At 40.2% G+C, this 72,089-nt stretch overlaps 2 protein-coding genes and 1 long non-coding RNA gene across 13 annotated transcripts in view; all 3 read left to right on the top strand.

Moving 5' to 3' along the window:
• Nucleotides 1-37,681, top strand: part of magi3b (membrane associated guanylate kinase, WW and PDZ domain containing 3b) — a 143,607-nt gene extending 105,926 nt beyond the window's left edge. The window contains exons 4-21 of the mRNA XM_028576167.1: nt 1,973-2,179; nt 6,025-6,193; nt 8,707-8,786; nt 9,629-9,686; nt 11,418-11,524; nt 16,193-16,384; nt 17,236-17,883; nt 19,706-19,737; nt 20,406-20,571; nt 20,680-20,774; nt 21,365-21,572; nt 22,674-22,856; nt 23,890-24,075; nt 24,543-24,639; nt 26,173-26,278; nt 28,058-28,195; nt 29,994-30,132; nt 34,468-37,681. Coding sequence (XP_028431968.1) covers nt 1,973-2,179; nt 6,025-6,193; nt 8,707-8,786; nt 9,629-9,686; nt 11,418-11,524; nt 16,193-16,384; nt 17,236-17,883; nt 19,706-19,737; nt 20,406-20,571; nt 20,680-20,774; nt 21,365-21,572; nt 22,674-22,856; nt 23,890-24,075; nt 24,543-24,639; nt 26,173-26,278; nt 28,058-28,195; nt 29,994-30,132; nt 34,468-35,570 — 3,914 coding nt within the window. The 3' untranslated portion in view covers nt 35,571-37,681. The remainder of the gene's footprint in view (nt 1-1,972; nt 2,180-6,024; nt 6,194-8,706; nt 8,787-9,628; nt 9,687-11,417; nt 11,525-16,192; nt 16,385-17,235; nt 17,884-19,705; nt 19,738-20,405; nt 20,572-20,679; nt 20,775-21,364; nt 21,573-22,673; nt 22,857-23,889; nt 24,076-24,542; nt 24,640-26,172; nt 26,279-28,057; nt 28,196-29,993; nt 30,133-34,467) is intronic.
• A 4,617-nt stretch (nt 37,682-42,298) lies between these two features.
• im:7151449 (complement decay-accelerating factor) lies at nt 42,299-53,042 on the top strand. 11 transcript variants are annotated; one of them, XM_028576844.1, is made up of 14 exons: nt 42,299-42,540; nt 44,035-44,220; nt 44,364-44,463; nt 44,971-45,041; nt 45,375-45,557; nt 47,293-47,376; nt 47,497-47,526; nt 49,032-49,130; nt 49,317-49,385; nt 51,269-51,307; nt 51,400-51,441; nt 51,536-51,587; nt 52,459-52,534; nt 52,781-52,868. In XM_028576844.1, the coding sequence occupies exons 1-13, from the start codon at nt 42,459-42,461 to the stop codon at nt 52,514-52,516; spliced, it is 1,095 nt and encodes a 364-aa protein (XP_028432645.1). In that variant the 5' UTR covers nt 42,299-42,458; the 3' UTR covers nt 52,517-52,534; nt 52,781-52,868. The 11 variants fall into 11 exon arrangements, 9 of the variants coding, with proteins under 9 accessions (XP_028432645.1, XP_028432647.1, XP_028432646.1 ...); XR_003692469.1 differs by having other exon boundaries at nt 51,400-51,587; nt 52,781-52,791; XM_028576846.1 differs by lacking the exon at nt 52,459-52,534 and having other exon boundaries at nt 52,781-52,892.
• A 13,769-nt stretch (nt 53,043-66,811) lies between these two features.
• On the top strand, nt 66,812-71,534 carry LOC114554820 (uncharacterized). The gene is made up of 3 exons (XR_003692473.1): nt 66,812-66,920; nt 68,049-68,123; nt 70,294-71,534. It is a non-coding gene; the product is annotated as an uncharacterized LOC114554820 (long non-coding RNA).
• The last annotated feature ends 555 nt before the right edge of the window (nt 71,535-72,089 follow it).

Genomic DNA, 72,089 nt, shown 5'->3' with positions numbered 1-72,089 from the left:
GTCTGGCTGATGAATGCAAGCGCACGTCAGGAGACAGGCGGGGATTAGCCAGCAGACCCAATCTCTCCTTGCTATCGTTGTGCCACCCCTGTTAATGAAGCCATCTTTGACAAATGCGGATGAGTGTCGCTTAGTAAACACAAGAGAGTCGAGGCTTTCATCCAGCCTCCTTCTCCTCCTCAACCTTTCCACTGCTTTGAGGAAGGCGAGCATAGCTGCATTAACCCAGTTTGCCATGTATTGTAGTTGGCTCGCCTGAGGAGATGAGGCCACACTCGAGATGGGCTCACTTATCAAAAAAGCTGTTGTGTTACTGTGCCGTGCTGTAACGCTGCCGGAATGGCTGTCATGTGTTCCTCAGAACCCTCTGTTCTTCCTGCCATTAACCACGTTGACAGCTTCCTGTCTTTGTACCGAGCTATAAAAAGATCTGGAGTTGATAAATGTTGCTCTTACACTACAGCACTTGTGATGTCTGCATGCTTACGCTTAAGTACATCAAAGCTCCATAATACCATGGTCCAACTGAAAGTAAGATCGAGTTTATAGAGGCTAATTAAATTTCTGAAAATCCTTATTTCCCAGTGGTATCTCTCCCTATTCTTTAATTAATCTAATTAGAATTTGTGATTTAGCTGAGTAGGCTCAATCTGATGATCGCTTATTGTAAGAACAGAGTAAATATTTCACTTAACAAATGGATTGCCGAAAGATTCATTTCATATTTTTGCACACATACATCTGACAGAAGAGCATTTAGCAAACAAATAACGGTTAGGATATAAATTAGTATGCACATTATTTATAATCCTAATGGAGGTTGAATAACCACTTATTCTCTGCCTAAATTAAGTTCTACATTCTGTACTGCTCACCAGCTATACATTGATGGATTGCCCCATGAGCTAAACAAGCAAATAATTTAACAAAGTTTTGCACTCTATCCCCTCTCTTTACGGAGCGCTGTTATCACACTGAATATTTATAAACCGTAACACAAGCTTTTTCTTCATTAGGAAAAAAAAGCAAGCTGAGACATAGATAATTGCTGTATTCAATGATCAGTGTAATTAGTTGCTAGCAAATTCCAAGTGAAGTGATTTTAATGTAACATGAGTCATGACAGCCCTGCAGTGCAGTTATCCAGGGAAAACAAAGCAGGGGGTTAAGAGACGTGAAAACCATGCAGAGGAAGCAGACCTCTGACACGTGTAAATATTGAACCGTGAGTGCTGGTGTGTGACATTTAGAGGATTAATTTCCAAACCTGATTTAAATCAGAAGAATTAGTGGATGATTTCTCTGACTGTGTCTCCCTTCCTCACATAACATCCATTGAAACTACTGCCCAGATGTTTTAGGACAAAAGCCGTAACTGCACTTAACACTGCTTGAGTATTAAGGATCGATCGTGCAGTGAATGTCTTGTATGTGTGGTATGTCTGTGTATTTTTTTTTCTTTACTTTAAAAAACTTTAAAAAAAACTTCTGTCTCTTTTAATATATTTTAATAGTGACTTTTAGCATCTCTTTTATATTTATTTATTTATTCACCTATTTTGCACATTTGCCGATGTTCTGACATAATAGTGTATAGTAGACTGCATCCTATTTTGTTGTCCATGTGCAATGACAATAAAGACTATTCTATTTTATATTGTACAGTTAATGGCACATCCTTCACTAATCCATACAGCCTTTTTTTCTTTCTTAATGTTAAACAGTTATATTTGTTTCTGTATTTGTTTGTTTATTTCATATTAATGTGTAATATGTTTATGAATGCACCAACAACCAAGGCAAATTCCTTGTAAGGGTTACTTACTTGGCAATAAATCCCTTTCTGATTCTGTACATTTTTATTTCATGTTGGTCCGCTCTCCAACTGCCTTTTCTGTTGCTCCTTAACTGTTTGGAGTTGCATTATTTTATGATTAAGTCTTCTGTTCCTCTCTCTGCTTCACTTTGTAAGGTAACTACTATGGGACCCCAAAGCCTCCAGCGGAGCCCAACCTGGTGCAGCCTGACCTGGTGGATCAGGTGCTGTTTGATGAAGACTACGGTGGCGAGGTCCCCAGGAAACGAACCACCTCAGTCAGTAAGATGGACAGGAAGGACAGCGCAGTCCCCGAGGAGGAAGATGATGATGAGAGGCCACCACTGGTCAATGGATTGCCTGGTCAGTAAATGTCAAACCACAGAATGTCACGTTAAATAACGGACATTCTGCAAACTCTGTTTGTCCTTTGGTTTTGGACTTGCCACATGAGGTCATTGTCACTGTCTCTTGAAAGACATATAGACTTTGGCTCGCTGCAGATTGTGTACAGTTTGATGGACCCAATGGGTGTGTGAGGACACTACAGTACTGTGCACTTTTCAATCCATCACTTAAAACGGCATGAAAAGATTGTCTGACTACACCTTCCTGAGCAGATTGATCATCCACTTGTCATTCATTTGTCACTCAAGGTTGTAGTTTTTTTGCACACCCAGTTCAGATTGTACTTGCAATTTTATTTCCTCATTTCCAGGGGAAGGAGATTTGTTACACAGGTATATATAACTGCTGGTGCAGTTAAGTAGGTAGTGCTTTTTTTAATGTTTAAGAACTAACATGAGACTTAAATTATTTGACCTGCAAGAACTGTTCAACCAAATTACAAAACCTACCACTAAAACCTTTTAGTTTTGTTTGTATAGATTTTTAAATATCTTTCTCTGTCCCTGACATTTCTGCAGCCCCTACCACAATACAACCAGAGGTGTGTAGAATTTTCTTTGTTGTGCCATCAGTAGAGAGGATCGAAAATTTTGGACGTGATCTGATACAAAACCATAGAAAACCTAACTGAAGCGGAAGTGCTGGAATGACTTTCCAAACAAAGAAAGGGAAGCGAGAACAAGACCAAATCCCAAGAAGGCTATAATTAGATCCAATCCAAATGCAGTTGACCTCAAGATACCCAAATAGATGTAGCCATTGGATATATATCTACTCATATTTTAGACATATTAGCACACAGACCTGCAGCAACAGAACCGGGCCCTCTTTGACCCAAGTGGATTGAATATAATTAGGCCCTGGGCCAATATGTGTCCCCAGGTCAGCTCTCGGTTACTAGGAAGCAAGCAGTTCTATAAACCACTCTAGGTCACAGCTTCGAAAAATTCAAGAGAAACAGAAACAGTGCACCACTTATTCTGAATTAGCGTTAAAACAATTCCATTTGTGATCAACAGAAAATTAACAATTTTGATGATCAGTTACCCGCTTTTTATTTTTCAAGCAAAACACCATTTGATCATCATTTGATGGTTTCAGCTTCTTATATCTGAAGACTTGTTGCTTTTTCTTGTCTTACATTATGGTAAACTCTAGCCTACTTATCTCTTTGGTGTTTGGACTGTTCAGATAAAATAAGACATTTATAGAATGCATGTTGGACTCTGGGAACTTGTTTTGTGATGTTTTATAGACTAAGTGGTTAATGGATTAATCACAAAAATAGTCAGAAGATTAGACAGTAAATTACAGCTCTTCCGTGGATAATCCGCAGACTTAACTGTCAACAGTTAATCTCAAAACCCGAGCAAATAAAACCAAAAAATATCTGCATACCTTTATACCACAAAAGCTAAGTGAGAAAATGTGTTGTAATTTGGATGAACAAATCATTCAATACTAATCTGCGATTAAGTCACATTTAGTGACTAAACATGGCTGACATGCTGTCTCTAAAGTGACAGTATTCACACACACCACATTCAAATGTGCTGGCCACACTGTTGATAAAACTTCCGCTGACAATGCTGTTACTGTTACCTTCTAATACCTCATACCACAGGTCACCTTGAGAACGTGTCATCCAGAGAGCAGGACAGTGTGTATGTGATCAATCAGGACAACTCCTCAGCTCTCTAAGGAACAAATATGCCCTTAATGCTCACAGAAATGGGTTACATACCGTGCACCATACCTGGGTTTTCATAGTGAGAGAATTGGGTTTAATACTGAGGCAAGTTGAAACTCAAAAAAAAAAAAAAAAAAAAAAAAGGTATTTTTCTTTTCCAAATGAAACATTGTTTTGACAGTCACGGCTCAAACACTGCTTGCTCAGCTGTACAAAGGATTCACAGGAATCCAAAGTCTGTTTACCCAACCCGCTCTGTCATATTGAAATCAAACACAAAACAATGCCCAGACATTTAGGAGTTCTTTTTATGGAAAGAAACCAGTCACAAATGACTGCTCTGCTACAGCCCACAGCTGATACAGAGAAGTCTCAGACCAGCCATAGATGGGCAGAGTTATGGTCGAATGAAAAAAGAGGTTAATGGAAAATGTGAGCTCTAAGTCTCTAAACTCTTGACTGCAGATTTCCACATCTTTGCACAAGACTGTCCTTATTACCCCCTCCCCTGCAATCCCTCTTCAACCCATCTTGTATTGTGGAGTGAGCCCTCACCCTGCTGTGAACCCTAAACACCTCAGCTCTCCTTCAGGCTCTGCCCTCAGGCTGCTTCTCCAAGTGTTTGCATGTCTCTTCAACACACGTGCATTCACTCTGTGTGTTTGTGCCTTTAAATATGAAGCACAAGTGTGTGTTTTTGATCAGAGAGGCAAATGAAGAAAGTGTTTTAGATGCTGCAACTAACTTGGATGTTGATGCTGCAGAGCGGCTCTGCGTTTAGATTTTAAGAAAATATGTATTCAATCTAAAATTCAGGTGGAATGACCTTTTCGGATATATTTTATGTTGATCTTATGTTGATTTTATGTTGATCGGTGTTCCTCGGTTACATGTTTGTGTTGTGAAGCAACAGATTGTAGCACAATGCTTAAAGTGCTCATATTATGTTTTTTAGCTTTTTCCCTTTCCTTTATTGTGTTATATATCTTTTTTTGCGCATGTAATAGGTTTACAAAGTGAAAAAGGCCAAAGTCCACCCCAAAGGGACTTACCATCTCCAACAGAAAACACTGTTCACAAACTGCTCCTAACAGCTCTATTGTAGTCCAGCCTTTACTTCAGAGACAAACGTGCGTCACTTTGTAACACACGTTATAATGCTAGCCTAGCTGCTAGCATGGCACGCCCTCATACTCTGCAACTGACAAGCTAGCAGTACTTACTGCACACGTGTGACTCCTAACAAAGATGGAACAGAAGTGAGATGCCTCACTCTGCAGCTAAAACAGAGAGCTCAACACACAGAGTGAAAAGAGGAGCTGCAGCAATGTGTAGTACAACAAAAATATGGTGTTTTCTGAAAATTAAACCATGTAAACCTATTCTGATATAACCTCTAAATACAATTATGAACATGAAAATGAGCACAACATGAGCACTTTAAGACAAATTTGTACTCAGGGACAATAAAGTCTATTCTATTCTAAATACATCCCCCAGAAACGTGGTGTGCGTAACATCTTTAGGCATCATCCGCTGTTGTAAGGAGGTTAGCTCCAAATAAAAAGAAAGGGATAAAAAGCACTCGTGTTTCATCCCTTTGTAACCATCTTCTGAGGGAAGGTATGAAATGCTAAGTGAATTAGGAGGGCCTTTGTTGTATGTTTCATGTTCATTGTAGAGCAGTTTCTCATGAATAGTTGTCTACAAATGCAATTGTATATAGGTGAAGAGCACCAGTAAAGTATTAGCATACAGAAACCGCCTTGAGCTTAAATGGACCTTTCTAATGTGAATCCTTGCCTCTATCATTGCAACACACAGGGAATGTACATATACACATATGCATACACATTCACACTGTGTGCACATGCAAATGCAAAACAGCCCTTTGGGAACACACACACGAACACCATCGCCCACATGCAAATCCTATGTGTGACATCAGCTCTTCATCCACTCCCTTGCACTACACAGGAAAACAGGAGGGCAAAGGTGTTCCTGCAGGCTAACCATCCGCTGTGTTTTCTCCCTGTTATTCCTTCTCTCTCTCTCTCTCTCTCTCTCTCTCTCTCTCTCTCTCTCTCTCTCTCTCTCTCTCTCTCTACAGAGCACAAAGAGGGGGCAGACTGGAGGAAAGCGGTGCCCAGCTACACCCAGTCCAGCAGCACCATGGACTTCCGCACATGGAGCTCTCTTCCCCGCGATGATAGCCTGGAGCCCCTGCCCCTTAACTGGGAGATGGCTTACACTGAGACTGGCATGGTCTACTTTATAGAGTAAGTGAAAGACACAACCCACACGGGCCATGAGACCATTTAGTGTTGAAGTACATACGTCAGCTGACTAATTAATGAGCATCAATTGTGATGAACCACTATTTTTAATGAGCAATTAGTTAATTTTATGAGATTTATTAAATAAAAATGCCAGATGCTTGTATGTTCCATCCTCTTCCAATATGAGGATTCACAGCGTGTTTTTCTTATATTATTACAAACTAACACAACATTCCAAAATCATCCTAAGGTTGAATCGTCACCTGACTGTTGTATTAGACTTCATAAGATTTTGCTCTAGTACTTAGGTGTACCTAATAAACTGGCAACTGAGTGAAAAGTGTTTGTCCAGCAATATTATTCTGTATTTTTTTTTTATTTCAAACAAATCAGAATCAGAAAAGGATGTATTTCCAAGGCAAGGTAAGTAACACTTACAAAGAACTTGCCTTGGTGGTTGGTGCATACATAGTCTCGCATTGCCAGACCTTCCTCCACGGCACAGCACAGGAGGGTCTGGCTAGTCCACACAGCATTCCGGGATAGGAGAAAAAGGTGCTCTGCTTTTTTGGCATTTCTTTAAACCAATCACAATCGTCATGGGCTAAGCGCTGCACAGCGCCCCGGTGCGGCTGCAAAATAGCCACGGGAAGGAACTTGTTTCGGTGGAACATGTGTACGTTCAAAAGTTGTTTTAGTCGTTTAACAGAAAACTCAGATTGGACAGATAGTGTAGCTAGCTGTATGGATTTACCCTGCAGAGATCTGAGGAGCAGTTAACCATAATGCTCATAAATCCACCGGAGTTTAAAATTACAACACAAAGGAAGCATTAGGTAACGGAAATCCAGCCGAAAATAAGGACATACGTACGGTGGATTTTCCGGCGCTAACGGGGCAATCCCAGAAGTGGAAGGTCAAGGATATAGACAAGTGCATACATAAACCAACATATTAAACATTAATATGTAATAAACAAGACATACAGAAACAGATGTAGGCTATACAAAATAGATGTTTTACGTAAAAAAAAAAAAAGAGGCTGACTGGTTTAATGCCATTAAAAGAGCTCAACAATGAATTGAAGTAACAAGAATTGCCTGTTTGGCCAAAGCCTGTTAGCTTGATGTCAAGAACTGTTAAAAAGTTCCTTAACTACCATGAACATGTCAATGCTAAATACACTGGCCTGCTGCCATAAAAACATGTTAGCGCAACAAATGTCTATTAATCTGTAGCTGAAAATAGTCCTCAAGAAATGCTAATTATTTCTGTTTGAGTAAAGCTATTATAGGACAGTTTGCCTTTTCTTGTATGTATACCAGTGTATATATTTGTGCACTGTTTAAGTTGCATTGTCAGTAGGAACATCTTTGGGGTCTTTTCATAATTAAAAAAATATATAATAATAGAAGCTGTAACAGTAAGATGAGGCTGCAGTAGATATGTTTTTTTTTATTGTTTTTTTTTATTAGCTTGATCAGGTGTAGTAGCGCCTGTATGCTGGATGATGAGGGAAGAAATATAGGGCAACTGACGATTTGAGTGTTGTTACTTGTGTAAATCATGTCATCTTACAACTGCAGCGGGGTATGTTGCAAGATGCGATGTTAAAAATGAAAGTGTTTGTATATCTGATGTCATACACCATTTCATTTACTGATATCTTCTTTATGCACAATGAAACACAGATGAATGTTTCTGTTAGTATCAAACCAGGATCTAATTAGCCCAACACCCGGGTTAGGTTTGATCCTGCGTGTGATGTTAATGAACGATGGGTTTGTGATCTGCTTAAGACATCATTTGTCATCACTGAGTAATAAGAAAAAAGGAAGAAAAACAGAACATAGCAGCTCAACCTCACCCTGACACGTTCAAATACAAGGGAAAGAAAGAGTCAATTGTGTAAAATATACACATACTAATCCATTTCAGGCCCCTCACTTATTGTGTATGCTATGGGCTTCAGTGTAAATACTCAGATGTATTCCCATTGACTGCCACAGTTGTTTCAAGTGTCTTCTATACCTAACATTAAGACATGTAAAGCTCTGCGCTCTTTCAGAGCTATATTTGTGTGTGGGTGTACTTTACATACATGCAAACATGTGTGTTTTATTCATATTTGGCTCTAAGCCACTTGTGTCTAAAGATATTAGAAGACCATTGTGATTTTCCCCCTGATTACACACCCCAGTTGTTGAACACATTTGAGGATAAACGAATTTGTCGGGTTTCACGTTCAGAGTTTTTTTTTTCTTCTCCCCTCTGAAAAGGGCACCTAACCATAAACACTGTAATATGACAGCTGGACGTAAACCAATGGATCAAATGTTTGTTGATGAATCCAGTGACTCTTATCAAAGCATATTACACTGGAGAATATGGTTGTTGTTGTTTTTAATACTGGCACCATTCTTTTATTGGCTGCTTGTGCCTCAGCAGCGGTTTCTCAGCTGGCACAGGTCTTTTATAGTTGATATTTACTGGCTGCTTTTTGTGCTCCATAGTCATAACACCAAGACGACTACGTGGTTGGACCCCCGCTTGGCGAAGAAGGCAAAGCCCCCTGAGAAGTGTGAGGATGGAGGTATGTGGGCTGCACTACTCATCTGGTGAACTCAAGCGTACAGTCATTCCATTAACTACTGCACATGTTTTTACACATGGCCGTAACTCTATTGTATATGCCCCACATTACGTAATCCATCACACGTTTTTACACATTTAATCAAATAACCAACCAGGGTGAAATATAACTAGTCTTTGAATTGACACGTCACCTAAGTGTAACCCTCAGCTTCACAATCACGTGGCCTAATTTACCTCGAGCTGGGGTCTACTTTAAGGAATTCCAGACGTGCATTTGTATCCCCAGGATGCTAATGTGGGCTTAAGTGCAGGCAGAGACAGAGAGTGGCCGCGGCTGAAGGAGTGGGACCTTTCCAGCTCGGTTTTAATGGATTTTTACTGCCGGACAGAAAGCTAGTTGGTGTGTGGCTTCTGAAAAGCTACTCCAAAGCCCTCTCTTGCGTGAAGAGCTCTTTTCTCTCTCTCTCTCTCTCTCTCTCTCTCTCTCTCTCTCTCTCTCTCTCTCTCTCTCTCTCTCTCTCCCCCTCCCTCTCCCTCCGTCTGCCTGATACTGTATGTTCATCAGGGCATGACATACATCAGCCATTTCAGCCAGCTCACTAAATCATTGTATGCTACTTTCATGGCTACTTTCTTATGCTAAACGTCCCAGTCAGGGGGAAAATAAATACACTGGTAACTACTGTTGTACTTTACCACAATGTTTAAAGGGTTACAACTCCCAGATGATCGTCTACTGAAGATTCTGCCTGCTCTTCCTCTTCTTTCTTCCATTCTGTTATGTGTGCTCCCTATTTGCATCTTTGCATAACACAACGGCGCACTGTTTTCTGTCTGCAGAGCTACCTTACGGCTGGGAGGAAATTGACGATCCACAGTACGGCACATATTATGTTGAGTAAGTTTTATTGGTTTATTAAAATATGTAATTTTCCAAGCACTCCAGCTGCCATTATCACAAACAGTGCAAAATGTTTAATCAAACTCGCAGATGCACATGACACACCGACGCAGTTCACCAGAACGGTCAGAGCACAAATGCATATTACACATCTTAGTGTACATTAGCAGTAGACCAGCATTCAGTATGTTCCAAAAATAAACAAATGGGCAGCGGTGGAAAGAGTACTAGAATATTGTATTCAAGTGAAAGGACTGTTAATTTAAATACATTTTACAAATAGTCAACAAATTTACAAATTTACTTACATAAAAAGTAAAAAGTAGGTCAGTTGAAGTTACTCTGAGTAAACATTACTGCGTTACATTTTTAAAAGTTGAGGGGGGTCAATATCAATCCGCAACATGACCCCTGATGCGGCGGTACAATATTGCTAACCATAACCCATAAGGATGTGATCCCTAATTTGATTGCATTGTTGTGCATTTGTACTGTTCACTAAATACTAGGCCCAGCCTGGGTGCGACCATCATTGCTCACCCTTCCCACCCGCCGACAGCTGACCGTCTGCCGGTTTTCACTCTGTAACAGATGCAACTTTAAATTTAGTGAACTACGATATGACTACTTAAGTAAGAGTAAAATTAACTATTTTTAAAAATACTCAACAAAGTACAAGTACAAGTACACAACAAAACGACTTTGTTACAGTAACAGGAGTAATTGTAATTCATTACTGCAAATGGATTTAGCACACGGCTCGTTTCGTTCATCTTGGGTGAGGAGAACAGTTGAAGATTGTGATCAGTTGGTTTATTAGTGGGTGGCAAAATGAAACTCTGGGTAACATTGCAGTGACCTGCATGTGAACACAACTCTGATTGTGCTCTGGTTGTGTTCTGCCAGAGTTTGTGTGTGTTTGCAGAATGTGAGGCTGTGTACACATCTCTGCCTATTGTTTGTATATTTGTCTGTGTGCAAAATGTGTTTTTGTGCTTGTCACCCCGGCAGGAAATCAGCGAAACACAGCCATTGTAACAGCAGTAGAGAGAAGTGGGGAGACATTCAACTAGAATGCATGAAGGGAGGAGAGAGGGGGCTGGAAGGAAAGCAATCTGTTGTGATAAAAAAGAAAATGGGAACACTTGCGTTGTTTTATTGCTCAGACTGCAGAAGCATCCCTCGTAGGTGGAAGTGACACGAGAGAGAAGCTCTCACTGTTTGGACTAGGAGAGTCAGTGGCATATAGATGGAGCTTATAGCTGCCAGTGTTCGAGCTTGAAATGAGCTAACTATGATACAATGGCTGTGGTTTGTATGCCAGAGGGACAACATGCTGTTTACCTTGTTGTAGAGGAACAGGATGTTGTTGGCAGTCGGGGGGGTTCATTTCCTACAATATTAAATTGCTAAAAGCCATAGTAGTTTCCCCACATAAAGAGGAGGCAAGCCAGCCTTTACTGTATGTGTGCTGTGTTTAGGAATGTATTTATAATGGCGCCACTATAGCATACCTCTAATAGAAAATCATGGTTCCTTTTGTAGGGAAGTTGCATACATAATTAATTTCAAAAGTGGCACAGCAAGCTCAAAAAGTCAGAGGTATGTGTGTATATATCGTGTGTGTGTGTGTGTGTGTGTGTGTGTGTGTGTGTGTGTGTGTGTGTGTGTGTGTGTGTATGTGTTTGCAGTTCCCTTCTCTTAAATCTGAGCCTGTTAATGTTGCAGCCACATCAACCAGAAAACCCAGTTTGAGAACCCGGTCCTGGAGGCAAAGAAGAAGCTGAGCCAGGAGACGGCTGCGATACAACAAGCCGCAGCAGCACCTTCCCAAGGTAAAAAGAGCACTACACAGCCCCCCCTATTTTCTCTCCATTTTGATTGTTAGTAGGGAAAAAAAACTTCCATCATTCCATAACTGCAGAGTTAAATAAAGGACACAGAGCATTAGATTTTTCACACACGAAAACTTGCCTCAACACATGGGACAGTGACCTTTAGAAAACATCATGAGGCATTGCACCCTGCCTCGTGGGTTTTGACATCTGCCTCAAGTACATGTCTAACTCCAGTTACTTCCACCAGCTTTCTCACTTTCACACTCACAATTCACTTGTTGGTCTGGGTGAAAACAACACCACAAGAAATTCCAGTAAAACTGAAGTGATAAGGTACAGTGGAAATCTTTGTTGCTGCTGTTTTTACGAACATTCTTCCCGTACTGCGTCAATATTTTTTGACCTAGTGTTTACTTCACTGTTATGTATGATGTTCAAGGACTCCAGGAGTAGTTTTGGCTTTATTGGAGCTGTGAAACATTTTCACTGAGCTTATTCTATTTCTGTACTCACTTTAAATCACTCTGGACACGAGCATTAGCTAATTGTTTAAAATATAATTGTAGTTTAATTACTTTTGGCTTGTGCTCTGTACTAAGGGCCAACCCTTTCACCTTAGTCAGTGTGCTGTGATAAATATGTTTTCTGGGAATAGAAAGCAGTAAGGAATGCTATCGTTTCATGCAAGGTCAGCTGAACATGTCAACCTTCTTGTAGCCTCCAACAATAATAGATTGTCAAAATGAACCTGTTCTTTTCTCTACTTTGCTCATATAACACACATTTGTGTCAGTACTGCAGTAATGGTCTGTTCTTTAGGTTGACAAGCCATTTTCCCCCTGCAATAAACAATATGAATTAACTACGTTTTCATTACAATGGATGTATAATAGATTACAGTGTTGCAGTAGTGGAGATAGACAGGCTTTTTCGGGTTTCAGGGCGTGCAAGAGGGAATGCAGGGGAGGAGGCCGGCTTTTAGTGGTGCATGTGGCAACAGCTGGTAGAACAGCACGTCAGAGAGGCCAAGCATAAACATATCTCTGCTCAGGTGTGTGGGGACTGAGGAAACCGCCATCTCGCCCCTGATTACCGATTACACAACCTAGTGAGCTGTCAGGTGGTTGCTATGATGAAGTCAAAGCATCAGTCGACGGTTACACCTCAGGCTAGAATTCAGATTTTTACTGTTTTCAAAGATGGATTCCCAGAGAGTTTTATATGCTAGCAATTACTGCTATTAAAGCATAATTAAGTCACATGAATACATACAGATATACATGTTGTAAATAGTTCAATACATTCTTAAAACTTATCTTACATTTTTATTATTATTCCAAAATGCCCTTTTTCAACACTTTTTTAGTTTCATGTGAGTATTATTTATCTATTGAATATTGGCAATGTTGAGGCCCATATTATCTGCAGTGTTGCTGCAGCTAAACCTGCAAAGGAGACTATACTGTGGTGTTTGTCAGCTAGCCAACATACCAGGCTTTGTGCCTATGTGTTGCTTTGTTCTGGTTGATCTATATTGTATGCATGGTACTTTGCCCGTTAGTCAAATCTTGGCCTTGCAACGATTTTAAATTGTGATGTTGAAGGTACATTGTTGGAAACAGCAACCGCCGTTGCTCCATCGATGTACTAAGAAAGATGTCTTCCCAATTATGCCGAATAACATCGCTGGAGATTTACAACGCAATTGAGTCACAAACGAACCATCAAACACCATGGCTGTTTGTTGTGGTGGATCTGATGGTTTTGTCTGCCTCTGGCTTTCAAAGGCTGCCCACAAACATTGGCACAGAGACCTTCCTTGGACTCTCCCACACAAGTACAGGCTCGCACACACCACACTCACTTCCTCCCTCCGTTTCATTCTCCCTCCATTACCCCTGTCTGTTTCATCAAACACAAACCTGCAGTCAAATGTTTTATTTCAGCACTAACTGGCAGGAGGAAGAAAAAAACAACATGTTGAGTTTAGCAAGCAATTTGAGTGATTATGTAAATGAGCTTTGCTTGATCCATGCGACAGTTTGTGGACATCTGGAGTCCACACTGACTATGATAAGTTACAGTCACTCACAGCCGTTCATGTCTGCGCTGGATGTTTATGACTGCTGAACCATTTGATGGTTTGAGAGAGTCTGCATTAAAATTCCTCTCACAAGCCTCAGAAAGTTATAGAGTGTTTTAAAAATTGAAAAGAAATGAGAGGGGAAATGTGCAGTTGTTACTTCCCAGCCAAACTAGAAAACTGCTGTTGTGATCTTGACAATTAGATATGAAAATCACCATGTGCAACAGAGGGAGATAAAGAGGTAGAATTGGAAGAAGATATGCAGCTTTAGATTAACATACACAGAGCAGTTATTTTCAGGTTAGGCATACATTTGCATTGATGCAGTCTTTTCAAATCCAGTTTTAGCCTCAAATCTTAAAAGTCACATAAAAGTGGCAAGTGTAAATTTAGCCAAAGGGCCCTTTTCAGGCACGATTCATAACGCTTAAACCACTAGTAGTGATACATATTATTCTCTTATTGTCAACAAATGTAATTAAAAGACCATCAACAACAATGAATAAATCCTACTAACAAGCATTGTCTGTGTAGCCCATTGTAACATTGTTACACTGTGTGACATTTACCTTCATTACCATGAACACAGACTAGGCCTGCACAATTCGGGGAAAAATATGAATCACAATTTTTTAGCTTAGAATTGATATCACGATTCTCTGCCATGATTGTTTTTCTCACAAAATGTAATGTTTATTGCACACATGAACCATGACAAAACAAAACAAATTGGTAGTACCAAACATAGATTTTTTTTTGGCACCTAAAGCACATTGCGCATCACCACAAGCCTGTAAACATAGAGGCTTCAGTGAATAAAGAAAATAAAGTACATACTGGCCATTTAAGTACAGTAGGCTACCAAAAATAGTGACATATATACCACATTGAACTAAATATGGCCCTGATACAGGCTCTATCTGAACTCCTTGAACATGTCTTTTTATATAATCAAAACATGTTAATGTCAATGACAAATGCTTTCAATAAATTAATTGAAGGAGAAAAAAAAATTTTAATAAAAAAATGTAAGTCATTTAAAATTTAAATCACGAACAGGGGTGAATCGAGATCACGATTTTATAACTATTTATCGTGCAGGCCTAACCTTTTTTATTATTAAATTAATAATTGTCATTTAAAGGTTCATTTGGTTATTTTCATAAAAATACGTTTTTGTCATATTTGCTGAAATATATGGCTTTGGACCAATCATTTTCAACATGGTGGCCAGGTCACAAACCTTCTCGTTTTGAAGCTAAACAGTACACCAAAATATGTTTCTGAAAATATTTGAGACGAGAAATAGGCAATGCCGTCTCAGAATCTTGATTCATATTTAATCAGCGGTGCCTAGTTTGACTGTTTGACCGCAGTTAACGAGCAGTCATGGACACTGTGTTAGAGTCTCCTCGGCTCTGATTGGTTGTTTTTCTTCTGGCGCGGTGGAATCTTACAAATGCCATTAGGAGCACTACAGGGAGGCAGAGGAATGTGATCTTTTTCACAGATTATCTGTCTCATGTGCTACGGTCAGGATATAGTGACAATTTCAACAAATATGACAAAAGGTTATTTTTTATAAAAGTTACCAACTGCAGCTTTAATGTTTCTTTATTTCTTTAAACACAGTGAACATTCTTGGGCATTTTATAATTAAATACATTTATTGTTATTGTTGACACGCATATGATAAGTAATATTTAGTGGAAAACAATAATAATAATCAATTGTATGTATGGAGTATGAAGCAAGTTGTTTTGCTGCAGTTCTTTGAACTTTATAAAGAAACTTGTAGCTTCTTTATTAAAATGATTGACCGTTTCTAAAAGTATAATGATATTCCAGAGACAGACAGCCACATCACATTCTCTCAATATACAGCACAGTTGCTGGGATGTGCATCATTTATCACCGGCTGCCTTCACTTTTAGTGTTTTTGAGTCAAAGCTATAATGCAGTCCAGGCCAGAGACCATCAGGCAGCAAGGGAAAAATGGTGTGTCCATGATCTAAAGTGCTGATACCACAGATAGAGAAGCTGCTGCTCAGTTTAATTCAGTGTGACCCTGACAGTCGGTTATCTAGTGTATAGCGTATGCCACAGCCAAGCTGCTGGTCCATATTGATGTTGCCACTGACCTTAAGTTGTTCCTTGCTCAAGTTATAAAATGTCAGTGAAAGACACCTCGTCACAAAGTCCTCTTTTTTTTCTCTCTGCAGGGTTGCACAAAAAGGTCTCGGTCTCGTTTCATGAGTTTATCTAGTTAAGGCATGTACATCATGCCTGTTAATTAAAAATGACAAATTACTATGTTGATCCTCAGCACATAATGCGTGTCATCGACGTTCAATGCAGACATGGATGGGTTTTGCTGTCTTTCGAGAGGGTTATGAATTTATTAATCTGTGTTGCTGTGTTTGATGTCGAGCTCTGTTTAGAGATACAGTGTCACTTGTGTTTGATAAAGCTTGTCATTCACTCAGGCTCTCTCTCTATTAGTACACCTCCCCCCCACGTGCTCTTTACACACAAAACCATTTTACACACATATGCTTACACGTGCACTTTGTTTGCAGGTAAGGGAGGTATGTTTGGCTTCACTTCAGACCCCAGTGAACTAAATGGTGAGATGTACCACACAGCACTGAAAAAGAGCTCCCAGGGATTTGGATTCACCATCATCGGAGGTGACCGCACAGATGAGTTTCTGCAAGTGAAGAACGTGCTCAGCGACGGCCCTGCTGCCCACGACAACAAGATGGCATCTGGTGAGCAAAACATTTGCAGATGCACACACACATACAACATAACACAAAGGCCATTCCTGTTCTAATAAACACTTAATTTAGCTGGCTGAAAGATCTATGAGTTCATAGCTTTCTGCGATATTACAGAAATATATATTTTGCAGCCAACTGTGCTACCACGATACACCTGAAGGTATTCATTTCACCTCTGTAGTGTTCACTTAACCTCACACTGTCCCATGAGTTCAACAAGGCAATAACAACAGCTCCGGCTCTGTCAAGGGTACAGTTTTTTAGCAGACAGTCTGATTAGGGTGGGTGTGAAGCCATGTAACGTCTTTGTTGTTTAGTTTCTGATCCTCCCATTGCCTTGCGGCAGCCTGCATAAACCAACAGCTGTGTGTGTGTGTGTGTGTGTGTGTGTGTGTGTGTGTGTGTGTGTGTGTGTGTGTGTGTGTGTGTGTGTGTGTGTGTGTGTGTGTGTGTGTGTGTGTGTGTGTGTGTGTGTGTGTGTGTGTGTGTGTGTGTGTGAGAGTTTGTGTGTTGGAAATCTACACCCGTCTCCCCTCCGTGTAGTTGTGGCAGAAAGTGCTGTTCATGTCTGTTAAACGATGAAGGGTATAAAGGCGGGACAGGAATAAAGTAGGAATGAATGGTAGACTGAACATAAAAGGAACGGGAAGAGTTACAGGGAGCTGCCAAAATAAAAATATGAGAGAGCAGTGAAGAGGAAAGGGACATTTTAGAAGAAAGATCCATCTGACAAAGGAAAGATGAAGTGCTTTCCAAAGAAATGGAGAAGTGATGTCTAGATTAAATACCAGAAGAAAAACTCCCCGCGTCACTTTCTTTCTTTCCTCCCTCTGTTTTAGGTGATGTGATTGTTGAGATTAACGGGATGTCTGTGTTGGGGAAAACCCATCCAGAGGTGGTGCAGATGTTCCAATCCATTCCCATCAACCAGTATGTGGACATGGTTCTTTGCCGTGGCTACCCGCTTCCTCCAGATGTGGATCTAGACAGCGACGACCCTCTTCCACCTCCTCCTCCCCCACCGGCCACCCAGCCCCAGCAAGCCCTGCATGGTGGAGAGGTGGTGACAGCCGTGCCCCTCATCAATGGACAGCCGCTGCTGGTGAAAGGTGACGTCCTCCACGGCTCCTCTCAGGAGCTCCACTATGTCACTAAGGATGCCAGCGGCCGGCCCGTTGTGGCGGCCTTGCCCAATGGGAGGCAGGGGGAGCGTGGAGAGGCGCCAACAGGGATGCTGCAGCCGGAGCTTGTAAGCGTGCCGTTGGTCAAGGGGCCTGGAGGATTCGGATTTGCCATTGCTGACTGCCCGCTGGGCCAGAAGGTGAAGATGATCCTGGATGCCCAGTGGTGCCGTGGCCTGCAGAAAGGAGATGTCATTAAGGATATCAACAGGCAAAATGTCCAAACACTGAGCCACGCCCAAGTGGTGGACATTCTCAAAGACTTACCAGTGGGCAGCGAGGTTAACGTGCTAGTGCTGCGAGGAGGTGAGAGACTGAAAGAATAATACATTTTTGTAATTGTTTGTCTGTCGATGTATCTATCTATTTATGGTAGACCGAATGGCTGTATATCCGAGTTGTTGTTGTTTCTCTCTCTGCCTGTATCTTAGTCTTCCTCCTGGCATTTCCTTCATTCTCATGCTTTAATGCCCTCTCGTGTGTGTGACGTAATTTGCTTTTGCTGTCAATACAACTTCAACAGTGCCCAGGGCAGGTGAGGTCAGCGTGCTGATGCTGACAGGAGGTGAGGTGGTGTTGTGGCTGGTTGGGCATTGCCTGACCACACACTGTTGTTCTGTAGAACCCTTGGTGATGCCACTGTGTCTGTGGTCTGTTTAAGATCACCACAATAGAGACTGTTGCCATTTTTTTTTTAGCTTTCAAAGATCCACCTGCACCTCCGAAGCTGTTCCATACAATGACCCGACTCTATCCGACTGAGCTCCATTTCTTGCCATTGCATGCAGCTTCTTTGTATTTACAAACTGTACAGCTCAAGCATTTCTCGAACATTCCTCTTGTGTATCTTCACTCAACCCAGCTCTGTGTATGCATAACTGCCATTGAGGCGTAATGCAGTCTGTTACAAGTCTGAGAGCGAGAATTACATAAGTGTGGGGCTGTGCTTGATTCCAAAAGAGAAAGGGAGGAGAGTAGGCACCCTTCAAATGTCTCCTACATCATCTTCAGCCGCCCCAGGGATTCACTGCGTAAGTCGATGAACCTCGGATTGGCTTTGAACATCAGTGGAGCGTAGGGGTCTTCTGCTTGCCTCTATATCCGTAGCCCCTTAAAGAGCCATGGCTAAATGTCTATAGAGGGAAGCTCCTCAGGGGCCTCCTCCCCTTAGCCGCACCCTAACCGTTTTCTCTCCTCTCCCAAACAGCCACAGCACTCACCCTCACTGCTGTGCCACCATCACTATGTCCTATACTATGTCCTATACTACACTGCATGAGCCCACAGTCAAAACATAGCTGGGCACAGCCTCACCCAGTCTGCCCAATAGAAGAGCTAATGCCAGCTTTAACCCTCATTAGACAATGGCCTTTGGTTTGGAAGAGGATCCCTGTGAGTGGGCATCACTGAACAGAAGAAGAGCAGAGCTTAGAGAAAGGATGGAAGAAAAAGAGTGGTGTGAGTGGGTGTGTTTCAGGTGTGTGCATATCGCACAGATCTTTTTATATGCCTTTGATGACTCTGATGTTGGATTGGGAATTTCGCAGTGAAGCGGAAAAATGCCGCTGCGTCTCCCCTTTAGATCAGGCTCCATTAACCCCTCATCAAGCAAAGTGTTGGTCCGGCCCCACAGGGCTGTAGGCTCCAGAGCACTGTTTGTTAATCCAGTTAATGCAGGCTGTTGATGGCAGGGAGGGAAGGGGGCTGTAAGAGATGATCTGTAGGGAACAATCTGAGCGCTTGAGATGGAACGTGTGGGTGTACTGTACAGCGAAAAAAAGAGAGAGGAAACAGAATTATCGGTCATTGAATTATATGCATGAATCTCTAATGCTCTCACCCGCATCCTTAGCCCAGCAGTGGGCTTCCACTATGTAGTCAGCACTCCAGCACATGTACCTCCTTTATATTCCCTATGTATCTTTAATCGCACATGGATGCATATTCCCTAATGGAGCACCTCTTGAATTTAGAGCAGCTCACTGGTTTATTTTTATGCTCACTGCTGCTGTTTCTCAGTCAGAGAGGCAGTGCCATCTGGTGGATGGTGGTTGAGTGATTGTTGTTGTGCCAAATCAAATCTGCATCTTTTACCATATTCCTGTTGTCTATCTATGTCTCTCCATAGGTCAAACATCACCTGTGAAGAGTCTAAAGCCTGTGAGTAAAAAACATACCTTTTCCCTTTTCCTCTGTATTGTTTACCCTTGGGGCCTTATCCCTCAATTTAATTTCAAAGTGTTTTGTCCTTCAGTTTAACCAGTAAGCCTCTGTAGCATTGAATTAAATGATAGCAATACATTTGAATATTGATTATGTTTCTGGGTGCCTCCTTTTGTTTGCTCTTAATTACTTCCTTTCAGTATTCATATTCTTACGGCTATTGTCAGGGGATTGCAATGGTAATGAAGCATGGATGAGCCTCTTAAGATGTGGTGGTATTATTAATGCAACAGTTTTAGATAAAGAAGTTGCCCTTTCTGGCTGAATAGGCCTGTCACAGCCACGGGGAAATCTTTAGTTTCTCCCGTGTGGATTTTAAATTACATTAAAATCTCATTCCTTAGCCTTAACAATTGAAGGAATGTAAAGTGGCACAGTCTATGCTTAAATAAAAACAAAAACCCCAGTGAAATGACCTTTATTGCTTTTGATAATCTATCACCATCAGATGCTCAGCCACTTGTCTTGGGTAATGAGCTGTAGAGACAATACAATGTGTGATGTCCTTAGGTGAAAAGCAAAGGATGTGTGATCTAATGAATATCTAAAATGAATATGTTCTAAAAAAAATACGTGGTGTTGATGGTACATGTATTTCTCTTCAGAGACAGGAAATGACAGGCAGTACAGAGACTTTGGACGGTATCGTAGACTCAGCCCCCCAGGCCCTGCCTTACCACTCCAACACAAGCACCCTGCGCTCTGCCGACTCCCCCAAACAAGATGCCAAAGAGATGTACCTAAAGTCCAAAGCCCTGCTGGAGAGCAGACGTAAGTGAAGACCAACACTCCATCAGTTGTTCACAGAAGTTGTTTTTCAACCTTAATGGCAGTTCAACTTCAAAGTGTGATCCCTCACTCAGTATTACTCATTCACAGAGCCTCATACCAAAGACATAGATGTTTTTCTAAAGAGAGACATTGAAACAGGCTTTGGCTTCCGTGTTCTGGGAGGAGAAGGTCCACAACAGCCAGTAAGTATATATATATATATATATAACTCTATTATAGAAAGATTATACTATAAAGAAAGCTTTTTTTCTTATAAAGCAGGTTGAAGCGCTATATAAATACTGTAAAGTATCAAAACGCTCAATCGGGAGAAATGCACACAGCCTGTATTCAGAAATTGTGCATTTAAACGAGCCGTCAGGACTTCCGTACGGTTGTGATGTCACAGCTATACAATATATAGGTAGAAAGTGCTGCCACAGTGGTGTTACAGTCATTACCTGGCTGCAATGACAGTGCAGAGACACCCAGAGTGCAGATGGGTAAGACCCAAAAACGCTGACCAATCAGAGCAGACTAGGCTTCGTCTTAAAGAGACAGGCGCTAAAATGAGGCATTTCAGACAGAGGATGAATACATGTACTGTATATTTAGACAGACGGTATGAGAAAAGTAATGTGTTTTTCCAACGTTAAATCATGTAAACATGTTCTACAGGAAACTCAAAATACAAGTATGAAAATGAAAATGGGCATAATATGGGACCTTTAATAACCATTAAATGATCTATTTTCTCAAAGGCCAGTTCTCCATTATACTAACCCTCTATCAGAATGTTTTCCCCCAGGTGTACATTGGGGCCATTGTACCCAACGGAGCTGCAGAGAAGGATGGTCGTCTGAGAGCGGGAGATGAGCTCATTGGAATCGATGGTGTGATGGTTAAAGGTCGTTCGCACAAACAGGTGCTGGATCTAATGACCAACGCTGCCCGTAATGGTCAAGTTATGTTGACTATACGCAGGAAGGTTATCTACAGAGGTAAGTAACAAGCAGAACAACATCTGACCCAATTTAAATGATTTGTATTAAGTAATAATCTCACACTTTCATATTAATAAATGGAAACTGTGTTTTGATGTGTTTTTATTAAATAAAATAAACATTGATCCATCCTACAGTGTGTTAAGATCATGAAAACTTTCTTGCGCTAAACGCCCTAGGGGCCCTACATTGCACCCGGCGCAGCACAGCACGCGCACACTATGCTTGTTACACACAGGGAAGTGCAGCAGCACATAAACATGCAAAAGATTACAAATAAAAATATTACGGTGCAAATCCGCCATCATAATAGCAATGCACCAAGGTACAAACGCACCTGGCTTTTAAAGGGAATGGGAGATGACACTCTGATTGGTTTATTGCATGTTACACCCAAAACACACCTATGAATTAATGACAACACTAAGTACAACCCTTTTGAACCATGCGCCCGGCACAGGGACCCTTTTTTCCGCCGTCAAACTATCAAAAGTGGATTTGGACACGCCTTAAACGCACCTGCGCCATGCGCTTCACGCTGTGCGCTTAGATCATTAAAATAAGGCCCAATGTCTCATTGGGCTTTTCTGAGAAAAATCCTCTGGCACGCAAGAATTCATGCATTCTATATTTTAACCGAAACAATAGCTGGTTGATGGTTAAAAAATAGATGATGAACACAGTAGTTAGTTTGAGCAGGCAACCGGTATATCTGAACAAAGAAAAAAGGCACAATTCACAAAAACTCAGTGGAAAATCTAGACAAACTGTTTGAGCACTGGGTATGCTGTTTGTTTTTATCACAAGTTATTACAGCCTGAGCTTGGGATTCAGGAACTAGAGGCCTTGCACAGAATGTTTAAGTAGTTATTTCTCTACCAACATAGTCACCGGTAGCCATTGGCAATCACACAACATTCACAGCTTTGTTTATAATAGACTTAAAAGACAACACTTTTATTTGCATATTTCTTGTACATGGCCACATAAATAAACTCCAGACCATTCTGTAATAACCCTCGGGGATGCACACACCCACGCAGACAAATACAAACAGAGCTGCACCAAACACAAATACATTAGATCCTTTTATTTCAGATGCGACAGAGGAAGAGGCTCAGGAAATGGCTCCAGTGCTGGTGAACGGTTCTCCCAAGCTACCTCGCCTACCAATGCCCAGCGCTCTGGACCACGAGTCTTTTGACATCACACTCCACCGCAAAGACTCTGAGGGCTTTGGCTTTGTCATCCTCACCTCAAAGAGTAAACCGCCGCATGGAGGTGAAAGTCTAGTCTCTCCTGCATTAACATTTTAAGATTTTCCTCATCTATGTTTTAAGCTTAGCACAGTATATTTCTACATGGAAAAACAATTCCATCTAGAAATATAACATTTTTTAAATGTTTTTGGTCCTTCTGACAAGTGATACAAGTGCAAAATGGATGAGTAACTTAATTTAGATAAAATCATTAAGAAACTGCAGCAGTGTAGACACATCAAAGACGATAGGAGAACGATTCAATGATCACTGTTTTTCAGGTTTCATGGCAAGCTATGATGTATTAAAGTTTTTTAGCAGGTGGCTATAAACTACATTACATAATATTACATTTAGCTGACGCTTTTATCCAACGCGACTTCCAGTAGGTGCTTTCAACCATGAAGGTACTTATTTATTTTTATACAATAAACATTTGGCCCTATAAAATAAAAGTATTGGCTTCAAAGTGAACATGTACAACATGTAAGTGCAGTTTGTTTTGTTTTTGTAACCATCATCTTCTTAGCCAAGGTGCAGTTGGAAGAGATGTGTTTTTAGCCTGCGGCAGAAGATGTGTAGACTTTCAGCTGTCCTGATGTCAACGGGGAGCTCGTTCCACCATGTAGGAGCCAGGATAGCAAGCAGTGGGGATTTCACTGAGTGATTAGGTGTCTCGATTGTGAGGGAGCAGCAAGTAGATCAGCCGATGCAGAGCGGAGTTTACAAGCTGGGGTGTAGGCTTAAACTAAAGAGTCATATGTGGATTTGAACAGCCATCACTGAAGAAGGAGACTCACCGGGGCTTCTGTTAGCTGCTGTGTATTTAATAGTAAACCCAATTTAAAGACAAATAGAAGAAACAGTGATGTGTTTCTCTGATGATACATTCTCTAAGTCTTTGCATAAAGAAATCAAGACATTAAACAGAGCAGTTTTGCTTTGACTACGAAGTCAACCATTATGTTGGCTTTCTAGATATATTTCAAGGTTTTCACCATGGCCAATCTATCTGGGTCGTGATGTCTCTTTTCTTTTCATATCTGCCATTTCAGTTATTCCACACAAAATTGGCCGAATCATTGAAGGCAGTCCCACCGACCGCTGCGGCCTGCTGCACGTCGGAGATCGTATCTCAGCGGTCAACGGGCGCTCTATCATTGAGCTCTCTCACAATGACATTGTTCAGCTTATCAAGGAAGCCGGCAATGTTGTCACCCTCACTGTGGTTCCTGAGGATGGTGAGTATTAATCTCTGTGCTCGCATATGCGCATACTATAGTGGTATGCTGTCGTGATCAATTCTGTTTAATTCTTTATTTTCTGCATGGGGAAATTAGTTATGCTGCCAGGTAATCAAAGCAATCAACCATGCACATAATAAGAAGATGTGCATATTTTAGCATCAGTATCAAGAATTTTGTAAATTGAGGTATTCCAAATCTGAAAAAGGAGCCCCCTGTTTCTTTGAAAGGATCAAATGAAGGAAAATAAAACGCATGAAATTGTTATGTCACTATAATGCCAGTGCATTAAGTAGGATATCTAAGCCTATAATAATGCGTATACTTTTACAGGCTACATTTTCATCAGGTTGTTAAAGAGGTTTAAACGATGAACATTTTTAGCCTAAAATGAAAATGTTGTAGAAGGATTATATATATTGGCATTTTTTGAACTAATCTCTGTGATGTGAAACATATGTTAGAATACAAGGGCCCTCCATCTGGAGCCAGTTCAGCTAAACAGAGTCCAGCTCTCCAGCACAGAGCCATGGGGCAAAGGTCAGCACTACAGGATGAACGGTAAGAATCTACTCTCGCTCCAAAGGAAATCAAAAAACTAAGCTTTCAGTCATCGGAGGAAAAGGGCCTTTGAAACTGTGCAAACATATTAGAATAGAAATAGAAAGCCTTTATTGTCATTGCATAGGAATACAACGAAATTAGTTGTGACACTCAGGTGATGCAGTCCAACATTAAAAACATAAAAACACAAAACAGTGGGATACAAATGCAATAAATAGATAAATATAAATGTATTTCAAGTGAAGTAAGTGCTTAGTGGATTGCAGGATGGCAGCAATTACTTGATTTTTTGCTGTGGGAATAAAAACCTGTCTCTGAGTCTGGTCGTCATGTTCATACCAGTAGGTTTGAACTCTTACTATACTCTGACTACACTACACACAAACTACCTACCGTACCTGGTGCATCACTGGTCCACGGTCAGTACCAACAAGTCCTCCAAACTATACGGCGATATAGGTCGATTATTCCTACCCACTAATATGACCCACAGTAGCGTTTCATAAATTAGCACCCCTAGAGGTGGCAGGAAGTATGACCCTGATAGCAGTTTCCGTCCTCATATCTCAAACCTACTTGGTTATGTTTTGGCACCAAAACCAATAAGTTAAGTTTAGAAAAAGATTTTGGTGTGGGTTCAAATCCAACATAACTTCCCATCCGGCTTCAAACACTGCATGAACCCTGGTCTCCTGGGTGAAAAAGTCCTGTGTTTGTTTAACCTATCCACCACCCCGAGCTGCCTCCTTGAATTTCTTCTACCTCGTCACCTTACTTTCTGCTTTGCTCCCATCATAATTACTATGGCCACTAAAGGGTGCCGGCAATATAAACATAAATATGAGTTGTAATTGCTGCTTGAACAAAGGAGTTATGTGGGTTTGAAGTCAGTTTTTGAATTCCCACCATTTGTACCATAAAAGAACAAAATATGCCCAAATTGCCATTTTATTTTAACATTCATATTAGGCAATATTGAGAAAATGATTGTGATGCTTTGTAGATATTTTTTCTCTCCAAACTGGTATGGCCAACTCCTCCTTCACTGTTGGTGCTCAGACTCACTGCACCCACCCCCAACTTTTGGCCTGAGGAGGATGCAACCGGAACCTCCATTAAAATAGAACCCTAATCACTTTGTGGTTATGGTCATATTAATAGAATGCTATTGGTACTTGCCCTTACAAATTATTATGAAACCACAAACAATCCTCTGTAATTAGACTCACAGAAAATAAAGTGTGTGCATGTGGAAGATGAAGGGAATACAACTAAAAAAGATTTCTCTCAACAAAGATGATGGTATAAATAAACGTGTGTAAGATAATAAGGTGTGTAGTATAGAACATATACAGTACAATACAGCGTACAAATAAAAACAATATGCAAATATGAAAAAAAGCAGCCCTCTCCTATTTCATATCCAACATTAAATTAGATTTTATGTTTTGGATAATGGCTTTTATGTGTTTGTGGCTTGCAGCATGCTGTTTACAGCCTGTGTTTACATTTGTTGTTTGTTTGTTTTAGTTATAACCTGGACCTGGAGGAGAAAAGGGAGGGAGTCAACTGGTCCGACCACAAAACTCTTCCACTTAGTGAGCAGGGAACGCTGTGTGTGACAGGACCCAACCAGGTAAGATTCATCCTCAAATCTATTCCTTTCACCATACAGTATGTTGCCTTGGCAACTATTCGTAGGTTAAAGCTGCCAAAGGCATACATAATAGGCATTAAAACTTTCATCTTTATGACCGTATAAAACAAATACTACAGTTTGTTTGCTTACAATACAGCATACTGTTCCCATCACATAAATGTCTTGGCTCTTACCTTGAGTTCATGCATACTGCGTTCATTGGGTGTGAATGATGACAGCTCGTGTTCTTTTAAATCTTTATTATTATTCCGTCATTCAGCTCCTTCCACATTTTTTAACGTAGAAACCTTTTTTTTAATCTTTTTTTTTATTTTTTATTAGTGCAATAACATTACAAAAAAAACACAATTGGTGCAATACAGCATTAGAAGATGATGTATTGGACGGTTATAAAACATACAGGTAAGGCCATCCCCAGACCCATCGGAGGGGATCAGTCCACTGGTCAACATGACATACAGGATCGCCCTCAGTCCTGTAAAATCTTCTTAAAAATTGTCTTAAACTCACTTCTCTCATTCCCACAATTTTCACTCTTCACACGTTCATATAATGTAGCTATGGAAGCAAACGGACTTACACATTTGGCAGTGTGAGCCTGAAAGTGACAGTGCCCAGGAGCTGCCGCATTGACTCTCGTGATATTGTGATAACTGAGACCAGACATATCTCAAGTAATCTTGCGTTGCCAGACTTTCCTCCACAGTGCTGAAGAGGAGTGTCTGGCTAGTCCACACAGCATTCTGGGATGGGCAAAAAATGTGCTCTGGTTTATTGGCATTTCTTTAAACCAGTCACAATCACCTTGGGCGGCGCTAAGCACCGGACGGAGCCACGGTGCCTCTGCAAAATGACCTCGGGAAGGAACTTGTTTTGGTGGAACGTGTCTACGTTCAAAGGTTGTTTTAGTCGTGTGACAGAAAACTCAGATTGGACAGATAGTCTAGCTAGCTGTCTGGATTTACCCTGCAGAGATCTGAGGAGCAGTTAACCATAGTCCTCATAAATCCACTGGAGTTTAAAATTCCAACACAAAGAAAGGGGAAGGTAACGGACTCATATAACGGATATCTTAAGCAAGCTTCTCCCATTCTCACATGTTTAACACCACAAATTCTGATCTGGTCTTTTCTCCCTCATGATAATAATACTTGCTCATAATTGGACTCAAGGTTTTAGAGTGAGAAGCCGAGGTTTAAGAGGTGCGCCTCAGTTTTACTGAATGAACTTTAATGAACTGTCTGACCCAGGAGTGAGACAGCAGTTACCATCACCATGGCAACCTGTGATTGCAGCTGGACACACAGCTGATTGAGATGAGCTAATCAGTGCAGTTTGACACGCACACACACACACACAAACACACAGCCTTGTAATACCCTGAAGGAATAACTCATGATAAAGCATGTAAACATGTCAGTCTGTTGGGATCTAATCAGTGTTGACATGTCTTCCGAAATTGCCTTACTTGTTATAGTTTCAAATAATGTTACTTTCCGATCATTACGAGCAAAGAAGGAAGCCTTTTAGAGAAGAGCGAGGATCAAACAAGAAGAGTGTTCAATGACATCTTCAGCTGAAGGAAAGCTGCACCTTGAACAACAATGTTTTATCTCAGGAATTATGGATAAGCCCTGCATGCATATTTGTTTTTATGTGTATGTTTTGTGCACCTGTGCGTGAAACTTGCCGATTGACTTTGTGTGTCTGTATGTGAGTGTATTAATGACTGAGTGTTATCTTCATGCTGTGTAGGGTTGTCTGACAGTGGAGTTAGAGAGGGGTCCCAGGGGCTTTGGCTTTAGCCTGCGAGGGGGAACAGAGTACAACATGGGCCTATACATCCTGAGACTGGCTGAGGATGGACCTGCTCAGCTGGACGGAAGGATCCATGTGAGTGCTTCTTTTATTAAAAAAAAAAAAAAAGGTTGTCATTACTGCTGGAACGAATTGGGGGGAGGATTGAAGTTACTCTGAGGGACTTAAAAGTGTGGTTGTTGATGTTGAAGTGTTTAGATTTTTTTTATATGGAGATATATATATATATATATATATATATATATATATATATATATATATATATATATAATTTTTTTTTTTTCAATAAACCCCATGACTTGTGGAAAGTTTGAGTTGCCCCTGTGGCCAGATCCTACTGACTCATAATGTCTAAAGGACTCCTAGTGGCACAATATTCAGTGTTGGATGGAGAGAACAACATATTGCTAATTACGCTATTTTTAGCATCTTAACAGTGGTGGGGCTAAACGTTTGGGTGGTGCTACAAGAAAGGTCATGGGGTTAATAATATCTAACGTCATTATCCCCAAGTGTTAATGAATGTGCTTAGAGCATTTCGTTGAAATTAGCATATCGGGTTATAAGATATCTTGTGTGCACAGTTGAGCTAGAGGAAAGCACATGGGATTTCTACAAATGAACATTGAAAGGTCAGGGGTTCACCAGAATCATTTAAGATTCATTCTCTCTGGACAATGACTATCCGCACGAAATGTCATGGGCATTTATCCAATAATGTGAGATGTCTCACTCTGGACAAGTTTTGGCAGACAGACCAAATGGCCGACAGATAGACGTGGTTGTCCTCGGGCCTTCAGCTAACAAGAGGTAAAAAAAAAATTGATTAAATAAAAGTCATTCCATTCCTGGGAAGCTCATTTGGTTACACTCAATACTGTTAGATAGATAGATGTTAGATAGTGCTATTATATAGAGTATTACATTGCTGAAATTTTGCACATTTACTAGTTCATTAAGGAGAGAGGTAAATCAGAAAAAATAGCATTTCTGTTGCTGTGTGCTCAATGCACCAGAGATTAAACTAATGAATTGTGTTTCAACAACTGCCAGTTACAGTGTTGAGGGTATAATGCTGTAGATGCGTTCAGCTTTAATGTGTTTGCTGTTTTTGCTATCATTTAGCATATCAACCTCTCAACACAGCAAATAAAGAGAGTTGGGAGATGGTCTTTAAGTATCTGTTTTTTGATTTGATTGTGTTCTTGTTTTTTTTATTTCTAGACTTTTATCATATTCCTACTTCTTACCATCATTAAGTGTCTATCTATCCACCTGTCCATCTATGTCAGCAAGCATCCATCCTTCTTTAGTGCACCTAAGGGTGACACTGACCATTTCCAGGAAGGTCAGAGTGTCTTCCTGTAACTGACCCTGTACTTTTTCTGTCTATGGAAGAGGTTTGAATTAGAATTTGCCCATGGGGATGAAATTATCACACTATTGTTATTATTAGGATGAGAGGGGAGATGGTGCAGTGAGGGAACAGAATAGAAGCTTCTGGCTGGGAATCAATCCTAGGCTTGCCAGACTGTGATCTCTGGGCATAACTTTGCCTATCCAAGGGTGGAGAGAAATGTCAACACTGATTAGATCCCAACAGACTGACATGTTTACATGCTTTATCATGAGTTATTCCTTCAGTGTGTGTGGTGTGTGTGTGTGTGTGTGTGTGTGTGTGTGTGTGTGTGTGTGTGTGTGTGTGTGAAAGTGTGTGTGTGTGTGTGAAAGTGTGTGTGAAAGTGTGTGTGTGTGTGTGTGTGTGTGTGTGTGAAAGTGTGTGTGAAAGTGTGAATACATGCACAGTGAAAAATGCTAAGCTTTGATCAGCCCTGTTTCTGTTTGATAATTGGATTTTCTATATTACTGACAGGTTGGAGATGAGATAGTGGAGATTAACGGGGAGCCGGCACGCGGCATTTCCCATACACGAGCTATTGAAGTGATCCAGGCTGGAGGAAGCAAAGTGGTCCTGCTGCTGAGACCTGGGGCGGGCCTGGCTCAAGATGGCAGTAAGTACTGTACACACACAATTTATTCAATTATATGTTATATTGTAATTACATGTTTTGAAATAACACAGTACAGAGACCAATTCAAGTTTTCCTCTAAGCGTTTAGTTTACCAATTAATACGGACCACCTTTGTGCCTAGAAAGTTATTGCTTTTTTTAACTATATTGGTACAATGTGAAGGATAATAGAGTAGGAAACATTAGTACTTGTTGATTAGTTGACAACAAATATATGAATGGCATATAATTTCTTTCCTCCAAGAAGTATTTTCAATGTTTTCAATATAAACTCCTTAAAGGAATAGCTTGGGAAATACATGTATTCACTTTTTGCAGCGAGTTAGACAAGAAGATTGATATCACTCTGTTTATATGAAACCACAGCCAGCAGCCTATTAGCTTCGCTTAGCATAAAGACTGAAAGCAGTAGGAAACCAGCTAGCCTGGCTCTGTCCAAATGGAAAACCTAGAGCTTCAAAGATTATTCGATTAGTTGTCAACTATTAAATTAATCGGCAACTATTTTGATAATCGATTATTTGGTTTGAGTCACTTTTTATGAAAAAAGTAAAAATTGTCTGATTCCAGCTTTTTAAATGGGAATATTTCTTAGTTTCTTCACTCCTCTATGGCAGTAAACTGAATATCTTTGAGTTGTAGACTAAACAAAACATTTTGGGCTTTGGGAAACACTGAAAGACGTCTTTCACAACTAATCAATGATTCAAGAAAATAATCAACAGATTAATCGACAATGAAAATAATCATTAGTTGCAGCCCTAGTAAAAACAACATGTTGCAGTTTCACAGCCAGGGGTTATGTGCCTATACAAATTTGAGACAGTGAGACTTCCTTCTGGTTGGCACCTTACGGTGACAATACTCCAAGAAGTCACTGCACCCTGCCAAGAAAAACTTTTTTTTTCTTTTCGTTTTTTTGTTACGAATTAAACAAGATACATGTTATTTTCGAGCTTTTATAGGTGGTGTATTTTGTTTTCTCTTGGACAGAGCCGGGGTAGCTGTTTCCTGTCCTAATGCTAAGCTAAGCTAACAATCGCCTGGCTGTAGCTTTATAATTAGAGCAGAGATATGAGAGTGGTATAAAACTTCTTCTATTTTGCAAAATGTCACACTATTCGTATAAATTCTACAGCATATCTTTCACAATCAAGTTTTAACAATGGCATGTTAGATTAATGTTTTCAATAGAACTTAAAGGGGTGATAGAATGATTATATAGGGTATTTCACACTGTTCCTTAAAGGTGCAATATGTAATATTGTGTGTAATACTGGCAGCTAGCGGTTAAAATACTTACTGCACTACCAATTCAAAATACTGGAGAGTTGTTTCCCCCGCCCCCTCCTGCCCAGACTCGAAGTTCACGGGGGTTGCCAGGCTGAGACCGCAGCATCTACAACAATGTTGCTAGACGCTTTTCTCACATAGCCAGACATTACTCCACAGCACAGCGGAGTAGCTAACGGTAGATGCTAGTCTCACATAGCCAGACATTACTCCACAGCACAGCGGAGTAGCTAACGGTAGATGCTAGTCTCACATAGCCAGACATTACTCCACAGCACAGCGGAGTAGCTAACGGTAGATGCTGGCTATATTGACGGTCAAAAGCCCGTGCTCACGCGGAGCTCTGTAACCAACTGACAGACACACTTTTTCGCTTAAAATTACAGTATGAACCGCTAAAAATACAACAACCTCACTGTCCTCTCCACACGCCAGTCAGGCACACTTCCTCGGCTTAGAATTACAATACGAAACGCTAAAAATACCACTACCTTGCCGACGGAACACACTTCATTGGCTTAGAATTATGGCAACAACCGCTAAACACACTGCAAACTCACAGTCCTCTCTTTCCAATTTAGAGCCCCCCTCTCGTGGCTTAAAATAACTCACCGTTGTCGGCTCCAGCCGCTGAAGAGGCGACGCTGTAAACAGCCGTGGGCTGCTTGCCTGGTCCTCCCGGTAACGTTAACAGTTAGCAGGGTTAGCATGGCAGCGTTAGCCAAGACCAGTCGGGATCACTTTACTGACTATGTCTCAACTGTTTTTGCGAGTAACCAACTCGGGTACTCTAGCTATATAATTCAATGTGAGTACACAAATGTTGAAATGACAAAAAATGCCCGTCCCTAGTAGCTGTGATAAATTAGCCTGAAGCTAATGCTTACCTGTTCAGGAGGAAATAAGCCAACTCTGCGTCCTTTTGGGCTCTAAGCTGTCTCCATCTTTCAAATACATTTCCAATATTTACCAGGGGGTTGTTACGTCTCTGGTCACGCAACTGTTAGAAATACGGCGTTTTCTTTTTTTTATGTCATGTAGAATCTATCTCCGTTGATCCTGTTTGTTTGCTGCTTTCATGGCTGTACTACCATCACAGCTGTAGCGTGCTGGGTTTACGTTTTTACAGGTATATCTGGCAACCCGGCCTGCCTGTCAAACTGGGCCGTTGATAACAACACACAGATCAAAACATAAACATAAATTCCGTCACGGAATGTAAATTTCAAAAAGAAAAAATACTGAAATTAGCATTGTTGTCAGAAAAGATAGTATTTCAGTTTAACATGTTTCCTTAATATCTGATGAGGCATTGGTGTCATTTTTGGATTTATTACAGTACAAATATTACATATTGGACCTTTAAGGTCTCCGAATAGGAGAAATACTTTGGCATGCTCGCCGGAGAATACTGGCGTCTTTCCTAAAGAAAGTTCCTAAGTTTACAACACTGGAGCAAAGACGCAACATTGCCAGTAGCACTCACTGGGACCGGCAGCTCGCAGTGTTCTGTACCCAGCGCACAGACACCTTTTCTGGGGTAACTAGACCACCAACTACCGGCGACACGACGGAGCTCCACGAGCGGCAGCTCGCAAAGAAATGTGAAAAGTGTCAGCGTTTCCTGTACAGCCTGGAACACTGCATTTACGACCGTGGTTCATTTTCAATATCCTTGAAAAACTTCCAAACTTTCTTCTTTGTAATTCCCGTGGAAGTGCACAGAGCAGCGCACAGTTAAACTAGTGTGTGAGATCTGCACTGGTCTGTATGTACATTTTGGGGCGTGACAAAGATACAGACCAGAGCCAATTAAAGGTGCTCTAAGTGATGTGACACGTTTTTTAGGCTCCAACATTTTTTGTCACATACAGCAAACATCTCCTCACTATCCGCTAGCTGCCTGTCCCATGAATACATTGTAAAAAAACGCGGTCTCTGTAGACAGCCCAGGCTCCACAAACGGCAACAAAACAAACTGCGGCAACCTGCCCCACGAAACATAACAAACAGCGTTCCAGCCAATAACCGACAAGAAGGAGCTGGGTGAGCCATCACTGCAGCAGCGTTAGCACGTAGGCTACTTCCACAATGCTTATTCATGACTCAACCAACTGCTTTTTGACGGTTATTGGCTGGAACGCTGTTTGTTATGGTTCGTGGGGCAGGTTGGCGCAGTTTGTTTTGGTTGCCATTTGTGGAGCCTGGTCTGTCTACAGAGACTGCGTTTTTTTTTTTACAGTGTGTTCAGGGGACAGTCAGCTAAAGGATAGTGAGGAGATGTTTGCTGTATGTGACGAAAATGTTGTAGCCTAAAAAACGCGTCACATCACTTAGAGCACCTTTAAGGTACAACCACCGAGTTGACGTCAACTATGAGCCTTGTTGGGATTTGCCCGTTTTCAGCAGCAGTTTCAAATTGTGAGATTTGCAGAGGAATGAGGTGTCAATGGGTTCTACGTATGCCCATTTTACCCACCAAACTGTCGTTAGTCAACTATGACAAGGTAAACTCAGTTTTGCATTCTATCACCCCTTTAAGTTAGTAACTGGATTGGATTTATTTACTAAATGTGTTTACAGAGAGGGGACACTGAAAGTAGTTAAATACATTCTGAATCCATAAATCCAACTAACGTTGATGATAATGATTCCAGTTTGTGTGTTAATTGCTGGAGCCTATTTTGGAATGCTTCCCGTATTGATTTGAATGTGCTTTCTTTATTGACCTTTTTACCTGCTTCTTTTTGGCTCTTCTTCTCTTGCCCCTGATGCAGGTAGTACGGCTTCTTCTACTGTGTGCTACTACACTGAGCACCAACACTAACATCTTCACTGCTTTTACTGGCCTCTTCTCTTTTACCTTGGTAATTCCTGTCTTTCTCACATATCTTCCCTCTGTTAACCTCTCAGTATTAATCCGTTTTGTCTTCCTTCTCTCCCTCAATTTCAGTATTTTGTGTGGATCTTCTAATAAGTGTTTGTATGGTGTCTCCATGTAAAATGTGTGCATCTTTTACAGGTCAACATGATCAAAAACTCATTCCACCCACAAGCTATTCCGAAGAGGTGTTTTACTCTGACTCATCACCCCTGACCTCTCCATATCCCAGCAGGGATTCCATCTTTGTTTCCTCCCCCTTCTCCAGCAAACTGAAACATTCCCACAGCTGTAGCAGCATCTCCCCACAAGGCCTCAAGCCCCGCAGCAGCAGGGGTTTACGCTCAGTGGAGGAGAGCGGTGAGTGGGCAGACAAAGGGGTACATAGGCTCTCTCCCGCCTCCTCTGAGCAAATTAACTTCTACAAGAGGACCAGGCCCACAAAAGATTCAAGAGAGCTAAGCAGCCCAAAGAAAACAGGGGAGACATTTCCTAAAGCCAAAGAGCAACATCACGGTCCCAAAAAGACTGAGAGTCAGGCACAGGAAGTTGGACTGAGCAGGAACAGGATGGCTCAGGCACAGGCAAAAACAAGATCCACAAGCCCTAGGAAGTCTCCTCAAGCTGGACAGCAAGTGGCTTCGACCCCGCAGCGTGCAGAGCATCAACAAGGCCCTCAGAGGAGATTAAAAGACTCTTCCAGCAGAGAGAGCTTGGATCATGAAAAGAAAAATGGCAAAGGGGGGAATATTGAGATCAGAAGACACTCACAAAGGCAAGAGATGGAAGGGAGAGGAGAAAGGACCAGGCCTGTCCGTGAGCAAGAAAGTTTCAAAAGAAGGGTGGCAGGAGAGTCTCACCACCACAGGACACCTCCTCATACAGTCAGAGAGGCCGAGAAAGTTACAGGTAAAGACTCATGGCAGAAAGATACTAATGGTAAGTATAAATCCACAGAAGACAGGAAAACGAGTAAAGAAACCGTCAACAAAAGAGCATCGCTGTTGTCTTTTAAAGATATGTGGAGTAGAAAAGGTTCTGTAGTTTCACCAAGACAGGAGAAAGGAAGAGAGGACACATTTTCTTACTCCAAAGTCAGTAGTAAAGAAGACTTTGTGACCTCTATAAATGGTTCTCCGGGGACCCCACAGAGCCCAAAGGGACCTGTTAGCCCTGGTCCTTGGAAAGTGCCCAGCTCAGCCAGAATCCTCTCCCAGGCAGAGGTCCTTCGTGACCCTTTGTGAAAGGATATTAAATCACCCAGACTTAAGAAAACGCAACAGTCGATCAGTAGATTGTTTTTTTTTTTTTTTCTGAGTTCTTCCATAAAACAGAGAGGTAATAAAGTGCAACATTATTACCTGTTGGACCATGTCCAGATTTCTCTTTTGACTAGGACTTTTTTGGGAGTCTTGTGACATCACATGTTGGCATGTAGCAGCTCCCCTTCCGCCTTGTCCGCTGCTTCAGCATCTCTGATGTGGGACTTAAGCATGTGCGGTATGCTCGGGGCATTGCCAGACTAGACATTTTGAAATGTGAATATGTGCCAATTCTGGGAGCCTCCTGTGGAACAACGACCACCAACAGCTTCACCCATTACAATGCAATGACCCATATGCAAAGAAAGGAGATAGGCCCTCGCCTCTCCCGCTGTAGTATACACCAAGTGTGACTGTCATCTAGGGTTTAATTTAGCTCCCGGCCTCATTGTGGGATATTTTGACTATTTTGTCTTTTTCTTCAACTTTGCTCAACTGCATGCAGTCGGCCCTTCTGTTTGTTTTACTGCACGTGTTCTGCTCATCACTGAGGATGATCCTGTTTATAATTGTCATTCTCAACACCAGGCAGATTTCTAATACAATCCAGCAAGCGTTCACTTTACCGGGGACTCTAGACTGTTCTATGATTATAGACTCTCCTCAATACGAACAGTATCATTAAAAAGACCAGAAACTTGTGGTTTGAGATCTTGTTTACCATGTGTATGATAACCAAGCAGTGTGTAATTTATTGAGATGATAGATTAATATGTGTATATGTAGCTTTACCAAGCCATTCCACATTTTGATATAGACTTCAAAGATTTGTCCCATGTTATTTGAACGTTCACCATCCCTCCGATGTACTTCAGTGGTAGGAATTACCATGGATCTTGTAGTTAATGAAATGTATAGGAAACGTGCAAACCTCTGTACCAAATGTTTGCAATCGCTCAAAACGTGTCTCATTGTGAAATATAATATATAAATATATTTGAATGTGTCATGTTTTGCAGATTCTAACTTTTAAATATCTATTGAATTCCATTGCACTGCATCTGCCCTTGTAGCATAACAGAATGAACATGAGTGGTATTTTATTTGTGATGTTGACTTGCTACCAATGCCATTTTATTATTATCCTTATTTTTTAAAGCTATTTCAGTTTTTCTAAAAAGTTCACTGTCGAAGGCCAAAATGGCAATTTCGATAATAATTTGCAAGTTCTGAGTCATGTCCCTTATGGTTTTACCTTTGCCTACTGAGAAATGAAACATGGGGGTTTTAAATATATGTATTTGTCAGTCCTGCTGTATAATTATCTGACAGGGTAGCTTGAAGGACAATGGAGTTTAGAGAGTGATGTGGTAGGTTACTGAGATATTGAGTCAGTTATACAGAGATCCCACCTTTTACATAATGTAAGGGTTGTTGGGCTAATGAGATGAACAATTGGTTCCAAACGTGGGTTCAGTTAAAATGAGACATTTCACACGGGAGTAGTATTACCTGGGGACTAAAGTGTACAAACTACAGAGATCGTCTGTGATCTTAATCCTGTGCTAATCTGCCATGTCTGTAATTTGTCAAGTCAAAATTCTACTGCAAATTACTTACCATATTTTGCCAAACAGAGGTTGTGTGATAATATAAGTCCCATTCAAATCAGTATCTCTGTGATTTGGGGTCATATTGACTGTGTTGGCAATTATGAATTCATGTTTTGACAGAGCCTTGACATCGTATCCGGGGGATAATTCAAATAAAGACTTCGCCGTGTGAATGCACACAGATGTACACAGGGGGTTATGTCTAAAGGCTCTGACGCACCAACCCGACAGCCAACTGTCTGCAGGAAAGGCAGTCGGACTGATCAGACGGCTCCCGTCTCGAAAAAGTGCCTCGGAACACACGCCGACTTGAGCCTATGTTCTGCGCTTGCGCAAGACGTAAGGCATCTCCATAACAGCAGGCGGTGCTAATCTGTATTGTCGCCCAAAGAATGAAAACCAGAAATGACAGAACATCTCTCTAGACCTAGTAAACACAGAGCACGCTGTCGTCAGTAATTGTTTTCATCAGAGAGTGTTGATAGCAGTCAAGAAGGATCGTTGTTGTCAATACTCGCTGAACGGAAGAAAATACGATGGCTAGTAAGAAGAAGATACTGGCGTTGTCAGCGCCGGTTTTCTCGTGCACTGATTCGCTAGTCAAGGGCTAGCACTCCACCAATCAGATTGGTCCTTGAGTCCAACAAGTCAAATTGGCCAAAATGGATGCCGACAGCTCCTCCGACTGACGACGGCACGGAACACACCGAACAGACTCGAGTCACCGACCTTCAGAGTGCCCGACGGACAATAATTGGGTTGGTGTGTCATAGCCTTAAATCACTCAAGGTCCCCTGGTAACACTAGCCCGTGCGAATAGGGCTTGTCGAATTTCACTGTTGCTTAAGTACGTTTTTGAAGCTTCTGCTGTGAAATCAGAGAAAAGGAAATATACTCAGTATACTTGCTCATACAGTTTATGAGATTAAGACATATTCAGATGAGCTCAGGGAACACAGTATAGTAGCAAACGTGTGATAAAGTCAATGTGAGTTATGGGTAAGGTCTGTGATTGTTTAAGGGAGTTTTCAGGTTAAAGAATGGCTTGAGGACGTGCTATGAGCCAATCAGTGGTAGGTTAGTGTGCAATAGTTTGGTTGGTTGAATGAGTAAATCAGGTACAGGCAGTTCACTCTGGTGGGTCAGATAGTGCCCTTTTTTATTATATGTCCCCTGCACTGTTGTACTTCTTTATGCTTTTGTTTTGACCTTTTTTTTTTATCTCATCTCTGTATCATACTGTGGCCTTGCATCGCTTCATTAGAAAAACAATCCTTGTGGTATCTTCTACATTCTGTAGGAACAGTAGATGTAAATGTTTGTACATTGTACAGCACCTTTATAAATACTTGCTGAGTGCTCTTTCGGAGGGGGGGTGGGGGCTGGTGGGGAATAGAGGTATATTAAATTGCTCCATTATTTTTTTATGTAAAAAAAAAAGAGAAAATATTTAAAAATGAGTTGAAAAGGATAGACTATGACCTTGACATGGTGTTCTGTTCATGCACTGAAAAATAAAGTTTTACTGAAAATACCTACTGGACCTCTTGTACTGAAAATAAAACACACATATATTATATATATATTAGATGTTAAATTCAAACCGCTATGCAATTTCTCTCAAACTTGTCCATAGGATGATCATTTAGGTGCCATATTTAGATTATTTTTGTTTCTAATACTGTCCAATGACAAAGCGGCATAAGCTACTGTTACTATGGCAGATTTCCAGTTGTCATGGTAGCCAACTGCTTTTCTCAACAGAGCTGGGAGAGCGCTTCACTGCACGAAGTAGACGCTCTTTCAATTACAAGAAAAAGCTCAGGGGCTTCATACGTGTCCATTAAAATCCATATTTCACAAGCAGGCATGAATCATGGGACCACACATGAAGCAGAAACACACGCATGAATGTCATATACTGAATTAGATATAACTCAAACAGGTGTAACTGCAAAACATTCATTAAAAGCTCCACAGTACATATTTGTTCTTGTCAGTTTCTCTTCTGCAGGTTCTTTTCTTTTTGTTTTTGATAAGCTGCAGGGAACTTTTATAAATCATGGTCCCTGAATTATACATTTTACTTTTAAATTATGAACTTTTAGACAAAGGATTAATTTCTTAACCTTTAACCTTGGGTTTAGCTGTGCATGTGCGATGGTCTTCTGCCGTGCCTTCCATCAAATCGATGCAGTTAGAAAAATATACACCTGAGATGCCCGTTGCCAAACCTTTGTTTTGAATACTTCAATGTTGTAGAAGTACAATTCATCTCTCGGCACATCCATTATGGTAGTGACTTTGATCCTGGTTTGGATGAGGGCTGATCATTCATTCAGAACTTAATGGCCATGGAAGAGCAGCCTTAATGGCTATACAGAACAACTGGTAATTGCATGTGTTGTGATAATTGACTTAAATGGTTTAAAAATGACTGGAATTGTATTTTCTTTTTCAGGTATGGAAATGAAATGATGTGTGAACTGGAGGTAAATGTTCTGCAAAGACTTGTACCTTGTCTTTTTTTTTAGTTTGTCTAAACTAAATGTGTTTTTATTGCCTTTTCTTTCTGAAAACAATCACATTCTGCTGCATTCATGGGTCGGATTTCATTAGATAAAAAGGATATATTCATTTTTTTCTGGTTTGTAAAACCATAAACTAAAAAGGTAAGAAGCAGTTGCTCATATACAAATGGCTTAGATTGAGGGAAAGGTAGAGGTAGACATATATGAATGAATATTATTCAGATTTGTACCATAACCATCATTCCTTCACCTTGTGTTCGTTCACTACCCAACACGCATACAATGCAGATCACGTTTTGCACAGGAAGAAAACTGGATTGTGCGTCATAATTATTGTCAGAGCATTTGCTTTTTAATGTAGTCCATCTTTCATACCACTAGATGTCACCAACTTGCAGTGAAGTGTTTACATTTGGAGAAGGGAAGAATAAAATGTCTTGGACTCAGTTAATCATTTTTGGAGGGCATTAGAAGTGTTTTTCTGAGGAGATCATTATCTCAGTAATTTATACTGTCAAGAGAATATGCTCCATTTGATATTTGTCTAGCTATAAATGGATATTTCTGGTGAGTCACGAGAAAGCACTGTCATGCATTTTTTTGAAATGTGAATATCAGGGAGACAAGGTTTTCCTAAATGAAGCCCTTTGTATGGTAACATCTGGTATGTCATAGAGATATATGTGTGTGAAGTTATGTGAAGTATGAGTGTATTCAAAAGTTATGGTCCTGCTGCTCTTTACATCACATCCTTGGTATGTCTGAGCATAAGGAAGGCAGGTGAACTATGCAGCAGCGGACAGATACTAGCATTTGGGTGGCAACCTTTTTTCACCATTATCAGACATGAAGAGAAGCAGATGCATTCTTCTATGTTGGTTATTGATAAGGGAGGTGTCTAAATCTTTCACTTGGGCAGGGTGTTTGGAGAGATAAGCAAAACAGGCTGCCACAGCCCTTGGAGGAATTGAACATTAGAAGTTGCTTGGCAGACTTATTACCAACTAATGCTGTTTTTTTTAACGCCTTAAAAGGACATGAGGTGCACCACACAGTTTTTACAGGTCACATTTTACTGGGTTGAGCGTGCAGACCAGTATGATCTCAAACGTCTATTAACATCCTACTTTTTAGTGATGTAATGTGCATAATGAAAAATATCCTGGTGTTTCCTCACTGGTTCACTGGTTCACTAAAGAGTGCAGATGCAGGCTACTAAACTTCATTAGCTTTTTGTTGCCAGACTTCTTTGTTAGTCTGGGTGTTTCTAAGGCAACTCTGGGTGGAGGACGGAGACGGCCCCTGTCAACAAACTTATGTGGTTGAAAATGGGTGGCGGAGTGAACTCCTTGGAATTTACCCCAGTAAGTGTGTGTGTGTGTGAGGCAATGAGGCACAGCCCCCTTGTTGAAGTAAACGGTTGAATGTATCCATGACAATAACCCAAAACCCAGAAAGTGACTCAGGCTCTGTAATGTACTACAAAAAACACCACAATCCTCATTATCACAGTACCTCAATTATTTTGTGTTATTTGTTTGATTAGGAATAGTAGTAGTAGTCGTTATAGTAGTATGAGTATCTACCAAGGCATGTAATGGAATTATTATTCTCATATTTATCACTTTACAAATGTGTATGTCGGTATCAGAATATACCAGAATAGAATAGAACTAAATAGAATAGACTAAAGGCTTTCCCCCTTTGGAGGACCCAGAGAGGGAATACCCCTTTTTTTCCAGGACACCCCCACCCACGTTTCCACTTTTTTGGCGTTGCAACACTTGGGGAGAAGTCACTTCTCTACTGAGCTGCTCTTATTGGTGGAAATACTGCGAGTTTGTTTGTTTTTTACTGGTCATTAAAAGAACATTCACATACTTTAACTATGTTGTTTCAATATGTCCTTGATTTTATTTACTGGTATGTGTTCACTCTGAGATCTCTGTCTGTGCCTGCTATCCCACTGGAACACATCAAAATAGACAGTTTTAAAAGTGAAACTTTCTGTTTTGCCTTTCAAAATAAGACACTTGATAGATAGATAGATAGATAAATAGATAGATAGGTGGCTGAAAGTTACTTTGCAGCAACAGTTTGCGTGTCTCAGAAATTACAAGTTGCAATTGAATGCACCTTTGATTTAATGAGGGGCACATTAATGCAGATGGAGCACCCTCATGTGTTTACATAACTCACTTGGGAAAGGGGGGGGTGGAGAGAGAAGAAAAAAACTGGGGGAATTGTTGATCACTCATGTCGATCAAATTTAAAATCTAAATTGTGACACCCCTAATAAAAACAGATTTTTTTTTTGGTTAAGACTTTATTATAATTGACACTTGAAACCATTTTTTAAAGGAAGTATGTGTAAAAAGTCTCCCTTTTGAAAATGCATCAAATATATATTTTTAATAGCCTATCATAGATAAGCAAATGTGCAATATATATATATCCATACATCATGATCAAATATTAGGCTACGGTTTCTTGGCGAGAATATCACTGCTTTTATTACGAAGGCAATTCTTTTCTCTCTTCCTGTCATTCTGAAGTTAACTTGACCACAGGCAAAATGGCTAGTAGTGGTGCGTTGAGGAGCGTGTCAGTGTAGATTTGACACCAGGAGCGGAGCTACACGCGTCTCTACATCTGCTGTCTGGAGAACTTGGACTGACAGAGACAGAATCTGCGTCAGGATCTTTAATCTCGCTTTGTAGCCCAGCATGGACGTTTTACTGGACACCTGTGGACGGCGACGAGTCAGTTCTTTGCTGTTACTTTACCTTTTTGTCGTGAAGGCTACAGGTCAGTAACATCAGCCTCGCAGATCTTATTCACCAAAGTACCGAGTCACATAAGAGTTCACTGCGTTTTCTGTCAACTCCACAGCCGCTTACTGTGATGTCAGCTTCTATAAAATGATGCTGCAGAAAATCGTATATCATATAGGTTTACCATTTGGGACTTAAAAACTGTTTAAAAAAATCGAAGATGTCTACAAAAAAGTCATCCTAACTGAACAAATTTATAATTTTCTATGAGATCCGCGAGAAAACTAACAGTAGACTAACAAAAAATATGAATACACACCTAGTGTCCACTTTATTATGTACACCTGTACAATATTTGGCAAACTTCTAAACTGCCTATAATGTTCAGTTTTTGTCATAGAGGAGTTTTAATTAATTTTCAGTTAATTGGTTGGTTGCTTGGTTTTTTAGTTAGTTGGTTAGTTAGTTAGTTAGTTAGTTAGTCAGGTCTTTATCTAAGACCTCAGTAATAAACATGAATTTATACATTTTCAACAATGTCAACTAAAAAAACTGAACATTATGCTTGTTAGATGTTATGGGTGGTCTGTGAACCTAATAAAGTGGCCACTGCATATAAAACAAATACTATTCAACACTGAATGCTACTATTCTAGGACTACTTATGTGAGATGAACTGTCAAGACAAGAGATATCTGCACATTTTGAAATATTCTGTGGTAAAGAGATAAGACAATTTTATTAAGTATGACGATGCCAATGTAAAATGTTGACTCTACGCAGTAGTTGACTACCACAGACCTACCACTTAGCCTCTTTCTTTTTGGAAAAGAAGCTCATCAATTATTTTCAGTATTACTTTTTTTAAAAGCCCTCCTTTACAAAGGCTTTATTAGTTGTAACTAATGGCTTTATTCTTTGTTTATAAATAATGCTTTATAGATCAGTTATACATCTTATAAACTTCTAAATTAAAAGGTTATGGAGAACCTCTTGGACCAAAATCCATTCATTAACAAGTACTTAAGATATAACATTTATAACAGCAGACCTGATAGATTAAAAGCCCTTTTGTAATGACTTATCAGTGTATGACAGCAGACTTGATGGATTAAAAAAAATGTTATTAATGACTTGTTAACGTGTAACAGCAGACTTAATGGATTAAAAACACTTTATGAAGTAATTATTACACTTGCAAGGAATTTTCTCATGCATTGGATCATCTCTATAAATGACAATACCGTACATCTGTTATTCAATTCAATTTAATCCAATTTTATTTATAGTATCAAATTATAACAGACTCAGGACACTTTACAGATGGAGTGGGTCTAGACAACACTCTATAATTTACAAAGACACAACAAATTCCTCTAAGAGCAAGTATTTGGTGCAACAGCTCCACTTAAAATCTATTTATTTACTTACGGGATTACAGATTACAGTTTTACTGTTTTATTGAGTGATTTTGAAAAAAAAAAAATGTCACTGTTCATGTTGCCTCTTTCTGTCTTTTTTTTCCCAGCTGACTGTCCTAAACCACATTCAAGGGAAAATATGGTCCTCACAGACAAATCCCTTCTACTGAATGAGTTTCTAGAAAATACTGAGGCTACTTTAGAGTGTCGTAATGGATATGTTATAGAAAGTGGCTCTGGGAGTATGACCTGCATTGATGGGAATTGGACTGAACCAGATCTCGCCTGCAAAAGTGAGTCCTTTTTATAACTCTATAACTCTTTTATCAAATAGTATACTGTTGACAACCAAACAGCCTTATTCTGTCATTTTGCAGTTGATATCGTGGCTTAAAAGTCCAGCAGCAATGTTGTGTTGTTTGTTTTTATATTACAGAGAAGGACTGTGGTCCCCCTTTACCTCGGCCGAACATGAGCTTTATCACCATTGCTGGTACTCTGTTTGGCGATACAATAAAAGCAGTTTGTGATAAAGGGTGAGTATAATTGTATAAAATATGTTCCCATCTGGTTGAATTACATCTGTAATTATTTTTGGAGAAACAAGTGTTGGCATGTAGCAGCTCCAGTGTCAACACAAAGGGAGCCCTCAGTAGATAGTAATGTTCATTTACATACACAGTATCTCTTTTTGCTATACTGCCAAAAGATGTCAACCCGAAAGTGCTGCTGCAAAATAGACTAAGGTGACTAAAGTCAAGGTGGATTCGCTGAAGAAAAAACAGTCTGTAAAGAAAACAAAATAGTCTTAAATGATAAATGGAGCAGTTGCCAGAAAGTGCCACATTATGGTTTCTCTGTTTAGAAACGTGGCTCTGCTTTTGCTTACATTGAGATAATTGTTGATACATAGTTATTGACTAACCTCTTGAAGAATTTAGTTTCAAAGTTTAAATGAACTTTCCATTGCATTACCAAATGGCTCTGCAGTATCAATTCCTCCTTAAATATACAGTCCTGCTTTATTTTCTTCCTCTCAACAGATTCAAGCTCAGTGGATCAAGCTTCAAACAGTGCTATGCGTATGGGTGGAGTGGAAAAGCCAACTGTAATAGTAAGTGTCTTTTATTTTGTACTTCATGAAGCCACAACCAGAAGCAATAAAACAATTGTTTGGGACATTCCTACAACAAAAGCTATTTTCAAAAGACTCTGTTTCTCTCTTCTTGCAATAGTCATTTAAATACGCAACTCGTGAAGCAGTGGGTTAGTTTTTTTGTATTTGTGAAATTCTTCTTCCTCTGTTTCCAAAGTTTGTTGTGTGTGTTTTTCTCTCTTCTCTTTGTCAGTCAGCAAACAGCACAGTTTACATGCCAACATAATGGATTATTTGTTTTGAATCAAAATCATTGTGTGATAAGAAACACCTGTTTTTCTGATTCCTCAGTTGTAAAATGTGCTAAACCTGATGAAGTAGCCAATGGCAGAAGTTCCTGGGATTCTCAAGATGAACCAAAATATGGAGAAAGCATACAGTACGTCTGTAATAACGGATACACCCTCATTGGGAAAGATAGCATTACGTGCAGCGAAACTGGTAGATACGATTCTCAGCCTCCTGCATGCGAAGGTAAGCACACTCCGTCCATGTGTTTGTCTTGTTCCTCAACATCTTACTGTTTACACTGAAGAGAGGCAGGCTGAGGTGGAAAAAGCATGCATAACAAGTATTGTTTAAGTTGTTTTAAGACCACACAGGTAGTTGTGCATGTTTTAACTCATTAATTACAAGTACTCTTTACATTACTGCAGACCATTTTCAAACAATAAGTTAGTAGATGTAATTCCAAGTTTTGAATGCAGCCGCTGAGATGTGAATGATCACAGTGAACATGTGCTTCCATTATTTATTTATTTTGTTATGTTAACACAATGATAAAGCAGAGAAATCTGTCCCCAGCTGTCCAGGTTTGTGGGATCAAGGACATAAAATATGTAAGAGTTGGATGGTGATTAGCGTTGCATTCACCAGTTTAAGTACTGGTCTGATAATTAAACCAAGAATAAAAAGAACATGCTAATATGGACGTAATAAAAAGGTTACGTGAGCATTGCTGCTTGGCTCTCAAGTCTCAGTGTCTTGATCGCCATGACGAGCCAAGTCTTAAGCAAGTTTTAAAGCTCTGCAAATTGTAATATTCATATGAAATATTTAATTAAATTCTGCCTGGAATAAAGCAGTCGGAAAACCACAGTTATGCTTTGACATGTTGTGGTGTAACGTGTTTAGACTTGTAGAGTAGTTAATGGGCTAAATCATGCAAATCCAGAGGCGTGGTCATAACTTTCTGATCCTAAATAGGCATAAACACAGGCTTGCAAGATCAGTAGCCAGTTTGCAGTGCACTTGCAAACAAAGTGTTTATCTGTAATATTCTGTATTCAATTAAATACAGTTCACATGCAATAGGTGTTGCCATGGTGTCACTCAGGACACAACATCATCACTTAAACCCTTCTCTCCACACTCTTATCCGAGCTCTTTGAAGCAGTGACCTAACCGTAATCACTATTAATGGCTGTGCTCACTCCAAGTTGGTTGTTAACTAACTGCCAAACTCTTACACTCCTTAACAGAGTCCTTCACCTAACGCAACATTAGGGCTACATTTACACTACTACGGTCCCATTTTTATGTGGCGTTTTGAGACAAAAACAATCTCTGTCTACCCAAGAGTTTTAGCTCCAGTAACAGAACTATTCTCCATTCACGTCTGACAACGCATATCACATGACCATTCGCATACACTGAGCATGCGTGTGCTGGTGTAAACAGGAAGCAGATTGTCTGACGTTACTATGCGGTTCAAAGTGGATGGATGTATAAGTTAAAAATACAGAAAATACTTTGGAGAAAGAATAACAATGGCGAGAAGTAAGACCAGCTCAGACTGATGACGAGGTGGAACTGTTACTGAAAGGTACTGTATGTAAGCCTACCTAACCGATAAGACTGACTGACGTGCGTCGTTGTTTCCAAAGTTCTCAGTTTTTGTCCGTCTAGACTACAACGCAAGAGTTTTCAAACCAAAACGGGGGCAGCACTGTTTCCAAATATCTCCGTTTTAGGGGCTCTGAAATGCCGTAGTAGTATGAACGCGAGGCGTAAACGTAGCGAAAGATCTTCGTTTTTTAAACCAAAACGTACTAGTCCAAATGTAGCCACTTTCTGTAAGTGGATGGTTAACAAGAAAGCATATTACTGATGCATTACTGTCATTTTCTAGGCACAGCACATTCTTTCTTGTGAACTGGAATTTATATGCATCGCCTCCAATCTCACAAATGACTGTAAAATTCAGTAGTTTTCTTATTCATAGGTGTGACAACAGAATCTGACAGAATTACAACGGAAACCGTAACACCAACATCTACACCTACAGCAAAAGGTACATAAATATACTTTATAGAGAGATAATAACTAATACATATTCAATCTTTGTTAGGCCTGCTGCTCTTAAGTAGCTTCTCTGTCTCTCCTCTCTCCCTCCCTCTGTCTGTCCTAATAGACCTCAATAGTCCCACCCACAGCCGACTCCGTAAGTAAAAATTCCATTGATTTTCTCCATAAGGATTTAGAATATCAGTCATAATATCTAAACCATCCGAGGTAGACTGACCCCAAGCTACGTGGTTGTGAAACAAAGATTTCTGCTCCTGTAGAAGCTAGTCCATATGAAATTAACCTTGTTTTAAGAAAAATGTGTTTTATTCACGATCTTATGGAGAAAAACTACACTACCCACAATCCTAAGCGTAACAGCAACGTCTCTGATTGGTCCAAATCGCTGTTACCATAGAAATGTTTACCGTACCCGCGAAACCGCGAACGGCTAGCGCAAGCTTCTACCATTGAAGTCTATGATAGTTTCTGTATGTGTTATGCTCACTATTCATCTCGTGGCAGGTTGGCTTGGTTCCAGACTTAAAACTCTCTATATAAGCAATTTTCGACACGTCAATGAAACAATTGATGGGGAAAAACACTTCCGGAGTCAATGCCATAAAAAAAGTGGGTGGTCACTGTTGAGCTCTATTGCAGCAGTGGAGTCTGGTGTGCAGGAGTCAGGGTTCCAGCTGCCTCTCGTCTACCACAATCAACCTCTGCTTCATATAGCCGGTCATTCCTTCACTCTGCGTCAGATCATTGTCAAGACGACCACAGTTAGGCAAAGGTTTGTCTGGAGTAAGACTAATGCTGCGTTTACACGTGGCCCGCTATTTTCATAAACTGACATTTCAACCTCAGGCACCGTTTACACGGAGGGAAGACGCAGATGTTTTCCTGCGGTTTGGCCTCTCATTTACACGAAACCCCGTTTTTATCACAGAAAACGATTGTTTTTAAAAACTCCGGCCAAAGTGGAGATTTTGGAAAACTTCGTAGCATCAGTTTTCAAAAATAACATCATGCGCAGCTGTCAGTTTTCAGAAAAGTGTTCGTTTACAAGAAGCTCAAGCCCATTTTAGCCAATCAGAATCCCGAAAATAGCAACAACAGCAACAAATGACTTCCTCTCTCTTCTCTTCCTCACTTCCTCGGCTGCCTAAACCTCCGTTTGTCTCAGTTTACATGCGAACGTGCAAACGAAGTTTTCCAAAATATCTACTCTGGCCGGAGTTTTTAAAAAGACTCGTTTTCAGAGGCGAATTCTCCGTTTGCGTGTAAACGAAGGGCACAAACGAAGGGAAACGTCTCAGTTTTTCAAAATAACCATGTACGTGTAAAACGGGTATAACTGTGGTCGTCTTGACAATGATCTGACGCAGAGTGAAGGAATGGCCGGCTATATGAAGCAGAGGTTGATTGCTGGAACCCTGACTCTCGCACACCAGACTCCACTCCTGCAATTACAGACAGACAGACAGACAGACAGAAAGACAGACAGACAGACAGACAGAGGGAGGGAGAGAGGAGAGACAGAGAAGCTACCTAGGAGCAGCAGGCCCAACAATCTTGTTTACTCTGCCTCCTTCTTTACAAGGAATCCAGTATATTAAGACTCAAGAAAAATATTTTGACAACATTGATTATTTTCCACAGAAGCGTCCACTTCTACAGATTCATCTGCCACACCCACAGCTCACAGAGCTAAATCGGTCACAACCAGTGCAACACCTACTGCCTCACCTTCAGTACGAGGTACAGAAAAATGTCGATCGGCATGTAATTACATTGAAAACCTTTTAGGCACAGTGCTTGGCAGCATGAATGGATTATGTGCATGCTGCATGCATCTTATAAATTGCTTCTCAGCTTGACAAATTACTTTTTATCCTGCCCAAGCTTGAGTAGAACTAAGAATCTCTCTGATCGCTCTGTTCAAAGGTGGCAGAGACATTTTGACAGCTGAGGGTACAACCACTGTAACGTCAATGACATCATCTTCATTTCAAGGTATTGAACAATTTTAATATAAAAGTTGTGTTGTTATTTCAGTTAAATTAACTGTGGAGGGAAGAGAGAGTGTCTGTCATCATTGTGGGATGAAGACAATATAGAAAAATATAGTTTAATGCAACTTAACTGGATCTGTAAGTCAAACACAAGATTTAGTAGGGGAGAGCGGGATAAGTTGTTACATGGGTAAGTTGTCACACTGTATCAAGAATCAAATAGCCACTTTGTGTGACTTCTTCTTCTATAATCAACTTCCTGTTCACATGTGGTCAAGGTCGCTCTAATCTGAGGTTAGCACAATGTGACCTGCAAGCAAAGGAAGAAAACGCTAATCAGCAATTCTTACTGACACGCCAGTGAAGCAGCAACTAGAAATAGAAAAGAATAAGCTGTTTCAAAAGAAAGGGAAGCGGGATGCAACAAATGGGCCCATGATGCTTGCACCTTAGGCCAGGCAATTTATGTGTGCCAGAATTGTGACTCTGAAGATGAGTCTGATTAGTCAAATACAGGGCATCTGTTTAGTTCAGAGGTTAAAAATGTTAAGTTAAGCAAGTTAGCTGCAGCATTCCATTCAGTTTTCATGAATCTATGTGCAGCATAGAACGTTAGAGTTTAAAGTTCAAAGTAAAGTGGTCTTGCCGCCCTTAATGCGTTTTGATTGCAGTGTGTATTGTTTTTCCAGATTCTCTAGGCATGATTGTTTATATTTCAAATCAATATTCACAAATAAGTATTTGTGTTCTTATTTTTTGATCTGGTGTGACAACTTACCCTCCGATGGGGCAAATTGTCATAAGTGCATTCTCTATTCAACAGTCTACAACTCCGTAATGAGATAAGATATGAAAATGTTATGAATACAACATATGTTCCCGAGACTTCCTTCTTTCATTTGGTATGACATATATACCATTGTGATGTATGGTGCTCAGTAAATGTTAGACAGTGTGAAAAGTGTGACAACATACCGCGTTCTCCCCTACTTTGAAACGACACAAACCCATTTGTGGGGAGAATGAACGTTGTAATCAATGTGGACAGCTGACTCCAAACCACCAGACAGGTCAGCTAGAACTTACATGTGCTCATAGCTCACTGAATAGTTATTTAGTTCCACTTTTAGACATTTCCTGAAACACTTAAACTAACAAATTTAACATAATGAATATTTGACATTTTGGGTGTTAAGCATATTCCCTTTCTGGCAGAGACTTGGATGATCTGAAGTGTAAAAACAACAATTTGGGAAGTTATGTTCCAGGCTATTGCTTGGCTTTGAGCAGTTGCCAGGCAACCGGCGAAGAGACTGGGATTTTGTCAGACAAGCTTATTCCCCCTGTTTCCAGTCTTTATGCTAAGCTAACCAACTGTTATATAACGGCTATAACTTCATATTTAACAGACAGACACATATGAGAGTGATATCAATGTTCTCATGTGACTCTCCACCAGAAAGTGAAAAGGATTCTTTCCTGACTGTTCCTTTAACACCATTATTTATGGATCGTAGTTTGCCCTATAATTATTGTTGTTCGTAAAGCGGATAACAATGGTTTTAATTTACTCGGCAAGAGAACTGTAATTTAATATTCACTGACATGTCTCCCTGATCCGACATGGAGACAGAGATAAACTAACTGAAAGCAACACATACCACTTTTTCTACATACAAAAAGCTATTCCAGCATAATCATTTGAAAGATGCTATAACTTGCCTAGAAACTTTACACATATTGGTTTTAAATCGGTAAATGAGATGCTCAGTTTGTAACAAACCTTGAATGTGTTGATATGGTTTCCGAGCCTGAGTGAGCCATGTTGTCCTTGCCAGATAAATACATAGTTTGCATACTAATGCTACGGTTTTATACTTTCAGACAAACCTGATGAGGCTGTAGATACTAACAAGCATATTGGTGAGTTATTAAGCCCCGGTAATATAAAGATGTTAACCATGGGTCATTATTTATGCTCTGCATTTAACTTTTAACTTTTATGTGTCTTTCAGGATATAAACCTGTGGTAGTCAGTGTGATATGCGTTTTATTTGGTAATGTACAATTTTTCTCTTTGGAAGTAAAACTGCGTTTTGCAGTTGAAGTACAATATAAAATGAATCTTTTTGTTTATTGTTTTCTTTACAGTTGCGATTATATGTATATTCGTTTTACACAAGTTTCTTCTGACGAGAAAAGGGTGAGCTCCAGTATTTTACTCCTAACTTTTTAATGCATGACCCATACTTGATTATGCTTCTTATCCTCTTTGCACTTTCTGCTCTTTTTACCTGTTGAGGTTAACATATTATTTGTACTCTCAGAACGTAAATGCACGGCAGCGTGCAGGTCAATATTAGCACATATTTCTGTGAACAAATACAGCGCGCAGTGAAGTAATATGCAATAACTTTTAGGAAGCAGCAGTTTCAGATTCCTCATTGCTTTTTAGTTTTTGAACTGTTTGAGGAAATCTTGATATCTGTGTTTTTCCGGACCTGTGCTGTGGAATGAGGGAAGTCAACAGGAAATCATTTAATGAAACCATCTGTGACGTAGAAATCAGCATCAGGAAGGAACATTCCTTCCAGGCCGGAGGGAATCAGGATTTCTTTAATCAAGTTCAATAAAATGTACAGGAAGCAGGCTGACGTATTTTGTGATTTATGTGACAAATATTGTTAGCAATTCATGTGACAAATCTTTTTTTATACAGAAACGAACACTTAAAGCTTTCAACTGTGAAACAACACTTAATATTCATCTTGTGAAATTCACTTGTAATCCAGATAAACCAGATAGCTCAGACTCAGCTAGAGAAACTTTTCTTAAACGTGAATCTCTCATATAATCATATGCATGCTTGAATATTCCACTAAGCCAAGGTTAAAGCTTATTTTACAAAAAACAAATCATTATTCTCTCAAAGTTGCAATGACTAACACTAATATCTCTAATTAATTGCTAATTAAGTATGCATTAAAAAAACATTCGGTTAACTAATAAAGTTTTAACAAAAATAACATAACTCAACAATTCTGACACCAATTCCCTATTTGATGACACCATAGCTCATATGACACCAGAGAAGACCTGAAGCCGGAGTTATTACAGTTCCAAAACGTTTAGATTGCCTGCCTGACTAAGGTACCTGTCCATTTCTATGTATTTAAGATGCCATAAAACAACCCAAATACCTCTAAAAACATATTGAAGAATTGTTTATTGTCACTTAATGTCTCAGAAAGTAAGCTAACATGCAGTTTTTAAGTGGGAGCATGAATTAGATATGACAAGTGAAGCCAAAGAAAAGCATGAATGCTGTTTTTCCTTTTTTGCACCTCTGTTTGAATGAAGCTCAAACTATTGTTTTTTATTTCTCGTCAACACTAGCTCTGCAAATGGAACCGTGCACGTCTATTAAAGAACATCTGTGACCCAGGATGGGAGTGCCAGAAAACGATGGGGGAAGAAAGAAAACTCCCTTTAATGTTATTGCACTTCAAATGGCAGATGATCAAACCTGTAAACGTAGGATAATTTAATCAAGCACTTTTTGTAATGTTTTTTTTATTACCATTTTGACAATTGTAAATATGCCATGCTATTTTGTACATTATTTATGTTATACACTGGAATAAACTATTTTACATTGCCTCGTGTTATGAAGTATGGCAAAATTATTTTATTTTTTTTCCGCAAAAACATTTTAATTTGGGGTATTTGCACAATCTTAAGGCCATACGTTTATGTGTTATTAATGTGCTGTTTTGTTAGGACAGACTCATGAAAAGGTGATTCAAGAGGCATACAATGTGGTTTATTCAGTTTGCAGACTGGAATGGCGGCTGATAAAGATACAATCAGCTGCATTCTTCACCCCCTGACTTTCTTTTTGTCATTGTCTATTGTTCTGGGGCTCTTTTATCGAGCTGTGCAAAATGATGGGAAACCTTCTTTCATGAGACCTAGTGTACCTACCATCAATGAATCATGTAACGCTAATTACTATATTAATTACCATATTGCGTGTGTGTGTGTGTGTGTGTGGGGGGTATTCTCAGGAAAATGATAAAAATGTTTTTGACTTTAAATGTGTTACTGAATGGGTTCATTGTGCCAATGAAGCAGAAACCTGTAAACGCTTGTGCACCATTCATTGAATATGTGCAGGAGGCTGATTTTGTTAATGCAGACATTGCTGAAAAAATATTTTATATGAAAGTAGAACGACCAAATCTAAATGAAAATGTCAGTTGTGTGTGCTGCCTTGCAGAGCACAACATATTATTTAAAAGGGGAAAAGCTTCTATAAAATAAAAAAAGCTGCAGATGTTGAAGCATTGTTCACTTACAAAGTAGCAGTTTTTTGCCTGAAAAGAGAAAAGTCACTGGTTGCATTCACACCCATGGCAGCAGTGAAGCACCAAGTTATTATCCTGGCGGGGGTGTGGACCAGTACAGAGAAAAGCCCCATAATGAAATGTGGTTACACTGTTTCATTGTACCCTTGTCTGTTGTATAGTGCCAGGGGCTTAAAGTGTGCCTTATTGGGATCAAAAGAGAAGATTTCTCTTGTCTGCTTCAAAAGAACTAAATCATTTTGGGTCAGATTTTACAGTTCACTTAAGTGTATATATTTGAGCTTTAGCTGGATTGAAAAGATGCATTGATGAGCTCCTTTTGAAAAGAAAAGCATGGTCATAAACAGGATATGCAGTCATCATCGTAGTTATTCATCTTAGTTATGTGGACAGTATTTCCAGAGAGGAGGGGTTTGCTGTTTTCCCCAGAGAAATCTGACAATAGTGGTGTTCTTTGTAGAAGTCATCAACCATCCTCCAAACACAGCACCCAAAAACACTTTTTTTTTTAAGTTGAAGCTATTTGTCTATGGACTAGAAATGATTCTTTTGATTTAAAAGATAGGGCTGGTGATATTCTCTTTTTTCATCTTATCAACAAATCGTGATCCCCTTTTAAAATTGTAACCATAGCAATAAAATAAAAATAGTATCAGGAATAACCAGCTTTACCGGTCCTCTTCTTGCTTCAGCAGTTCTTGTCAGATGTGCTCCACCACAGGATGTAAAGAGACAAAATAAAGTGATAGCAGAAAGTGTCCTCCCTGTCTCAGCAAGTTTTCCACTCACTAACCTCTTTCAAACCCTGTTTTTCCACTGCACAAGTAGCCTACAGTACCACACCCATCCTGGCTCATGCTGTATCATCACTGTCAGGAAACCCTTTAAGAAAAACATGTATCTCCAAAACATGTTCCCAGACGCAGACTCAGAAGTTGATGAATTACAAAGGGATTTATTGTAAAGGACAAAGGGGAATGGAGGTGGTATGGGCGAGGAGGCAGAGGTTAGGTAGTGAGGAGCTATAGCTGGAGATGCATTCACATGACAACAGCAAGATGTCAATCAGCACCTGCTGTTTTTTTCCATTGGGCTTCCATGAGTGCCTTTCCTGTTTGTGAAGCACAGGAACATGGTGATGACATGTCTGTCCATCCTCTGTGTATGGATCTCATTACAGGAATTCACTTTGTACTTACTGTATATACAGTATGTACTATAACAAATTTTCAAAGATGATGAAGACATTGATGTTACACTTTTGAGACTTATCTAAAACATAACAATGTCTGATGCTGTACAGTATAGTACAACATAACGTGGGTGTAAAAACGTAAATGGATAGAGGAGATTTTCATACATACATTTAGAAACAAGTGTGGCCCTTCATATGAAGCATGTATTAGTTACATGGGTTAGTGTGTTTATTAATTTGATGGAATGTGCATGTTTTATGCGATGTGCATGTTTTAGGTAGTTATTCACACATTTATAAAGAATTGTAACCCCTCCCATAGGGCAGTTCACTCATACAAATACACACACATTAAATGTACTGAATGTATATATTAAAAATATGCTTCTTGGAGCATGGAAATACTTTATTCTGACATAAGCTAATGCGAATTACTTGGTAAGGATACTGATGCAAGAAGGCCAGATGACGCTGGAGGGGAGCTGGAAGCTAATCATGAAAACAATGAACAGTAAAGCAGAGCTGAGGCCTTACTCACTAAAACATTTAAGCAACAACACAACAAAATAACACCACACAAACCTTCCATAAGTCCATACAGCATCTCATCTAAGGCTTGAGGTTTCTCTTATTAGATGTATCTCTATCTTCTCTGTTGATGATTGCCAGTGTGCTACTAGTTTTAAGGCTGTCGAATACCCCCCTCCCTATTAACTATGTCACATAAATTGAATGACAAATACAGCTATGGATTGTATGTGTGTCATAAAACATGTAATAACTGCTAACACAATTGTTAATAATAATGTATAAACATTTTAATAATCAGTCAAACGATTTGTTTAAATGTGCTTATGACTACATAAGTGTGTTTCAAAACATATATTGGCAGTATATACATATGTATAGATAGGCCTACTTATGGTGGGTTTACTTGAAGTATTGCTTAGCTACTTTTGACCATTACCATGGATGGAATATTGAACGGCCTCCCAGATATAAACCCAGGGGCCCAAGGGGTCAGGGGTCCTGACTCACAAAATATTGCTGAAACACCGCTAAGCGATCACAGAGAGATGCTAAAAGACCACAAAAATAAACAAAGCGACTACAAACAACACAAAATGACTGCAAAGACATGCAAAACAACCAAAACTAGATGCTGAATGACTGAAAATAGACACAAAATGATCAAAAACATACACATACAAACTACAAATGACCCATAATGACTACAAATACACACAATAGATGCAAAACAACCACAAAATGCCCACGATTAGTTAAAAATGACTAAAAATAGATGTAAAACACCCACAAGAGACACACAACGACTACTAACAACCCAAAATGTAGAAGAAGAAAAAAACTACATACAACATAACATGCAAAACAACAAGTAGATGCAACATGACCACAGAGACCCAAAATACAACAAAAAGATGCAAAATGATTACAAATAGATACAAAACAAATACAGAAATGCAAAACAATCACATCGCAAAAAGACGCAATGTAAAAACATGACTAGAAGAAGACTCTTTGGTTTTGGGTGTCTTGTTTATATGTAGACAGGGTGGGGGGGCTCTTACATGTCTGTTCCCAGGGGCCAATTTTCTCATAATCTTGTGGTCATTACAATGTCAAAAATCAATCATTCTTTTTTTAAAGAAGTTTTAAATGTATTATAGCTGGACTTTAAACTGCCTCCCATTACATTAACTTTTCAAGATCAGGATCCAAAGGTTAGTCTTTATAGTGTGTTAGGGCAGAAGGAGGAGGACATCTGCCCATCAGCCTTGCATGAGACCATTCCCTTTATCCTGTTCCAGCTACATGATGAAGCATAGGGGGGATCTCACCACAGAGGAAGTGATGCAATTTCACTCATGTTGTAAACAAGAAAAGGAATTACACATCACACACACTCAGGTCAACACATTGTTCTGTGGCTTGCAGAAGGAACCTGGCAGCCTGACTGGAGAAAATACTGAGGCAAACCCTTGTTTATGATTCATGCATCTTTAGTGAATCACTTGGTTATGCAAGTGTGGTGGGAGCATAACCGTGACACAACAGACTTTGCTGTGGGGGGAAAAAAAGAAATGAAAGGAAATGGGAAAGGAAAAAACACTTGTTGGAAAAGCTCATCTTTAAAGTCGCTCTCATGAGTAGGGCGGATGGACATCTTTAAAGTTAAGACAAACATGACATAAATGGTTCCCACTGAGGCCTCAACATTAGACCAGAAACAGATGTTAAGTGAAAATCCACTGCCATAGTGTGGCAGTGATCTCAAAGTAAATGTTTACATGCTTTTAATGCAGCTGCTCTTAGTGTAAGCACCCTTGACAATATGGATTATTAGTTTTACTTGACCGGCTGTTTCACAAAAGCAGACTAAATAAATCCAGGATAACCAATAAAGCGAGGCTTGACCTAGTCTAATCTATGCAGCCTGGCTTGGTGCGCTTCACGAAGGCCAAGCCAGGCTGAGGAGGAGCAACTAGGTCGTGTTCACGGCTTTCCTTGGCAGTTACGCACCAACCAGACGGCCAACCGTCAGCAGAAAAGCCAGTCGGACTGATCAGTCTCCCGGAGTTGGTCCAAAAAGTGCCACAGAACACACCAAAGAGACGAGACATAATACGTCTCCATAACAGCAGAATCTGTATTGTTGCCCAAAAAATGAAAACGGCAGCTGATTGGACGAATGCGTCACATGGGTTTGTTTTCTCCAGAAAATCAAAGCCAGACTGTCATGGCGGCTTGTTCAGAATACAATCTCATATTGTACTAAAATAGTTCACTGAAACATGTTTCTGAAAACATTTTAAGCGAGAAATAGGCCATGCAGTTGCTGAATCTGTCTTCATTTCAGATCAACAAAGGTCAGTTTAAAAGATTTTCGTCAGATTTTGAGAGACTCTAGTCACCTCATTCCGCTCGCCATTTCCGGGTGAGTCCCGACTGCCCTGTCTCCGACCGAACATGTCAGGTCGGCCAAAATGAACGCCGACAGCCCCCCAGACGGACGACGGCACGGGACACACCGAACAGACTCGAGTCGCTGACCTTGCCAGACTGTCCAACGGCCGATTATCAGGTTAGTGTGTCAGCGCCTTACACAGACCGCGAGGTCAATAACATATTTTCTGATGCTAAAATTGAGAATACGCATTGTTCATACTTTATACAGAGTGAGCAGCAGCTTCTTGTGGAAGGATGATAACATGAAACACATTATTTGTAAAAAAGAAACACGGCCGCTGTAATGAAACAGCGAGAGAAAGCGTGGCAGACGATCGCGGGCTGACTGCGTAAGTAGCCTAAAAATATACATTAACTGACCACTGCTCTGAATTTAAACCGTCATAATCATACCATTCAAGGATTAGGCTACTAATCATTTGCACAAATTAACAGTGGTACTCGTTGGCTTAAAAGTAAGCAGAAGATAATGTCACTCAGGAAATTTACCATGAAGATCAATTTTCTAAACGCTAGAGTATGCGTAAATATCTCTTTCACTCTGTTTCTCCCTCTCTCTCATGGGCTAAAATATACATTTCATAGTCATATTAACTTCCACTGCTCGCTTTTAATGCAAAGCGTACAACTGTTCGTTTTGCTTTTTTTTATAGAGGATATTGCGGCATATTAAACTTAAAAACTAATCCAAACGCCGCAGCAGGGTAAGACGTGGTTTTACACTGAAGACGCGTCACGCTGAACCATTGCACTTGATGGAATGTCTTTATTGATCCATTTCACAGACTTAGCAAGAAACAGCACTTACTTGTATTGATGCATTTCATAAGCCGTGCAAAGATACCTCAGACAGTGCAGTAATAGCAGATACCAACGGTGACAGTCAACAGAAAGTTTCTCCACGTGCTCACCCTGCAGCCATCATCCCAACACCTGGTCAAACAGACCGAGGATGATTTTCCTTTTTTACATATTAAAGGCCTATGTCTTGTTCCCTCGTATATATGGACATAGAAAATAAAGACACTGAAGAAACTGAACTCTAAAATCTAGAAACTATAAAGATAGTTAAGTGATAAATATAATGCACACTGTAAACATGAATGTTCTCTCCCTGTGTTCTCTCCCTGTTGTTACAGTAGTCTACACTATATAGTTATTGGTTCAGTGAACTAAGACTATAATTAAGGAGGATTGTACAATTGTACAATCCTTCCAAATTATAGTCCCAGTTTACTGGACAACACAAATTGTGTGCTAAGAATGCCAATTTATTGAATCCTTAGAAAATATAATAGAAAATAAATGTATCAACTAAAATAATTTACGGTGCATTGGTCCACTATAGAAACACACATGTACAGCACTTTATATATTGCCCGTAGTAACTGACTTCATTTAAAACACATTTGGCAACTTTATCAGCCTTTTCTAATTATCTCAACAACTGTACTGTAACAACAATATGAACAGCAGTCTTCATACAGCCTGGCTTGTAACAGTAACAATGACTGTCACATGAATAATTATATAAAATAAATGGTCACAACTTTAAATAATAGCAGTACTTAAATGAACAGCAATGCACATGTTTTATTTTAATGCAGGCTGATAACAATAAGGTAAAACCACTGCTCAGTGAACAGAAAAGGCTCAAGGATTAATAAATCCTGGCTGTTAGCCTGGTCAGGAGCGGGCTAGCTGTAAAGAATAAATCTCCATGGTAACTTAGGTGCCTCTGCTTTTGTGAAACCGAGTCAAGGCTAAATTGAGCCAGGATAACTGGGAAATCCCGGCTTAATCCCTCATCTTGGTTTTGTGAAATAGCCCTCAGCCTCATTCCACTTTTACTTCAGTAAAAAAAAGAAAAGGCCATGAACATCAGCTGTAGTATAACACTGTACATTATGTGGGCCCTTATGTCACACAACTTATACTGACGCTTATGATGTAGACATATTGCTTACAATGACCGCGTTAACGTTTAAAAAATCAACAGTGTTGAGTTGGCTGGTTCTGATTTTGAATGCCAAAACTGCAAGTGTCAGTTTAAAGTTAGCCTATTGTTGTGGTTGTGTATGTTTCTGTTTCTGGTTTTATTTTGGTAGTCTGTTTTCTCCCTTGTCTTGTCTAATTTTACTTCCTGTCTTGTGTTTTCCCGCCTGTCTGATTGTTATGCCCTGCCCTAGACTGTTTCACCTGTTGTGTGACCCGTCCCTTGTTTGCATGTTACCTCTTGTATTTAGCCTCTGTGTTGCCCTTGTCTTGTGTCAGATCAGGGTTTCCCACAGCACTTTGCAGTTTAGGCGGCCCACCTTAACAACACGCGCCTACCACCTTAACTAACACATTTTCTGCGGGAAACCCTGCAGATCATTGTGTTGTGTCAGTTCTCAGTCGTGTTCTGTGCTTCTGTGCTTTTGTCTCAACTTCCTGTTTTTTTGATTGCTTTTTTTTTTTTTTTGGGATATCCGGTTCCTTGTTTTAGCCACATTCAGAAATAAGTTTTTGCATGCTGCATTCAGAGCTCCTTTTGTTGGTGTGTACTTTGTGTTTCAGAAATAAATCCTCAAGCTCACTTACTCTTGCCTGTTTGTCTGCTTTTGGGTCCTCAAATTCCCTGAGGCATGACACCTATGTAACTTCTGCTGAACAACAGCCACTTTAGATATAAGGACCACGGTAAAAGTGACATAAAGGAGCTAGTATACTTCAACAGAACTGCTTGTCGGACGGCCTAACAGCATCTGAAACCCTCTCCTCACCCCCAGGGCTGGACTGGGACAAAAAATCGGCCCTGGCATTTTTGGCCCAGGCGGGCCACACCCACCATGATTGGTCAGACACATTCCCTGCAGTCCTCTTAAAATATGCGTGCATTCTATGATATGAGTTGCCTAGTGTTCAGCGTTCATGTGATAGTTTAGGATCCTTCAAGAGGGGTGTCAAGATTTATCTGTTAATCTTACACTTAAATAATTCATTCATTCTTAGAGTTATGATTTGTATATTTATGGTATTTGTATATATATTTTTATTATTGATATTTGATATCGTATTGTCATTATTGTTATTATTACTATTTTGCTTAATATTGGCTTAGCAACTTTAAATTTAATTTTAACTATTGTAAGATTCATATTTTGTCGCTTTGGACACAAGTGTCTGTTAAATACAATAACCATAACCCTTCCCAAAAGCTACAATAAAGCTGAGAGTAGTAGGCTATATGCCCTGGAAAAGAGCACCAATACAAGAGAAGCTAATTAAGCAATTCAAGGAACACTGATGATTGTATCAACACTGATTTTATAGATCACACAGACTTTTCAGCTACCCAACAGGCTAACCGCTCGCATTTTCAATGTAAGCTTAAACAGTTAGGTTACCTGACAGCCACTAACTTTAATGTTACAGACAAACTGCTTGTTGTCGTTATAACGTGACACACGCGCACACGCGCGCGCGCACACACACACACACACACACACACACACACACAGCCTCCCTCCCTCCCTTCCTGAGAGTCCCTGTTAATTTGTCTACTCCTTACCACATCGTCCTCTAGCCTACTATCTTTTCCTCACTCGCTCCCGTGGCCCTGTCGCCTCCTCCTCGCGGCTTCTTCCCTGTCATGATGCTGTTTCTCTCTTCTCTCTCCTCTACTTCAGGTAATGCTGATGTTGAAGCAGCTACTACAGCCCCAAACATGTCCGCAATTTTTGAGGAATCCGCCTGTAGATTCTTAAATCTTTTTCTCCTGTAATTTCTCTGCACCTCCCTTGCACTTTAGTGGTCGTTTGTCCATTTTAACGGTGGATGCTAAACTTCTAGCATAACTATTACAGCTCGTGTTTCAGGGCCGGGAGGCGTGGCCATAGTGGGATTCGTAAATTTGCGGCCCGGAGTGCGGAAGGGGGTTCCCTGGATTTGATTGGGTCAGGCCAGTGCCAATTAAGAAAATTAACCAATGGGCCGCTGTGAGTTCTTTATGGGCCGACCCGGCGAAAAAATCAAAAAGGCCTATTTATATCGGCGATTCGGCCCAAAAGTGCGTCGGCCCACGGAAAAAGGCCGGTATGCCAGATAGCCAGTCCAGTCCAGCCCTGCTCACCCCACTGGAAACTGACAATCAGATATTCACGCTCACTTCACACAGCTGCCGAGGTGAGAAAGGGTTTTGAACTTCTCTCCCAAGCTGCTGTTTTTTTTCACTTTTCTTATCCTAACTATTTCTCTCTTGCATGTGCAAATGTGTACAAGCTTTCCAAGAGAGACTGTATTGGCGAAATTACATTTAAGCATAATTCATAGTTTTATTTCTACTTTAATTCTCTCACAAATCTTAAAGAGAGTTTATCTAATTCCCACATGTAGATTTTGATTCTAACTAAGTAAGACATCCAGTCTGGGACATAATGTGAGCACTGTTTGTCTGAACAGATAGGGGCTACAAGGTCACCCTAAAACTATCTCTAGTTTTCCCATGCCAGTTAAGATGTAACTGGGGGGGTGAAAGTCGTACAGGGAGGAGGAGGTGAGATGGCTCTTGTGTTTTTCCTGATTGTCTTCATGTGTATCAGATCGCCTGTAAAAATTGTAGCGTCATAATAAGCCAAGTGTGTGTGTGCTGTCACTCTGAAGATGCATATAAGCCTAGTGTTCTTGTTCATTCATTTGAGGGACTGACTCCACACTGGGCTGCTGTGCCTTTTGTGAAATCATGTTGCTCCTATATTTGCAAATATATTTTTAATAAAATACAAAAACCTAACAGTGGTTTAGTCTCCTACTGTCTTATTTGTTTCACGTTACTAAACTCTCAAAACTTTACCCCTGCTGCAAAGGAAACTTCCATTACAAGACCATATTGAAACAATTATGGCATCTCGTCCTTTTCCATGACAGCCGACTTTTTACCTCGTCTTTGAATGTGGCCGTTTGGATCAATTATAAACACCTTTGCGTTTCGACATGGTTGGACGACATGCTGTACAATGTAGGTCTTTTCAAACGCACCCCAACGTTAAACCAGCTCCATAACATCTGTCTAAAGTTAGCTAACATAAGCCACTGATCATACCAGAGCAATTAAGGCCGTAGCAGCACAGCCTCTCAGAGTACTGAGTAGAGCGAGGGCGCCTTTTAACTTATGAATTAAACTTTTAATTTGTAAGAAAACAAACATGCCATTGCTTCTTTTTAAAAGTCACATAGTCTAGCTTTAAGTCTTAAATCTTGGATGCCTACTATGACCATTCTGTAATTTTAATTGTCAGTCCTCCTCCCACATCTGCCAGGTCAAGGGAAAATTCTGAATGTATGCAACCAAGGATACCAATCACAGGTTTCCACACCACAGTGAAGCAGACCGGGTGAGTCACAGCTGAGCTGGGCGGAATCAAGCATTGATGATGCTGCTGCTGATGTCATGTTTAATCGAGACACTCCTTATGACTCACCTTCGCTTCAAAGTCTTGTTTATTGTTAATATAGCAACACACTCTGCTAAAAATATATCGTTACCCATTCGCCAGGTTGGCTTCTTGCAGACACCAGAGATAGAAATAAGGTCATGCTGGGGGTGGAGATTTCTACCCCTTTCGAAGGCTAGCCATTCAGTATTTTAAGACTTTTTAATTTAGCTTGGACTTCACTCCACAACACTTACCACTCTGTTTGAGAAGGTTATTAGGTTGTGGAAAGTCGTGAAAGAGCTGTGGGACAAATACTCAGCAGTAACCCTGTTTGGGCACTATTACTACTATTATATACTATATTATATACTTTATACTACTATATACTATATACTATTATTACTCTCTAGGAAGAGAAAATGTCAGAGGTGGATTGAGAAGCTGTAAAGCTATTGGTTCAACAGTGTCAAATGATGCTAAAAGTGATGGCAGATCTGTAATTGGACAGTAGAGCAGCATAATGCAGTTAATTTGTCTACTCCTTACCACATCGTCCTCTAGCCTACTATCTTTTCCTCACTCGCTCCCGTGGCCCTGTCGCCTCCTCCTCGCGGCTTCTTCCCTGTCATGATGCTGTTTCTCTCTTCTCTCTCCTCTACTTCAGGTAATGCTGATGTTGAAGCAGCTACTACAGCCCCAAACATGTCCGCAATTTTGAGAGGAATCCGCCTGTAGATTCTTAAATCTTTTTCTCCTGTAATTTCTCTGCACCTCCCTTGCACTTTAGTGGTCGTTTGTCCATTTTAACGGTGGATGCTAAACTTCTAGCATAACTATTACAGCTCGTGTTTCAGGGCGGGAGGCGTGGCCATAGTGGGATTCGTAAATTTGCGGCCCGGAGTGCGGAAGGGGGTTCCCTGGATTTGATTGGGTCAGGCCAGTGCCAATTAAGAAAATTAACCAATGGGCCGCTGTGAGTTCTTTATGGGCCGACCCGGCGAAAAAATCAAAAAGGCCTATTTATATCGGCGATTCGGCCCAAAAGTGCGTCGGCCCACCGGGAAAAGGCCCGGTATGCCAGATAGCCAGTCCAGTCCAGCCCTGCTCACCCCACTGGAAACTGACAATCAGATATTCACGCTCACTTCACACAGCTGCCGAGGTGAGAAAGGGTTTTGAACTTCTCTCCCAAGCTGTCTTTTTTCACTTTTCTTATCCTAACTATTTCTCTCTTGCATGTGCAAATGTGTACAAGCTTTCCAAGAGAGACTGTATTGGCGAAATTACATTTAAGCATAATTCATAGTTTTATTTCTACTTTAATTCTCTCACAAATCTTAAAGAGAGTTTATCTAATTCCCACATGTAGATTTTGATTCTAACTAAGTAAGACATCCAGTCTGGGACATAATGTGAGCACTGTTTGTCTGAACAGATAGGGGCTACAAGGTCACCCTAAAACTATCTCTAGTTTTCCCATGCCAGTTAAGATGTAACTGGGGGGGTGAAAGTCGTACAGGGAGGAGGAGGTGAGATGGCTCTTGTGTTTTTCCTGATTGTCTTCATGTGTATCAGATCGCCTGTAAAAATTGTAGCGTCATAATAAGCCAAGTGTGTGTGTGCTGTCACTCTGAAGATGCATATAAGCCTAGTGTTCTTGTTCATTCATTTGAGGGACTGACTCCACACTGGGCTGCTGTGCCTTTTGTGAAATCATGTTGCTCCTATATTTGCAAATATATTTTTAATAAAATACAAAAACCTAACAGTGGTTTAGTCTCCTACTGTCTTATTTGTTTCACGTTACTAAACTCTCAAAACTTTACCCCTGCTGCAAAGGAAACTTCCATTACAAGACCATATTGAAACAATTATGGCATCTCGTCCTTTTCCATGACAGCCGACTTTTTACCTCGTCTTTGAATGTGGCGTTTGGATCAATTATAAACACCTTTGCGTTTCGACATGGTTGGACGACATGCTGTACAATGTAGGTCTTTTCAAACGCACCCCAACGTTAAACCAGCTCCATAACATCTGTCTAAAGTTAGCTAACATAAGCCACTGATCATACCAGAGCAATTAAGGCCGTAGCAGCACAGCCTCTCAGAGTACTGAGTAGAGCGAGGCGCCTTTTAACTTATGAATTAAACTTTTAATTTGTAAGAAAACAAACATGCCATTGCTTCTTTTAAAAGTCACATAGTCTAGCTTTAAGTCTTAAATCTTGGATGCCTACTATGACCATTCTGTAATTTTAATTGTCAGTCCTCCTCCCACATCTGCCAGGTCAAGGGAAAATTCTGAATGTATGCAACCAAGGATACCAATCACAGGTTTCCACACCACAGTGAAGCAGACCGGGTGAGTCACAGCTGAGCTGGGCGGAATCAACATTGATGATGCTGCTGCTGATGTCATGTTTAATCGAGACACTCCTTATGACTCACCTTCGCTTCAAAGTCTTGTTTATTGTTAATATAGCAACACACTCTGCTAAAAATATATCGTTACCCATTCGCCAGGTTGGCTTCTTGCAGACACCAGAGATAGAAATAAGGTCATGCTGGGGTGGAGATTTCTACCCCCTTTCAAGGCTAGCCATTCAGTATTTTAAGACTTTTTAATTTAGCTTGGACTTCACTCCACAACACTTACCACTCTGTTTGAGAAGGTTATTAGGTTGTGGAAAGTCGTGAAAGAGCTGTGGGACAAATACTCAGCAGTAACCCTGTTTGGGCACTATTACTACTATTATATACTATATTATATACTTTATACTACTATATACTATATACTATTATTACTCTCTAGGAAGAGAAAATGTCAGAGGTGGATTGAGAAGCTGTAAAGCTATTGGTTCAACAGTGTCAAATGATGCTAAAAGTGATGGCAGATCTGTAATTGGACAGTAGAGCAGCATAATGCAGTTAATTTGTCTACTCCTTACCACATCGTCCTCTAGCCTACTATCTTTTCCTCACTCGCTCCCGTGGCCCTGTCGCCTCCTCCTCGCGGCTTCTTCCCTGTCATGATGCTGTTTCTCTCTTCTCTCTCCTCTACTTCAGGTAATGCTGATGTTGAAGCAGCTACTACAGCCCCAAACATGTCCGCAATTTTTGAGGAATCCGCCTGTAGATTCTTAAATCTTTTTCTCCTGTAATTTCTCTGCACCTCCCTTGCACTTTAGTGGTCGTTTGTCCATTTTAACGGTGGATGCTAAACTTCTAGCATAACTATTACAGCTCGTGTTTCAGGGCCGGGAGGCGTGGCCATAGTGGGATTCGTAAATTTGCGGCCCGGAGTGCGGAAGGGGGTTCCCTGGATTTGATTGGGTCAGGCCAGTGCCAATTAAGAAAATTAACCAATGGGCCGCTGTGAGTTCTTTATGGGCCGACCCGGCGAAAAAATCAAAAAGGCCTATTTATATCGGCGATTCGGCCCAAAAGTGCGTCGGCCCACCGGGAAAAGGCCCGGTATGCCAGATAGCCAGTCCAGTCCAGCCCTGCTCACCCCACTGGAAACTGACAATCAGATATTCACGCTCACTTCACACAGCTGCCGAGGTGAGAAAGGGTTTTGAACTTCTCTCCCAAGCTGTCTTTTTTCACTTTTCTTATCCTAACTATTTCTCTCTTGCATGTGCAAATGTGTACAAGCTTTCCAAGAGAGACTGTATTGGCGAAATTACATTTAAGCATAATTCATAGTTTTATTTCTACTTTAATTCTCTCACAAATCTTAAAGAGAGTTTATCTAATTCCCACATGTAGATTTTGATTCTAACTAAGTAAGACATCCAGTCTGGGACATAATGTGAGCACTGTTTGTCTGAACAGATAGGGGCTACAAGGTCACCCTAAAACTATCTCTAGTTTTCCCATGCCAGTTAAGATGTAACTGGGGGGGTGAAAGTCGTACAGGGAGGAGGAGGTGAGATGGCTCTTGTGTTTTCCTGATTGTCTTCATGTGTATCAGATCGCCTGTAAAAATTGTAGCGTCATAATAAGCCAAGTGTGTGTGTGCTGTCACTCTGAAGATGCATATAAGCCTAGTGTTCTTGTTCATTCATTTGAGGGACTGACTCCACACTGGGCTGCTGTGCCTTTTGTGAAATCATGTTGCTCCTATATTTGCAAATATATTTTTAATAAAATACAAAAACCTAACAGTGGTTTAGTCTCCTACTGTCTTATTTGTTTCACGTTACTAAACTCTCAAAACTTTACCCCTGCTGCAAAGGAAACTTCCATTACAAGACCATATTGAAACAATTATGGCATCTCGTCCTTTTCCATGACAGCCGACTTTTTACCTCGTCTTTGAATGTGGCCGTTTGGATCAATTATAAACACCTTTGCGTTTCGACATGGTTGGACGACATGCTGTACAATGTAGGTCTTTTCAAACGCACCCCAACGTTAAACCAGCTCCATAACATCTGTCTAAAGTTAGCTAACATAAGCCACTGATCATACCAGAGCAATTAAGGCCGTAGCAGCACAGCCTCTCAGAGTACTGAGTAGAGCGAGGGCGCCTTTTAACTTATGAATTAAACTTTTAATTTGTAAGAAAACAAACATGCCATTGCTTCTTTTAAAAGTCACATAGTCTAGCTTTAAGTCTTAAATCTTGGATGCCTACTATGACCATTCTGTAATTTTAATTGTCAGTCCTCCTCCCACATCTGCCAGGTCAAGGGAAAATTCTGAATGTATGCAACCAAGGATACCAATCACAGGTTTCCACACCACAGTGAAGCAGACCGGGTGAGTCACAGCTGAGCTGGGCGGAATCAAGCATTGATGATGCTGCTGCTGATGTCATGTTTAATCGAGACACTCCTTATGACTCACCTTCGCTTCAAAGTCTTGTTTATTGTTAATATAGCAACACACTCTGCTAAAAATATATCGTTACCCATTCGCCAGGTTGGCTTCTTGCAGACACCAGAGATAGAAATAAGGTCATGCTGGGGGTGGAGATTTCTACCCCTTTCGAAGGCTAGCCATTCAGTATTTTAAGACTTTTTAATTTAGCTTGGACTTCACTCCACAACACTTACCACTCTGTTTGAGAAGGTTATTAGGTTGTGGAAAGTCGTGAAAGAGCTGTGGGACAAATACTCAGCAGTAACCCTGTTTGGGCACTATTACTACTATTATATACTATATTATATACTTTATACTACTATATACTATATACTATTATTACTCTCTAGGAAGAGAAAATGTCAGAGGTGGATTGAGAAGCTGTAAAGCTATTGGTTCAACAGTGTCAAATGATGCTAAAAGTGATGGCAGATCTGTAATTGGACAGTAGAGCAGCATAATGCTCAAAGTGTCAGCCGAAATAGGATTTGACTGGTACAGCGACTTCTAATTTTGTTTATTTACACATTATGTTTCTGTTAAAATTCATACTGGGACACTGAGAGGACTACCCTCATTGATAGAAATGGGGTGGACAAAATTTTATTTATATATATTTCTGTTAGCATAACACAGCAGCTACAATTCAACAGCACCACAAACTCCAAAATGACCATACAGTTGAATCAACACCTCTCTAAAACAAAAGGGCACTCAGAGAGCACAGACCTCCGCCATGCCATGCCCCATCTCCCAACGCAACGCAGTGTCAGGAACTCATTTTTCTGATTATTACGACACCACATTAATGCACCACAAACGCCCTATTTTGCAATGTTCACAAAAGTTGAAAAATGATTTGCGTACCGCCCAGTGATTCGTATCCACTCCCAAATGTAATTGGTTTCTCCTTGGTCCATGCTTCACCCTTCCACCAAGTTTAATGAAACTGGGCCACAGGTTTTTCTGCAATCCTGCTGACAGACAAACAAACCAACGGACAAACCAAACCAAACACATAACCTCCTTGGCGGAAGTAATACAAACTAAAACTAAAACCATTATAAGCACCATAAAGTGAGGATTCATTGCAGGTCTGTTATATTAGACGGCATTAGTTTTAACAGGTGCATAGGTGGAGATGCTGGGGATACGTCCCCACCACTTTTTGAAATGGTGGCTTTAGTCCCACTCACATTTTTTAAAACCAAATTTGTTAAAAAATGTTCTGAAAATAGAACACAGAAAACACAGAGACATGGAATATGTTTTGAATGAGCTGAACAACATCTGAGCTATTCAAGTCCAGGGGTTTATGAATGAATTCAAATGCATTCATTTATCATTGGTGTGAACAGGTGCCACATGTACATTGGAAGAGGTTACTTCCACAAAAGACATAAAAGAAAAGTAAAAAAGTAAATCATGTCTACATGTGAATTGAAAATGACTTGGGTAAGAACCCCCTGAGTGTGAATTAATGAATGTTTTTTTTTTCTATCAAACTGCAGTTAACCATAATAGTGTAGGTTAAAGGCATGCATGAATTAAATTATTAAATGCTATAATTACATTTAAAGTGCAAAAGCTCAAAATAATTGCCTCCGGTCTGGGCTCGGGGAGGTAACAGGTTATGATTAGAAATTAATTAATAACAACCTAAAGTTGTTAATGTCAAACTTCTGTCTCCCTTAAAACCGGACAGAGATGACATGGTGGTGACAATTAAATGATGCAAAAACGTACTGAAATTGAACATTAATCATATCAAAAACAAAAACATATTGTTACATTTTTATTAAAATAAAAAACATTTTCATTTAATAACCCTCACTAACTTAATAAATGAAACACTGTACAACTTTGAGTGAACCAGTTTTGCTTTATTAATGGAAATACAGTATGGAGCTATTGACATGTTAATTTAACAACAAAAAAATGTTTTATTTAAATATATATAAAAAGAACTTGTGTACCTTTTAGAGCTCTGCAACGGGCAGATACACAGCCTCTGAACTACTGAAGCATTTAACTAGATATTCTCTCTGTTTATCATCTGTCCCTGGAGGAAATGAACAAGACAAGATAACTGCAGATGGAACTTGCACACAGCACGGCTGAGTGACGTCAACACGATGAAAAGAGCAAACAGGCTAACAAAAAGGAGCTCTATGGAACAGTTGTTGTACCTGATCAGGGATCTCCAATAAAACTTGCACTGCTTGAATGATTCTAAAAAAAAGTAAATAGTTTGATAGCCTTGGATGATAGCAGGGATGGCAGCTCAATGCTACCATCTTCTGGTACTTTAAGGAAATGCATGACGCGTCTGCTGAAGCAAAAGCTTTGTTGATAGTCCCTTCACATTGTAACCGATTTCAAATGGTGCTAGACATGATGCAAACTCTGAACACCAGATGAAAACGGTCAGCCTTGGTGAAAGGGGTGGTCAGCTGGTCCGAAGATTGGACTTCCAACACCTTCTTTTCTTCTGGTCACTGGAGCGTAAGCTGTACAGAGGACTGGTCCAGAGAACCCAACTGATTGATATGACTGAACGCATTTTACATCTGGAGTAGTTTGTTAAAGATTTTAATGCAAACCATGCCACCAAACTGCGATCCTTAACTGTCTTCCAACTTAGCGAATGAAGTTGTCACTGTCGTCATTCCTGAAGCCTGTTCCCGCTCAAGAACACCGATTTCAAATGGTGCTAGACAGGATTTTATACTCTAAGACACCATCTGAAACCAGTTCCCTGGGGAGGATGCTTTTAAGAAAAGCCACATTTGGGAAGCCATGTCCATTTCTGCAATTAGAAGAAAAAAAAACATAACTGTCATCACTTTTGAACGTATTTGTTTTAATGGTTAAGACACAAAATCAGGCAAGGGACTACGCCACTCTCAGTTTCAGTATCAGATCGTGAAAATGGAATCAATTAACTTATAAATGATTCTAACAACATCAATAAAAGTGGCTCATCCTATTACTAGGTACATGCATGTGTGCATCATTTAATTTTCCATTAGACAGATTTCCAGTGTCTTGCCAAACTGATTAATGCAGTACTCACTGCTTTGTAATGATGAAGCCTCTTACAAAACAAGACTACACAGGCAGTTATTTGAGTAACCTGTTTGTTCAGGCTGCATTTACAGAGGTAATACAATTCCAACTCTTTAGGGTATATATTTGTTCTTCTCGTGGCTATTTGATAGGGAGAACTGATTTTTTAGACACACACTAAAATCCATTTTTGCCTATGTAAACCTCTGCAGTTTGTTTGAAACGCTGCCCTCAAGTTAAGTCTGGTGTTGAAATTGAATAAAATAATGTTTAACAACTTTCATCTCATCATCTCAACTTTTGGTTATATAATGGGGGAACAGAATACTCGCCTGTTTTGTCACATACAATGTGAAGTGAAATATTTGCACAAACTACATTTTACTGACTATAAACAGCATATTTGAGTCTATACAGTGATACATTTGAGATATTTCCTAAGGCCTGGAAGTATAACTCTTTCCAAAGAGATTGAAACCATAAGCCATAAGAGGAACCGGAAACTTAGGCAGATGCAGACTCTTTGCTGGCGCCCAGTGAGGAGAACCACTGAGTCATGGCCAGCTCCTCTAAGAGTGACACAGCAGCTTAATTCCTTACATCAGAGGTGCATCAGATAACCAAGATCGCAGTGTAAGAAAGGGCATGGCAGCAGACTGGCACCAGAGATGAACCCCAACAAAAACTGTCTATGATTCATACTGTGGAAAAATAGATCTCCGCAGCTCCCTGTAGACTTCTTTGTAATGCACAATAGGATACTATGTCCTCTCCTGGGTCTCCCTCAGGCATCCA

The sequence above is a fragment of the Perca flavescens genome, chromosome 4 (assembly GCF_004354835.1).
Source record: "Perca flavescens isolate YP-PL-M2 chromosome 4, PFLA_1.0, whole genome shotgun sequence".
Classification (NCBI taxonomy): Eukaryota; Metazoa; Chordata; class Actinopteri; order Perciformes; family Percidae; genus Perca; species Perca flavescens.
The sequence above is the reverse complement of the archived record's forward strand: the minus strand, read 5'-3'. Positions and strand labels throughout refer to the sequence as shown.

Bases quoted from the DNA above. Each gene is read 5' to 3' on its own strand.
- im:7151449 (XM_028576837.1), top strand. From the start codon at position 42,459: ATGGACGTTTTACTGGACACCTGTGGACGGCGACGAGTCAGTTCTTTG. The intron at 45,042-45,374 runs GTAAGTGTCTTT...CTGATTCCTCAG, and splicing joins TGGAAAAGCCAACTGTAATA to TTGTAAAATGTGCTAAACCT. The intron at 47,527-49,031 runs GTAAGTAAAAAT...TATTTTCCACAG, and splicing joins TCCCACCCACAGCCGACTCC to AAGCGTCCACTTCTACAGAT.